Here is a 72,089-nt window from a genome sequence, read left to right on the forward strand (position 1 = left end):
ATACTGTTGTTACATTTTAGATGAATACATTGCACTTCGGCATCCTTATGTAAGAGTCTATCATTTTAAAATTGCTCCTAAAGATAGATCACAATCCGGATGTTAGGTGTCTTTTTTCAGCTAAATGGCCTGTGAACCAAATAAAGAAATAATTTAAACTACATGGAACTAATTAATTTGTGATGGATAGGATCTGTATGGACAGCTATAATATATATGTCCTCTGTATAAATTTCACATTTTCTCCTTGAAATAAGATAGCACCTTATTAACATTGATTGTATTTCATTTATTTAAAAAATAATACATGGTTAATAACGTACAAGCACCATATATAAATGACACATCTGTTTTCAAAGAACTTAAACACTTAAAAACTTTTTTTCTCTGCACAAATCTTTGATACTTTCATGCAAATAGTAATATTTGATAAAAGAGGTCTACAATAATCTCAAATTAATGTCTATCTATATTGGAAAAACTACCAAATATGTTTTTAATTGCTTCAGTGTCTGAAGATCCTAGAAAAATATGTGCGATGTTCAGGCAAGGAGGAAAAGAATGAAATGTATGACATTGTAATTTTTTTGCATAACATCTCCCTGCCATTTTTCTCCTGCATATGCTCACCAACTACAGGAACTGATTAGTGCAATTTTCACGGTGCAGGGAGCTCACGCAGAGCCCTTCACTGCTCTTCCAGGCTTTCTCTGCTGTGCAGGGGAACAGCCCAATTAAAATTCTGCTGTGAGAACGCTGCTCCGGCTAAAGATAAGTAAAAGCTAAAACTAGAAACATCACTCGGTTTGAATATGGGACATCTCAAAACATTATTGATTTTTAAAAAGTGGTGTACTCATTGTTCTGGATCAGTCAAAAATGGAAAAATGGGAGGGCTGTTCTTATGTAGCACGCTTCCTGTAGTTTCTTTGTTTTATTATCCCTGGCAACTCGTTTTCTCTATTCTTCTCATGTCATTTGGTGTTTGTACCAATTTCAAGTAACTAGATCAATTTCCTACTTAATTGCCTGGCAACCTCTATTAGATACATGAGTCTCCAAGTGCTCCCTGCCAGAGAAGGACATTTAAATCTCAATGCATCAGTGACATAGCAGGATGCACCAGCCGCATTGCATATTAATACCTAAACTTATCAAAACCGCTTCTGTGGGCCAGCTGTTGGAGAGTTGTTACTAATGTTAATTTTCTTTCCCTTTTTTCTGGGTCATCCTCAAGAGTCCGTTCTCACACTCACTGAGCATACTGCATATTTCGGGACTGGTCTGTATTTACTTTTACTAAGCTTTTATGACAGTATAACACTTGCCCCACTTATTCAGCGGACAAGAGGACATAGCTGCAAGTGTAGCTGCTCTGGATGTACTCTGAGCTCTTCATATACAGTAGCTTTCTTTAATACCCTGTAGCAGCTTCATAACATACATTATAAATATTGTTCTATTAATGCGTACAAAACTCAAATTTATTTAAAGACATCAGGGGATATTTTATTACCGTTAAAAGAAAGAAAGATAAAAAAGAAAGAAAAAAGAAAAAGAAAGATAAATCTACTGTATACAACAGACTTACACAGTTTTCACCGATGCTATTCATGGGTGTTTCAAGAACACTTCTTTTGACTTATCCTCATTTATAATCTAAATGGCCTACAGGGACATTTTACCTGAAATATAAAAAATATCAGGGTATTTTAATTAATTGTTTCTGTCGCTTTGTGGATAGATGTTCTATCAAAGTTTGGAAGCCAAATTGCTGAGAATTTTTAGTTGATTCTAAATCCACATGCAGAGCTCTGAAATCTAGGCTGCAGAGAAACACAGCTATTCAAATTTTCATAAGGATTTCTAAATAGCAAATAGAAACTTGGGACTTGTTAATTTCCATCCATCCATTCATTCATTCATTCATTTTCTGACCCATTTTATCCAGTACAAGCAGTACCATCTCTAAGGGGGGATGTCGAAGGGGGTGACCATCCAGGGTCCCATGCTTTGGGGGCCCTGTGCATGCCAGATACCCCCCCCCCCCAATCCCCACTCCCCAATTCCGCTTCACACACACATAAAAATCTTAATACATACATGTTTTAATATTTTCATAAAGCAACACACAAAACTCTTATTTTAACTCAAGATGAAGTCAGTGGGAGAGCAGATGCTTTATTCAGAGCTGGGTTGTCTCCTGCGCTCACTATGTCACTGGCCATCAGCTGCAAGCTGGAAGTGATTGCGGCAGAACTAAACTAAAAAGTTAGCCATTGGAAAAATGGCAAACACAAGCAGAGATGGGGACAAATATAGAAAATACCACAGTGCGTGCGAGAAAAGGAAAAGGAAGCAGAAGAGGGAGGATGTAAATGTGTCCCTTAAAGGTCTTTGGAAAGGTTCGTTATAAAGGTACCGATAGCATTAGCAACAACAGCGATCAGTAGTTGTGTTCGGTTTTGTCTTGTTTGCGCAGGCTAGTTAGGCAGCTATTTCATCACCTCAACACTGCTCCCTGCCACCATCCCTACACACAAGAACCACCCCACCCTGGACCCCGCCCACCCCTTGACATGGCCCTGAGTATAAGGTTACACTTGTAACTTGTAACTTACCTTGTAAGCAAATTATTGATGCATTCAAGTCATTCACAGCTCACCTGGAACAGAGATGACTGTGGTGTCTGCATGACCAGGGTTAAATACTCCTGCCCTAACCTTGTCCCAAATCCAAGACCTACTAGAAGCCCACTCTATAAACTTGATTTAAGGCACACTTTGATTTAATTCTTAATCTAAGGCAAAATAACTCGAATTTACTACTCCAAAACTAATTCAAACACCAACCCCAGCCATAACCATAAATCTGTCAATCGAATAATTTTAACGTAACATCCCTGGATGTATATAAAAGAAAAACATCAGTGCACTGCAATGCCAAACCTTACTGAGGTACAAAACCAAGGAATATCAACAGTAACAAAGTCTGTAAAGATTAGCATCTGCTCCTTAGTGCTCTGACCTTCTTACCTGCAGACTGAAGATCAAATGGGCAAGTTTGGTCTCAAACTCAAAACAAGAATATGATTTGTATCATTTTTCTACATTTAAATTCTACACTTAACTATGAATTCTACATTTCTGTTTGCTTTTTAACTACTTTTACACATTATCTAGTGGAAATAAAATGAAATAAACACCTCATTATTTTTCATAGATGGGTTTTCCTGTATGAGTTTAGTCCTTTTCATGCTCTCCCCCTAAGACCTGTAAAGTAAGGGAGACTGATATAATATTACAGACAGGACGACACACTCCTCCAGCATGCCCACCTGTGACACCACTTGCCCTCTGACACCCTGCATACTTCACAGCACCCTGCTGGATGTCAGGGCCGACTGCAGGAGGGATGTCTTTCACTGATGTCAGTTTATGCTTGCAGCTGCCACAATTAACATTTTTTTATTTTAGATTTGCATTTCTTAATTTTAAGTCCTTGAAGTTGTAAGACTAAATTAGCTTAAGTAGCTCTAGGTATCTCTGGAAAAATGTTTTAATCTCTTCAGCTATTTGTCTAAGAGATTTATGACTATTGCTTCCAGATTTTGTACTTCTTGTCTAGATAGCTCCTCAACTCACAAGAATGGGTTTAAACTCCAATCTAATATTCTAATCTTTTTTTTCATTTTACCTTCTGTCTTAAGTTTTCGCTTCACTTAGTTCTTGCAATGAAAATGAATGAGATGTCACAAGAAGCAGGTATTTAAAATTCTGCGGGTAGATTGAGATTCAAGAGGAAAGCATGTATTAGAGTATGCTACGCTTAAAAGAGAATCTTCCTTTTTTGTCAGGGTACATGCTCATAAATACATTATTCATTTTATGCAGCAACATGTAATATTGCATGTTTATCATACTGAAGAGCTAAAAAACTATAAATCAACAACATACTGTACAGTACAGCTCATATACAAATTGGGGTTTTGAATTGTTGTTGTTCAAAAATTGAAATGTATCATTACAGTAAATACTACTACTTCACAGTAGTTCACCTTGGTACCCTCTAATGAAAAGAATAGTTCTACAGCTCTTCCTGTGTCTGAGACTTGTTTGGTTTGTCTTCCACTCCCCCATTGAAACCATTACTTGCTGTAAATCCCAGTTTCCCTGTTTACAGCACCCATTTCACTTGGGCAAGTTTTATGCTAGACCACTTACTGGACCAGTGTTGTATATAGCCCACATAAAAGGGGGTAATGGGTTTCTACACCTCACTTCCACCCTCACTCATCGCTTGTATGACGAATGAAGGTGCCATTGCAAGTCAGAATACATACACTAGCAGCGGGTGGTATTTAGACAGGCTCTTATTAACATTTCTACATCATTCACATATGCCCTTTAGAATATGTTACTGTCCAAGCCAAAGGGAACGTGTACAATTGTTATACTGTATACCGTATCTTATTTTCATAGTTTCCATTTAAGAATAAGAGTAATTCCAAAATTATTCAACAAGCATTTTGTATCAAGATAAAAGCCAAACTAATAAAGTGTCAGACACGTCTTCTTAACCCTGATGGTATTTATATCTTTATTAATAAATCCATTATACAGTATTTACATACATCCATATACTGTTTATACTGTACATATATTTGATCCAAGATCTCAACATACAGTATAAGGGGGGTATTATACTGATGAATTAATTCAACCATATAACCAATAATATTTAAGAGGATCATAGTCGGCCCACAGCAATTCATACTTCTTAAGAAAGTATGAATTTTCCAAAACCTTGCAGCACTCGTTTTTAGAGCTGATTCATTAAACTGCTTGAAAAACAACGTAATTGTATCTCAAAAGATATAGGCATTATTTGCAACACAGGCTGAGTCCTTATCATCTGGATGATACAAACAAGATGTCAGTTATACTGTGATTCCTTCAGTGGGACACAACTGCTCAATCAAAACTGTAGTTTGGTGGATGTCAGTCAGCCAGGCAATAGCACACTACAGTATGTGAAAGGTTGCACACCTGTCTGTATGGTGTGAACACACTCCATAGCACTTTGTACTTAATGTCATTTATGAGGATTTGATATTCAACACACTCAAAAAGTGATGTTGTACTTTGTTTTTTGTTTTTTTAAATCAATAAGAATAATGAAATACTTATGAAAAATGACCTAAGTTATCTCCATCCAGCTTCCAGCATCTGATACATATATGACCGTCAAATATATTTTAGAATGTCCTTTTAAATGCTTTCGCTTGCTTGTTTTGACTTTATTCTGAGAAAAATAGAATCATAGATAGAAACCAGAAACCACCCGTGGCAGTACTATATATTACATCAGAAGTGACATGAAAGATTTTCATGAATGGGTTATATGATGCAAAAGCATATAAATCTAAAAGCTGTTGAAAAAACAGTCATCATTTTACAGAAAGGAATAAGAGGGCAATTGAATGGCATGTTCTTTTCTGTTTTCATTAGCTAAAGTAGTTGGGAGACAAATTAAAACAGAGATAGGCCCAATCTCACCTAAAGGCAATTGTGATTTACTACAGTGTTGTGCTTATTCTTTCCCACCTTTGAAGTTTAGCATGACCAAGGTAAGACAGAGCATGTGACTATTCCTCTCAGGAATAAAAAGAAAAGCTGAAAATATCCATCTACACTGCATTTCCGTATAGCTGCCTCAAATGTTCATTCTATTACAGATTGGGTTCATGAGATGGGTTATGATATTTGATTATGGAAGAAACTATTAACTTATATCCTATTAAGTTATATAACTCATATTTTTATTAAATGTCAGGTTAAAAATAATTGTGGTAAAATTCAACTTCTAGAAATACTTTGTATACAGAAGATGCAAAGAAAAGAATGTTTTCTGTAATTCCTGTATTCACATCTTTGCAAACATCTTTTCCTGAAAATACTCTCCACTTTTGTAATGTACCACAACCATGGATAATGAAGATGCCAGAAGGTGATGAGATCCTGTGACAGAGTGCTTGTTATTTTTCTTTCTTTTACAATGTGAAATACTCCAATATTTCCCTCTACCCGTCTGGTATGTTTGAGAGCGTGTATGTGATACGAATGAAGTGTGAATGATACTTACCCTTTTTGTTGTTCCCCTAAAATCACTGCAGTGTTCCCCGTTGGAGTATTGTGTTGTGTTGGCCAACATGGCCACCAGTCACCTTCTGTTTGTAGTTTGTAGTTCCCCACACTGCCACATCAGCAGTACTAAAAACACTGCTGATCTTAAAGGAAAAGGTTTCTAGTAGGCCATCTATAAATAACTAATGTATGATTATTTGTTTGGTTTAAAGGTATAAAAGCTGTTGCATGACTTTGTTAAACTTTACAGGTTACTCTGGATTTGTATTAAGTACTTTATTTGTTTAGAAATTGTCCACCAGATATGAGCAAGTCCCTTTAAGAGAGAAGGGCCCTGGGATAGGAGGGGCTATAAAAGGGACTGGGAGAGCTCAGTATGGAAGAGGGTGCCTGGGAGGAAAGGTGTGTAGAGTACTCCTGTGAAGGGTTTTTTTTTTTGTTATCCCTATTTTTTTGGGCAATAAATCCAGTTTTGTTTGCATTTGAAAACTGCTTTGTGGGAGTTTCTTTTCTTTAAAGCCAAGCCTAGTCACTTGGCCAGTGACAGATCCCAATAAGTCTTCCCTAGAATAAGGAGGGTTTGTGTTGCCTGATCACTGTTGTGTATTTACATATCGATCCCTGTCCCTTTAAATTGGACTACAAACATTCAAGAGAATCATAGGTGTGATGGCAGTTACTGTAGATACAGTATGCCCTACATGTGCTAAGAGAGTCATGCAACTCTGGAAAATGTGTGATTTGATCAGCTGATATAATTTTGGCACAAACCTTTAAACAAAAATGAAAAAGGTGATTGTGTTCAGAGAAACCAATATATTCAATGTATAAGGAACCTGACAACACCCTCCCTGCACAATGTTCTGTGATCAAAAGAGAGCATCAGATTTGGACAGTAATGGCTGGCGATATTATAAAAACATAATATTGTAATGACCGCCAGTTTCGGTACGGAATGGAGCAGGCGTGGAACTCAGGGAATGGGGTTGAACAACACATTTATTAACTCGAACCAGGGAAAGGTACACACACAGGGACAGGGATTACAGCACTGCACGTTCACTAACACACACACAGAGGGAAGAGGCTGTCTCTTATACAGGTCCGTATACAGCCATATGCAGTCCTGTAGTCCCGCCCCCAGGCGCTGTTCTCAGCCAGCCTTGCATGAACATGGCTAAAACGCCCCGCGTAGCACTACAACATCATAAAAATAGTGGCTGGCGATGTTCTAAAAACTGTTTTTAAACTAAGTTTTGTATTTAATTAGGATTAACAAATAGAACCCGAAAATAGGTACATTATGTCTGAAGAATGCCTATCGCCTTTGGTCATGTGAAGCATTTTCTTGCAGTTCTTCCCAGCAGAGACTGATAAGTCTTGCAAATATTCTTCAATCTTAAATTCAAAACTTCCCTCAATGCCACTCTAAATCCCTCCCAGCGAAAAACAATCAGAACAATCGAATAGTCATTTTCTACAGCTCTACAATTCAGCAAACAATTTCTAAGCTGATAAATTGAGCCTGGTTTGTTTACCTAATTATGATTTAATCACACATTCTTTTATTAGCCAGACAATTATTGAAAGTATTACACGGGCTGCTTGCATATTAGGCCTTATCAGTGAAATATTAAACAACCCTTATGATAACTCTTATTAACAGCTGATGCTGGAGAGCTCATGGAGTGGCGAGTTATTCCCGAACATAGTAAGCATGCAATCTAACATCATGCCTTCCTGTTTTTTTTGACACAATATAGCTCATCTCGTATGTATGTGGCATAAACATAAAAAGCTATTTCAAGAATGACACTTTAGCTGTCATATACAGGTTATTTCCAATCTGCTTTTGACAGTGATAAAAGCATATCCGCACATTTAGAAAAATACTATGACTAGAAAATTCAATGTAATGTTAACAAATTGCAATAGCACAGTGAAATATTTTAAAAGGTGAATCTCTGCTCTTCCCTGACTTTTAGTTTTATGTTTTCAGAACTTGCCTGTGAAGGATTTATTCACACAAGACATTAAGTCTGAATGAGTGTTTTTTTTTGCTGAAAGCAAAGCGCTGCATTTCTCTCTGTCTCTGCTCGAATGATTTCAGACTAACAAATAATTTGCAATTACAGCAATTCATTATATAGAGCTGCAGATTATATCAACAACAACAAAAAAGAGCCGCTGGTATGCAAATGTCAGTATGATTACATTACCTCTATTATGAAACAAATTCATGAAGATGGCAGCTGTGTACGAGTGGCCTGGTTCCATCAAACTCTTTACTGCGTGACCTCTGACTAAAAAAATACAGATCGCTCACTGTGAACCATTCCCTACTGATTACTATAGAAATGTCTACTAGAATTAGGATTTTTTTTAATAATTGTTTTTGCATTTTTCATCCTGTTCCCATCCGATTTGGAATCAGTATTTGTTTTTTCAGCATCTTGACTCAGGAAGGATGACTCCTGCACAGGGAGAACGATGAAGGGCAGCCACGCTTCTCCAGGCAGCACGCCCCTTGAGCCATTCATTGTCTGACATACTGTGAGCTCCACAGTGCCTGACAGGAGAGTTAATGCCAATTAGAGGACTCTTGCTGACTTCATTGCAATCTTGCAAGCTCTCACTGCTCCATTGTACAGTCGCTGGTGCTGCTACAAAGAATTGGTTGATGAGTCCCATTCTACCTGTAAAATCCTTCTTTTAAGGTGATTAGTGAATGAAAAGCACCATATGAATGCTAAGCAGAATTAATATTATTAGGTTTAAGGATATCACTAAAATGAAAGACGTGAATCATCTTGCATTGCAAAGAATCTGTAATCTCTGAAAAAAACTTTCACTTTATTAGCCACATACTGTGCAATTTCTTGTATTAGGAATTTGTCTTTTCCCATACCCCAACTTGCTCTCCATGAGACACACAGACAGGGAGAAAGAAGCTTGGGGTCAGAGCACATGGTCAGCCATTTATACGGCACCCCTGGAGCAATTGGGGTTAAGGGGCCCGATGGAGTAGGATTCCTCTGCCAGCCGCAGGATTCAAACCAGCAACCTTTCTATCACTGGCACAGATCCTTAGCCACAGAGCCACTGCACCACACTGAAAACAATATTAATCATAACATACAGAGCTAACCAAATATATAGAGAACAGTTTGTTCCATAGGAGAGATGTATCCTCTGCCACGGGAATGGGATGCATCCACACCTTTCCTAACTCCATTGTGCCTCTTGTTTAACAAATCCCTTGCTTTCAGGATGCTTCATGTTAAGACATGCGCATTGTGTACTGTAGACATACAGTATAGTAGGACAGAACAGAAATAAAAGTAAACATGTACTGTAACTACAAAATTAAAATTCCAGTTATAACTAGAACATTGTTAACTACAAACTTGGAGATTGTCATAAATTGTGCATGCAGTGTTTTTCATGACATGAGGTGTAAATGGATATTAAAACTAAATCTCAGTTCTTCATCTGGTGAATGGACCAATCTCACTGATTAAACTGTTGGAATAACAATATTGCCTGCAAGATGAATTACACAAATTCATCGAAGAACATGGACCTACTCAAAGCACTATTTATTACTTAGCTCATTGACCCAATAAATGACAAAACCAGGACATGCAAACATATAAAATATTAAAGGTATCTGCCATCCTTTAATCTTCAGTGTAGGACATCACAACACTTAAAATAAAAAAAGGCATTTTCTACATACACTTTTCTAAAAAAAACTGAAAAAAAGCACATCTCCTAGTCTGGTCCAAAACAGAGTTAGAAATGTATTAGTAACAATAAATAGGATACTGCTTTCTATCAAAACATGTTATTGAATAGTACAAATATTCCATTATTTAACTCATTATTTTGTTTCTTTAATTTATTTTAACAATTGCGTAAATCTCTGAAAAGCTGATGCACAAAAAAGAATAGTTTATATGAAAGGAGTGCCCATGAGGTGAAAGACTCTAAAATAAGTCTTAAGACAGAAGTAGGAACAAAATACATTAAAACAGCCAGAGTCGCCTCCAGGCTCAGCCAAGGTTCTGTTATAGATCTATTTAATGCACACTTTATTTAAAGCTTGCAAACCCTCACCAGGGATTTGTCTTGTAGCTGACAGAATGATAATAGGTATGTAACCTCTACATAAAAAATGGGAAGAAAAAAATACAATTCTGAAATTAACTTCACCCCTTTGAAAACATGTTAAATCCAGTCGTGTGTCTGAACACCAAGTTGTTTAAAAAGAGGGTTCTGTGGGTCCGCCAGTGGGTGCGCTGGTCTGTTTCTCCATGCGTGCGTGTGAGTGTGTGGGGACTTGTTCTGTGTGTGCGATATCAGTGGGGAATGTGAAGTTTGGGATTAGCATTCACTCCACACCCACTCCCTGCAACATTCAACAGGCCACAGCTGATTAAAATCCGATCTGCGTGACCTGTCCCCAGCCATTTTCGCAGTCTGTGATTTCTTTTTCTTCCCACATCTCTCTGCTCCACTGTACACAGAACATTTTTTTTTTTACTGTTCCAAATAAAGAAAAGAAAATAGGAAGTGCTTCACTCTCATTTTCTCACTACTGTTAAGCACTTGGTTTGGAGAAAAATAGTAATCCTACATGCAGTGTGTGTTATAGCTTTGCATCTGCAAGGATGCCTCTAAACACATCATAATTAATTTGGATAATTTCTAGCACTTGTCAATGATTTTCAACCAGTAGGATTCCAAAATGATTTGCATATAGAAGAGGATCTAGTTTGTCCTCCACTGTGGTGTAGCACGCACCCTGTGGCACAATAGTCAGCCAACACCAACACCAGTGGAGATGAGGGGATGTTTTAGGCACAGGATGAAGTAGAAGAGAACAGTGTTTTTCAACCTCAAGCGCAACAGTGATGGGGAGTAGGTGGTGAAGACGAGGGTTCCTTAAATGGCTTTACTGTTTTTTAAAGACTGTGTTAGCATTGATTTTCTACAGTACAGATAGGACTGAAATGAACCTGTGTCATTCTGGACGATTTAAAGTTAAATAATGCGTCAATTAATTTTAATTTGAACAAACAATTAAAGTGCATTCTGTATAAGTACCTCACTGTGAAAGACCTCAGGGCATTATTACCTTGAGCTGTTTGTTAAATACTAATAAATAAATAATGCAAAAAAATAAAATCACACTGATTATGACTTTCCAGAGTAGAATAATGATTTCCTGGTAATGTCTCAGATGACGTACTGTACAATAGTCCTGTAATCAAGATGGCAGAATTGATGCAACAGTTGCTAAGCAATATCTTATTTGGCAAAAGGCAAATGATGTGTTTACAAACCCAGGCCAGCTTTCTCCATTAAAACCTGTTACTGTTATTGCACCAGCCACTGGCATATTCAAGCTTGTTTATGACTACCTTTGTTTCCCCCGCTCAGCACTGCACATTAATTCTGTGGCCCGTAGCTGGGCTGTTTTTCAGAACACCGCTGTGAGAAATACATAAAGGTTCATTTTTCGTTCACCTTCTTCTTAGAACTTGCTGCTGCAGAACAAATAACCGGTAAATTACATGAAAGATAGCATCTTTCAGGGAATACAGCCCCCTTCGTTGCTGTGAGGAAAAGGAGAACTTCTTGAGGGCCTACATTAACATCCTCAGTGTGTTTACAGAAAGGGTACACTTGTCAGCTAGTCCTAATATCACTAATACCACTGAAAAAATAATAACAAAAACAGTTTGCATACTTTTGTTCCATTTTTCTTCACAACAGACTTAATATTAAAGATTTGCTCCAGAGCCCACAGGCCTAGCAGGCTTTGTAGACTCAAGGTCCAGTGTAAAGCACTGTGAAAATAGAGTAAAATGAGGTGAGGGTACAGTATGTAAAGGACGTGTAAAATACAAAGTCTGACAAATTCCCAAATTTTTCCTACAGAATTTACAAGTCTCTCAATTAATAACTTCCTCTTACTTAAGAGGGTGTTAAGTAACACGTAAGGGGTGGAATATACAGTATATACAAAAAAAACAGACAGAAGTCACTCTCTTGGGTAAGGATTAGCCTGATACAATAGTGTTTTTTAGCTTGTCAGTTAGAAAACTTTAACATTTAATCACATTTATGAGCTCAGACCTACACAGGACTTAATTTCTTTAATTTCTTTATAATAACAGGTGTTAATTCCTATAACACTTCGATTTCCCTTCAGGATCAATAAAGATCAATAAAGTCTTATTTATCTATTTCTATATCTATTTTACTGTGATACTGTGAAAAAATATCTTTGTATACAAGAAATTAACAAGATGAATAGTCTTCTATCACTGATTAATCAATTAATTTAATAATAATAATAATAATAATAATAATAATAATAATAATAATAATAATAATAATAATAATAATAGCTTACACTTATATACTGTAGCGCTTATTTGAACACTCAACTCAAAGTGCTTCAGAGTTAATGGGGATACCCTCCACCACCACACATTAGCTAATTAATTAGAATAATTAGCTTCATTACTCTGTTACAAAACAGAGTAATGAAGCAAATTCATAGATGGGGATTATTAGGAGGCCATGATTGGTAAAGGCCAATGGGAAATTTGGCCAGGATGCCGGTGTTACACCTCTACTCTTTTCGAGAAACGCCCTGGGATTTCTAATGACCACAGAGAGTCAGGATCTCGATTTTACATCTATGAAGGAGGGCGCCTGTTTACAGTGTAGTGTCCCCGTCACTGTACTGGGGCATGAGGACCCATGCAGACTGCAGGGTGAGGACCCTAATTCCCTTTCCAGCAGCAAGTGTAGATTTTTCCAGGAGTCTCCCATCCAGGTACTGACCAGGCTCACACCTTCAGTGAGTTGTTTGTACTTCACAGACTTTTGTCCACCACCCAGACAACCAGTACAGCTAGGAGTTATGTTTTTTTTTTCCCTTAGCTTAAGCATTAAGGAATCGCGCACTGAAGTGAAAAGAAAGCATACAGTAAATCAGTTGTTAATATGAAGGAATTACAGTATATTGTATTTCCTATAACAGCAGCAAGTATAGTGCTAAACTTTATTGCTACACAGCAGTGATTTTTAACACAGAAATACAGTAAATTTTCAATTCCATTAATTCTGGAATTGCATAATGCTTACTTTTTATAGGATTATGGATTTTTTTGCAAGAGTTTCTAAACTTCTACATACTGTAACCAGCCTCCCTTCAGCATTTTATTAAAATCTTAATCATAATCTTGCTACACTTTTTCTAGTGGCACAACATCACAAATTAAATGGTCTTCCATATTTCTTATTTAAATAAGCTCTTAATAAAAGGTTTCTTTTTCATATTTAGAGGTCTTCTCCAATATTGCACCTTGAAGGTACTATAGTTGGCTGTTGTTATTTTTATGGGTGACTATTTTGTTGTTATTATTATTATTATTATTATTATTATTATTATTATTATTATTATTATTATTATTATTATTATAGAATGGCAGTTAAACCAAAAAGTAGTCTGCATTTAACCACTAGCTTATTAGATCAGTGTCCCTTTCTCATCTGTAGAAACCAGTGATTGAACACAGGCACAGCAGATCATACTCTCGATAGCTTGTGCAAATGTCTGCTCTTCTTTTCTCTCTAAATGGCCTCTGAGCTGTACACCTATAGCGCAAAGTTACATAGACATCACAGAGAAATAGTTGCTCTGTTGAAATTATGTAATGTTATTTACATAAGAAAACAAACAGGATCATATACAGTGTAGTGTGCTCTCTGAAGGCACCAGTTCTGTAGGGTTTGGGCATTTACTGGGACAATTATTAATTGTAGCAGTAAATCACAAAGTGATTCTTTTGATGGCCTTAGAATCCAACCATGCGATATAACTCAAACAACGCGCACACACAGGTACTAATACACGAGGATACATTTATTAATACATAGAATATGCATATAAACCTAACAGATCTTATCGAGAGGGTTATAAGAATACAAAAGGTATATATTCAGTAAGTTACAAAGAGTTACATATATCAAGAGGACATACGTTCAGTATATCATTCATTTAGACCATTTCGTAAATGAACTTGGTTATAACTTCTAATTAGATACTCAAAACAAGTACATAACTCTTAGGAATTAAATTGATATCAACTGGTTGGGATAACAATTGAATTCTCGAGCAGTAATGCAGTGAAGTTGAATACTCATCCAATCTCTGGGGATTCAGATCTCCTGCGGGCACAAAGAAACAGTTTCAGGCTGTTGCTGTCCAATCCGCGCTCTCTGGCTCAGTCCCAGGCTGTGCTGTGCGGCTTGCAACGGTGTGCTGCTGATGCTCACTGACCAGCTAGTTAGTGTTGGCTTTAACTAGCAAAGTTTGCGCACAGGAGAAAAGATGACTGTGGGTCCCAGCAAGTCAGGAAGAGGACCGGTTCGTTCCTGATGAAGAGCTAGTTCTGAATAGTGATTCAGCTGTCCACAGTTCTGACCTGTTCACGAGGCCTGCTGCTGGTGCTTACCTCGGGTGGATCCTCTGGTTACTCTCTGGCAACCTCCGCTCTAAACTCTTAGAACAAAGGAAAGTTCTGGCACTCGGACACACTGGCCGTTCCGTGGTTGTCCGGGCTGAGTCTCAGGATGGTCAGGAGGCGCGCTGCGAGAATGTCCTGCCCTTGGGAGCCTTCTGCTCCTGGGCCGTCCTACCCTGGAATTCTCCTTTGAATTCCCTTTAGAAAAGTCCACAGAATTCTCCTGGAGCTCTGTGTTGCCTGTTTTTACCTGGAGGAACTTCAGCTCGTTCATTGGCTGAAAGTTCCATGGGCATCAGAGTCCCACGTGGGTTACTCGGCCCTACCAGTCCCTGATTGGTTGATCAAGGTGAGATATGAGTCACTTACTCCTGACACTTAGAAATGCAGTCCAGATGTCCATCTGGCACTTCCTAGACAGATAGGCGCCAATGGATGACCATTGATCATGATAGCCAGGCTTAGCTAAGTGCATCCCCCTTTGGGAGCTGTCCCTTATCAAAAGAAAACATCTTTAAATCAGCCTGCATGAAAAGCTTCTCTGTGGCTGCATGAAGAGAGGGATGGGGCCTCATTTGGGAAAGCAAAGCAACACTTAATTCTGTCTTATTAACAAACATTGCCGCTACAACAGTAATCCTACAATCTTCCAAATAAACAGATCCCAAAGGGTTAACAGGATTCGACTTCATTAAAGGCTTGTCAATCAACAGACTTTCTTTCAGTCTCTAGCAGTTGGGTATTTAAGATATTGCATTCTAATCCACATTTTTTTTCTAATAGAAACCAAAGCTGCTTTTGGACTCAGGCTTTAAAAATGGGATCAGTATCATGCACTGATGCTTCACAGATACACAGATTGCTAAAATAGAGTTTGAGGTACAAATACAATGTATTCCCCCTTATTAAAAAGATGCACAGTAGCTCTTTACAAAAGATATTGGTTGTTTCACCCAGGGTTATTTTTCTTACATTCCTAGGTTTTAGTAGAAATGAGAAACTTCTTGAACTAACAAAGGATTCCTTGCTGTTATCTTATTTTCTTCTGAGGAAAAATCATCATGCACATTACAAACCCTGAAACAAAACAAAAAAGTTGAAGATATAGAGTATAGTAATGTGTACTGCTTAGTTCAAAGAAGTTCAAAGAACAGTGACCAAAATAATTCCTGGGCTAAAAGGAATGTCAAATAAAGACAGGTTAAAGGGGAAGAATTCTTGATTTAATTATTCCACACACTAAAATGTGTTGACAAAGTCAAACCAAAGGACAGCTTCAGATTTCTGAAGTTTTGAAGACAAGCCTTTCCAGTTGGACTCTTAATCCTCACACCTCACACATGCTCACACATTTGCTCTAGCCAAGCTCTTGATTACACAATTGACCCCTTAATTGAGCTAATGGAAACATATTGATCTTTTAAACTAGAGCATAAGAATAGTTACAAATGTGAAGAGGCAATTCGGCTTGTCTAGCCTGTTTGGTAGTTAATAGTTAATTGATCCCAACGTCTTACACCCAGACGCCTGGGTGTAAGCTCCAACAACAAAAGATAAGATCACTTTATTGGCCATATACAATTTCTTGTATTAGGAATTTGTCTTTTCGCATACAGTACCCCAACTTGCTCTCCATGAGACACACAGAGAGGGAGGGAAGCTTGGGGTCAGAGTGCAGGGTCAGCCCCTGGAGCAGTTGGGATTAAGGGCCTTGCTCAGGGGCCCAAGGGAGTAGGATTCCTCTGCCCGCCGCAGGATACAAACCGGCAACCTTCCAGCCACAGGCGTAGTTCCTGAGCCACAGAGCCACCGCTCCGCCTGGGTAGCTTATTCCAGACCCCCACAAACCTATCTGAAATATGAAAATTTAAAGTTATTTATAATCCAGTTAAAAGTAAATGTACACTTCATGAGGCAAGTTTGATAAACAGTTCAATTACTGTATGTGTCTGAGAGCTCAGCTTGAGCAAAAACCAGCAGGTGTGGGGAATTCCTGGGACAGAAATCAGGAACCCCTGTGGATTACATCACCAAGTACCGCATCAGACAGCACAAGAGCTGATATCAGCGCTACACAGAGAACAGTGGTGGTGGAAATGTTGATTGAATGAAAATATGGTGAATGAAGAAACCACACTTTCTCCCTATTGCTTTCTTGCCTCATTATGTCATTAATTGGCTGGTCCCTGCAAAACTTTACACTGAAACAAGGACGGTTCAATAAAGACTACATGTATTTAGGGCTGTTTAATGGAGGCATCTGTTTAAAATGACAGCTGTAGGTGTCTGGAACAAGTTGTTGTACCTGGCTCATTGGGATCCTTCAAGAAACATCTGGATGAGGCTGTTGGATTGATTTACTACAGTACGTGTAACCAGACAAGTAAAATGGACTGAATTGTGTCCACTTGTTCGTAACATCTTAAGCGTAGGCTTCAATGTGATGAAAGAAAAAAAATAATTTTCAAGACACATTTCTCTTAAAAGTTTGAAACCAATATGACATTTTGATTGTTAAATAATATTGCATCTTTATTTATGATAATTTTTCAAGAAGCCTAAAGAGCTGTATCATAGTGCACACACTACACAACAGGGGCAAAAGTAAAAGGAAAATAACCTTCCTTAAAATAGAAAAAGTAACGTATGACCAGTTCAATGCAAATCCTACAAAATCCTGAGCATTTCCTCAGAACACTCCCACACACATTCACCTTTAGCATTGTGGAAGAGAGGAAGTTGTCTCATTCGCTAAAGGTTTTTAAAAGCAAACATAAGATGTGCATTAACACCACGCTGAATGTCCCTTAGTAAGATGTGCATGGAAAGCATTTGCATAGCAATACTTTGTTTCTTACAGTGCGCATTAGCAGGTAGCTGTGAGCTCTTCTGACATGTCAGTGCTGAAAAGTGCCTCAACGAAATGATGACCCACAAAGAGTCCACTGACTTTAACTGAAGGATGAGAGATTGAAGACATTTAAGGAAATGAGATAGTTTGGAATCATTTTTTTAGAGAATAAAAACAACATAAAACATTTTGCAATCAATACATCTTTGTGAATTTCATGTACATTTTAACATCATAAAATTAATGTGGCATGAAATATATTACTTACTGTATATCATACATGTGCTCTACGTTTAAGAAGAAAAATGTAAATAATTTGCTGTTGCGTTAATGTGCCTTCTAAGCCTTTAGTGAAATCGAGTTTCCTCAGAGAAATTCTGTTTTACAGCTCCATAAAATGTCAGAATCTGGTGAGTCTTCAGAGGACAAAAGCTGGCAGAGAAGCCTGAAAATTAAAGATTCAGGAGGTGGTAATGTATTTGTGTTCTGATTGGATCATTGCGATGACAAACGCAGTAAGGTCTTCCTCACCCTCACATTTCTGGTTATCTCCATCCTTAGGAGTCTAAAGCGTTCCTCTTCCTATGCCCTTTTATAAGAGTGGTATTCTCTGTTAGCAAGGATTCCCTCTACAATGAAAAGAATAAAATTATGAACAGCAGCTTTTCATCACAAGATCTCAGCTCATTACACCTACTTTCAACCGGCACTCTGTAGCATGCAGTTTAAGGTGTACCGTATGGTTAGCACTGTTTAGTGAGTATAATTTACATCAGTAATGCAATGTTTCCACATAATTTGAATACATTATCATGTCTTTTGCATATCCAGTAGCTGCTAATGAACAAAACAACCATTCAAATTTTGTGTTACGTTTTATTTTAAGACGCGTTTTATTTTGGTGTCATGATTGGATTTAATTCCTCTTTCCACATCTTTGGATCTTACAGCATAAGAACTTACAGTTAATTTATTTTATTTATATAATCCAAAGTGCCTTACCCATAGAAAGAAACCCACTTTACCCAACGCTGAAGTACAATACCCGGCTAAGAGAGGTGCAGCAGCCATTATGCACCACCTGATCAGTGAGAAAGTGAGAAATTACAGTACTTCACCCACTGAATCAAAGGAGAGCATCAGGGAGGTCGCGTTGTGTAAGCATATCTGACCACTCTTGTGTATCCTACACTGTATGTGGGTGAACAACGCAGTGTACTGCAAATTTTTTGCTTGTTTTTTTCTTATTCCTGGCTGGGATATAAATATCTCCTTCTTTGACAGCGTAATCACTACTGATTGCATTTTTGATTGCATTTCAAAGGTGAATGTAAAGCACAGTGTGTACAGTATAATTGTTGCACTTATCTGTATTGTTTTTAATAAAAACTTACAATACTGGATTAAAGTCACCATGATTTCTGCTAAGCAAATAAAAAATCATACTGCTCCTATTCTATGGATAGTTTATGTAATTACTTTCATTCTCAGCTTCTTTGGAGACTTGCATCTACTAACTGTAAATGCAAATAAAAAAGAAAAATCAGATAATACTTAATTTCTTGAAATTCATGCCAAACTGAAAAAAAGAGAATTGAACTTCAACAGGTCTCAGCAGCACCAGTTGTATATGTGTTTAAGACAATCTTACTAAGTCACCTTTCTGAAAACAACTTACAGCACCAAATCATAGGAGTTGCAAGACATTAAAATGCACTGTATACTGTACCTCCTGATGCAGTTCGGAGGACTGTAGCCTGAACAACAGCTTGAAATAAGTTAGAGATCAGGTATGGATGATTGCTAAGAGATTTATATCTTTACAAACAGAAGCAATTGTTTTCATTTTTTACTGTCTGTTGTTTTGATGTACAGTATTTCAGTTTTAGAATAATGCCCATTCCCCACAGCACTTTGTCTGCAGGAAAAGACAGGGTGAGTGCTGCTGTTACTCAGTGGAACCTATTGTGTGAGTTTCCCTAACCCTCCAGAAGTTGAAGCTGTGCCAAGCTGGGCGGCTGGCTCACTCCCTGTCACTCCGAGCTCAAGATGAGAACTCCTTGCTGTTGGAGGACATAAAAAAGTGGGCCAGAAAGGTGCTGAAGCGGGATGCATGTTCAATCCCAGAGGGAAGACCTGACATCCTGAGGCATCCTGTGGTTGTGTTAAAGCAGTGGTTTTCTGGGAATACTGCAAGGGAGGCAGGCATCATGGATATGGTGAAGGAAGAACTATAGTATACAGTATGCACAGGAATTCAGTGTGTATCAATGACATTAAAAATTATTACATTGCTTAATATTATTGATAGTGACTTGCTGAATTATTCCCATAGAACAACCCAAACAGAAAATCTACTGAGTTTATACTTATATAAATATATTTTGTAAAAAAAAATACAAATGTAATTCATAGGAATCCTTGTTCTAAAATGCTCAGAAAAAAATAAAAGATTCAGTAGCTGGGTTGTGCAAAAATTAGGCAAATTGCAGGGATTTTTTTGTATAGGAAAGGCACAGTTATGTGGTTAACATTAGAGTTTGATATTGTTTTTCTGTGTTGTGTTGTCACAGCTAAAAAGCTTTCATTCAAGCAATGGAAAAAATATTGCCTTAGTGATAAAAATAACAAAACCAGAAAATACTGATTATATATTATTCCACTCTACACTTCTTCAGTCCTCACTGTCTTAGCAGCTGAAACCACTTTCCATCCCCAACCCACCTACAGTATCTGTTCATGCCAAGCACCACAACCCCTGCTTTTCACTTCCCTCACACATAGCTGCCCACTCTTGAAGAGCAATTCTCAATGTCTTTTGCCGTAGCATAAAGTAAGTAAATGTTCTAAATTCTGCTCACCCCAAATACTTACATGAAAGTCATGAATGAAACAAGGAGTTCAAGTAGGTACAGTAGCTGCATCAGCATGTGTAGGCTGCAAAGGAGCAAGTAAAGGTACTGTATATTCCATCTTGAAAAGAGAAGAAAAGAAACTTCAGGTGTGACACCCAGAGAAGGCTCCACAGCTGAAACATTATATATTTTTCCTTCTCTTTTCAGTGTGGAATAAACCTTCAATTGTTCCAGTGAAACAAGGATCCAAAGGCAATGTTATACTGTGTGTACTGTAGGTGCATATAGGAGGCACTTGTTTACACAGAGACCTATGGTATAGGAAACAAACTACTTGACCATAATATTTCAAGAAACAGCTGGCTGCGATTCTTAGCTTCATTGGTTTCTACTTACAAAACCAGCAAAATAATAAAATCAACGTCTTCTTGTCTGATACCTACCTTATATTCCAGCACACAAGGGATGGGGCAGAGAGCCAGCAGGTTTCACCACTCTTCACATACTGGTGCTCTGAACACACAACAATCCTACAGACTCACCAGCTCTCCAGGGCTAGAATTGTCCATCCCTGACTCAAAGCTTCATTCCAGGACAGGAATATTGCAGGAAAGGATACAATAGGCTGTTAATGTTAATTTATATCCAGGGCTCCACCTCAGAGCTGCAGAGCCTAATTTCAACAGGTTTAATGGGTAACCGTTTAATCTACAGGCTTGAAATAATAGTGATCAATGGAGCTGGTGACTTGTTAAATTAAGTAATTTAGAGATCATTTGGAACAAAAATCTGAACACTTTTCATCCCTCGAGGACCACTGTTCCCTTAATGGAACAGATTACACTTGATTGATAATTAAAATAAATAATTAAAAGGATTTTCAAACATTTGAAACTGGTCATTTACATTTTAGGGTGACCTCCAGGTAAAACCTTCAGCTCTTGGGGATCAAGGTTGGAGAACCTTGATTTTTACCTTGATACTGTGTGAAGCTTTTAAAATTTTGACTCCTGTATGTACAGTAGATATGTTTTTAATGCATCCTGCCTAACAGCAGGTGAAAAGAGTTTATACTATACATTGAGTCATGAAGCCAGATGTCTCTGGTACAGATTTTGGTCTACTGTTAATCAGACTATTGTTCAACCTCTTTTAACACAGTATAAATCATAAACTGTATTGCTAAATTAAATTGAACATGGAATTTGCAGGATTGCACAGAAATAATTTAATTTTTCAGAAAAGTTAGTTAAAACCTCTATAGAACTGCAAAACTTGTTTTGTTTGCAATATAGAAATTAATCCAAAAATAGAATAAAACGTACCTTTTATTTGTGTGTGTTTTTTTTAAATTGTATTAATGTCCTCTGCTATTATTCCCACACTGTCAGCAAATAATGTGCTTGAAATCTGGCATCAGCTGCAGGCACATCCTGTAATATTTCCATGTCATTTCATCGACCTTGTTTAAAAGATTTTCCAGAGCTAAAGAGCACATATCCACATCACAAACCAGAAGAAAATGAATTTCTCCCTACATATGTAAGGCATACTTCTTTTATTAATATTACTTGTTCTGTGTTTTTTTTTTAAATTAAGACTAAGCCCATCCATTTAATAATTAATATTTGCAGATCCTTATTCTGTTGATTGCTGTACTGCTTTGTACTGCTGCAATCCTATTTTATTGTTCATTTTTTAAATAATCTATGTTACTGTATGTTCCAGTCCTAGTCCTGGAGGGCAGCAGTACTGTATGTGCAGGTTTTCAAATTTCTTTAAGGCATCAACAGTGGAAGAACAAGGATGCTAAATTGCTCTAATTTACTAACAAGTTCATTTAGATCTATGAGAGCTTTGCTGGAATGGAATATACCGGTTGGAAACTCCTGAATTATAGTTTATATCTTCATGCTGATGTGTGACTGTGTGGCCATTTGTTCCAACTGTTTAATCATGTCATGTCATTTGCCGAACTGCTTTATACCATACGGTGTCGCGGGAAGCCGGAGTCTACCCGGCAAGAAACGGCACCAGTCCATCGCAGGGCAAGTGCAAGCCAATCATAAACGAGGCCACAGTAAACGCCGAGGTGGAACATTTGGCCCGGACTCTGGGATAACTCCCTACTCTTATAGAATTTATAACTGAGAGTCAGGACTTTGGTTTAACATCTCATCCGAAAGACGGCGCCCACTACAGTATAGGGTCCCCGCCATTATACCGGGCCATTAGAACCCACACAGACCACAGGGTGTGTGCCCCCCATTGGTCCCACTAACACCACTAACACAGGTACTGACCAGGCTCAACTCTGCTTAGCTTCAGTGGGCTGCCAGTTGAGAGCTGCAGGGTGATATACAGTAGTTGCTGGCAATTCAATTGTTTAGTCATATTTATAATAGAAGTCAGTTGACAAGTGACATACTGAAGATTGCACATTACCGATCCTATTAACTTAATAATAATATAATAATATATTATCAGAATTAAACCTTTAATTTTCAATTCTGAATTCACCACAGACAAAAGGCCTCATTGCTCATTTCTGTGATTAAAATGTCCCACGAATAATCTGAGGCAGAAATTACTGTGCTATTTAAAATACCTCAGGTGTAAAGAAACATTCTAAAAAGATTGAAAGCCTAATTGTTGTAATTGTTACAACCAAAGGGAGGGAAATGAACTATTTAAACAAAGTTTTTTTCAGTTGTCCTTGGGGGAGCTAATATTCACAGAAGTGATTTTAGAACAACACGAACCATGATGCAAAAATATCCACATTAGAAGTCACAAGTGAGAATTGTCTAGTTCTAAAAATATTTTTTTCACCAGAAACCTTAAGGTTTTGGGTCCTTGTCTGCAGCTTTTGCTTTCATGGGAATTCTGTCCATCTTATTGAAGCAGGGTTCACGAAAAAATCAGAACAAAAAGGGTATACTATTCAGAGCTGTTTAAAATTAATTATCTGTGCAATGCTTGTTTTCAACACTGTTTGTTTCCACAATACACTATTAATTATTGTATTTTAATAGTATCTAATGACTGTGTCATGACTAATGTAAGGCATGGAGCTAGAACAATGAAACTGATTCTCGAGGTTATCGAATTAGGTTATATTTACTTGTACTTTGACGCTCTTAGACTGCTGAGAAAAGCATTAATCAGTCTCAAAGTATTAAAATGTAAAATCCAAAGTAGCCTTTTGATATCTCAGAGGACTAATTTTAATCACAGTTCTTGTTCAATTATCACAGCCTCAGAGAACTAATCCTAAGACTGCTGAAGAATCTCCTATGTGGATTGACCACCTGATGAGAAAAATGACAAAGAGCACACTCAGAAAGACGAGACACATAGCTCTTTCAAGAGTGAGCAGCAGGGTAAGTTACGTCAGGCAGTCATGCAGCCTTGAGAAAGCACCCCTACCGCAACGAAAGGGGATCTGATGTCTTGAAAGCGAATGCACTGGACTTTATAGCTAGAAAATTAAAAAGAGCTGTCAGAACATGAGAAATGAGAAGAAAACTACAGGCACACTAACATTGGATAGTATTGTATAACAAAGAGCCTCAAAGCTTCTTTTAAAGTCTAATCACAACCCACAACCAACATGAGCACACACACACATGCCATGACAAAGAGAAATTCAAACAACGTTGCTCACTTCTCACTTTTTTTTGTTTCACTAAGAAATCGTTGAAGGTTTTCTTAATATCTAGTGTATCTGATTACATCATAAACGTGAGGGCATCCCATCTTTGATCACAGTGCGGTCTCTAAAAGCTTTAAGAAATATAACTTGCTGCACTGCTCCAAACAATGCCTATAAAGTATTAATCAATTTAATCTGTGTTTAAATAATGATTATTTATGAATTTTCTGCAGTAGGAAGGATCAACTTTCTAATGATCTAACACCATTAGACATAAAGATACAAGACTATTTCTATAATGCAAATTAACCCCTTTAGAAATATTCTGCTGAGAACACATTTCTGATAAAATGAGATAGAGGTCTTTCTCATTTCTTACATTCTGGAGCCTGATGTCCTACATGAATATACTGATACTCTTTCACTGACCTAAACAAAAACAACTATTTTAGAGTTCAGTGGATGCTAGCAGTCCTAGTGGTGGGAGAAGATTGAAAATAAGAACAAGAACACTTACTTCTGTGTTTACTCTTTGAGTTAATTCTAAAAATTAATACACTTTTCAAACCCAGACACATGCATGCATGTATACTGTACATACAGTAATGGCCAATGGTGCCAATAAACATGCACTGTACGTGCACTGTACTGCTAATATTGACACCACTTGAAACTCCAGATAGAGAAACTACTGTAAATGGGCAGAGATCAGGTCTGTGCAATATTTCATAATTAAATATGCCTCCTAGGGATCTTCTTTTTTCTGTGAGGCAAAGCACTTCAGTCTCAGAATTACACTCTAATGGCACACTGTAGATACACTGTGAAAATTACAGCGCTCAGGCAGCCCCGTTCTCCTGTACGAGGAGATAAATGGCAGTGAAAAAGGCATTTCTCATTTTCTAACGATCCTCTTTTGTTTCACCTTTGCCCAGTGTCATTATCAATATGTGTTTGAAGCGCCGGCTTTTTTGTGGAAAAAAAAATGAACATTAAAACTAAATGAAAGAAATATTGTCATTTTTGATAAGGGTCACACTGTAGGAAAAGGTCAGTGTTCTTCATTCCTACAAAAATAACGGGTCGTTCTGGTTACATCATCTTTACACTCCTCATCTCAACACACACACAAAAGAGTAACTTTCACCATTTCCTCAGCCACACCAATAAAAAAGTTTATAATGCATGTGAACCCCAAAATTCAAGAATGTACATAAAGGGAATAAAGTCTTTCCTCAAACACCATTATACAGAAAGAAGGGTGCAGAGCACACTTGCACAACCAACAGTAAACCCAACTTGCACAACAGAATTTTTCATAAACTATAGTATACAGCGCACAGTTCATCATTGCAAATGGAAGCATATTACAACGAGAGTGGTTAAATAAGACTGTTTAATAAACAACAGTACCTATAGTTTAAGAGTAGTTTAATATGTGCTTAAAGGTAATGTTTTTTTTTTCAGCAGCTCAACCTGTACTGCAGTTATTGTGAAATACTGTAAATTATCACATACTGTAGATAATTGTACTGGACATTTGGATTATTTATAAAAAAACCTCATGTCATATAGAAAACCTTTTAGTTTGTTGTCTGAGCTGTAGAGCCTGTTGCTAGCAGGTTCCCAGATTAAACCTTGGAACTGCTGTGGACTACCTGTGTGTTCACAGAGCAGGAGGCTCAGTCTCCTTGTGTTATACCCTCCCCTACTGCTCCTGTTGCGACTGTGTTTAGCAATGCCTTGGATATGAGTATCTGCTAGGCAATTAATTATGGTTATTATTATTAATCAAAACAGTATTTTCTAACTCATTTTCATTTATTGTTAGTATTTGCTGCTGTAATAACCCTGCATGAAGATTTTTTTTAACTACAGCTTTCTGTTCACATGCAAGTGCAATACAACATTATGAAATGCTATCATTTTTGCCAACATACCAAAATTGAGAGGATGTGAAAAAAACATAATACTGTATAACTGAAGTGCTTTCAGGTTTATTACTTTGTTATATTTAATAATAGTGTGTTTCACATAGTACTAAAATTAACATTTAATACACAAATGTATGTTTTTATTTATGAGGAGTTTAAGAAGACAATGCAAGAATAAATAGTAAAATCATCTGTCTCCATCATTTTGAACATTATTACTTACCTTTCAGTAATGGCTGATTGATTTCAAATGTGTGCAAAAGGCTAAATCAAAGTTCCAGAGATAGGATCAGAAATGATTTTTCTCATCAAGGTAGTATGATATAGTGTGGTACTTCCTGACAGCCCAGGACTCTGTACACGAAAATTTAGGACAAAGCTCTCAGAAAGGACAAAAAGCTACCAAGGGTGAAGACACAAAGTATCAAATTTCTGTGATATCTGTGGCTCACATCTGCCATTTCACACTCCAACACACCACATTTTCTAAGGGGATTGATATATTCTAATATGGTATTTCATAATTTCTAATAACTGCAATCTGAAATTGCAAATATGCACAATGGTTTTTATTTCATTTGTATGATTTACAGTATGACATAACTGCCTGCTGCTTAATTTTAAAGAATGTCTTAGTAATGTTTCCCAGTGAATGCACAACCGAACTTGAGAGACATACCTTTGTGGAAAAGAAACAGCTGTCCTACTGTACCTTGCAGAAAAAAAACCAACAACTGACTGAGGACTCAGGATTCACTCAATTGGCCATCGCTTACAGTATGTGCAGAACCTTGACCTTACAGTTCAGAGATTGCTGGTTTAAATCTGGACAGTATGATCCCCGAGGGACACCCCCTTGATAACTGAGGGATGCTGGCTCAGTTTAATTTCAGTCAATTATTTTGTTTTTTTACCTTGCTGTGCAACAGAGGCTGGCCAGGCACCTCTCATCTTGTAGTGCAATTAGAGAGAGCTAAGTCAGCCATTCTCCCAAGCCCTTAAGTTTATTGTGTGCAGTACAGACACGTAATGCCCAGTGAGTTGCCTGATGGAACACATTTCTAAGGATGCATGTGCGCAGGCAAAGTCTTGCACTATAACAGATTCTACAAAGTGAGGAAAGACAGTATTACAAAAAGAAAATAACTTCCAGCACCATGCTAGGAATACTGATAAACTCTAGAAATAGCAGAGTTTATTTTTGGTACTTGTGGAAGAATTTGAGTTGATTTTGACTCTTAAAACCCTTCTGTCTAATTGATACTCATTCCACAAACAAATTTAAATTGATTGTTAGATTGGCAATTGAATTGAGTGTTTACCCATTTGTTACTGTATGCCTAAATATAAAACTCCTTTGTTATAGGTAATTTAAGGGAAATTGCTGATGTACTAAATTAGTGTTTTGCTCAGGTGTTCATTATCCCAAAGTAATATAAAGTATTGCAATATTAGCGCCGATGAGGCAGAAGTATTTTGGTAATAGAATGTTAATAGATCCTCCAGACCTGATGGTACAGTATCTTACTAATTGTACTCAAGGAAACAATTGGTGTTATCCAGAGGGTGTTGATGCAACTCTTCCAATAGCAGTTCAAGGCAGGTGTAGTACCTATGCACTGGAGAATTGATAATTGCTATTCCCTTCTCCTGTAAAATAATGGTGACAAAACCCCAAGCTGCTTTGCAGGTAACCATGCAAAGTTATGGGAAAAATATTAGCAATCAGAGGGTACGATAATCAGGTACTGTATTATGGAAAAGTCATCATGGATTTAGAAAGGTCTCGTCTAACAAATTTGTTTAAGTTCTTTGAAAAAGTAACAAAAGTAGTGGATAAGCATGATGTATTTATATTTTAAGAAGACTTTTGATAAAGTTCCTCAAAAATAATGATTGTTAAACTTCAGGTGGTAGGCATTTAGGGAAATAAGCTTGGATTGAGAATGCATTAAAAGACATGTAGTACAGCAGCACACAGAGTGCAGACAAAACGTTAATACTAAGATTGGCTGATGTAATTATGAGGTAACAGAGGGGTCTTTACCAGGTCTACTGGTACTGTACTACTCAAAGATCTAGATTCTGATCTACAGTAGAAAAAATATAAAGCTTACCCCATTGATTATACTAAATAAAGATAATTAGCAAACTTTGTAGCAGAAGTAAATGAAATTCAAAAATATTATCATGAAATTCAAGATTGGCCAGACACCAGGCAGATGACATCTAAAATAGACAAGTATAGGGTTTTGCATGGAAGTAGCAAAAACAAGAGTTATACAGTACATGCAGTACAAAGTGGGAAAGCCTGAACTAGAAGAAGCTATTTTTGAAAAACACATCATCGTCTACTTCTTTTAGACAATGTGGGAAATTTTAAATGTTGTATAAAGGGATGCTATTATACAATAGATAGATAATCTATAGATAATATGGATAATGCGCTTACTATTATAGTATTGTTTTAACATAATAATAATAATAATAATAATAATAAACTTTAAAGGTGGCTTCTCAAAGCACTTTACAGAATGACAACAACAATAAATACAAAGAATACACAAGATAAAACACAATTACAATATATAAAGGAGACCGTGGATGGTGGTACTAAGAAAAGCAGAGGGGTGAAGAATGGAACCAGTTAAGTAAAGGCTTTTCTGAAGAAGAGGGTTAGTAATAACCCAGTATTATTCTGTCACCACTTTATAGAAAAAAAAGATACTGCTGTTCTGGGATCCAGAGAAGAACAACCAGATGCATTCCAAGGGTTAAGTGAATGTCTTCCACTGACCAGCTGAAGGAACTGAAACTTTATAGTCTTTAACAAGAGACTATGAGGAGACCTACTGTATGAGGACACCTGGTACAAGTCTTCACAGTCCTCAAGGGGAGTGAACAATCACATTTAATATTTTATCTTGCTGATTTCAAAATATTTTAATGTTACACATCCTTTGAAGTTGACTTCACTGACTCTTGATACCTGTAAACTGCATGCCTAGTCTGGCCACAAGATCTCATCACAGTGATAAAAATCTAATTCCTAAACTTCATAGGGTTCTATACTGATAGAGTTTGTCAATCACCAGATTAAAAGCTGACATCACAGACGTGTCCTAGTATGTTTTTTGCAGTTTTGATTATATTTTTTATTCCTTTCTGCCTGTGTTCTCATTCCATACTTTGCATTAACCTTCTTCTGAACTTTAAAGAACATGACACTCCTGTTCTGTGATTATGTTTTTGGTGTTTCCTAAATGTCTTTATATTGGAGCATATATGCAAATAAGCATTTCAATACACTGGTGCATTTGAGAATAAACAGAACTGAACTGCATTAAGGTTGCCTCTTTAGTTCCAATAATTTAGTCCTCAATGTTTCCTTCCATGCTAGGCTTTGCATAACTGCTTGAAAAAAAAGCATATCGACAGAATAAGAAAATCTGAAAAATCAGAAAGAATTATTTGATCTGCTCATAGACACAATGAAATTATTCTTGAGATGCAAATCTTAACATGCTGACAGGTTAAAATCACAACTTGCAACTTAGCTGTATTGTTTTCATAATAGATGAAATGCAGGTGCAGGTTTAATGCATGTAGCAAGACATTGTAAGAGAGCTGTCATGTATACAGTATGTGTATATAAAGTTTATGCAAACTCAGGCTCCAGGTGTGCAGGCTTTACTGTTTCTCACCTAGAGTCTGGAACTACAGGAATGAAAATCTCTGCTGAGAACTGGGTCAGTCTGTAGCTGGATGCTACTCCAGATTACACTCAGCTGATTGGAAAAAAACATTTTACACTAATTTCCAGACACTATACATTAGTTACCAGACCTGTACTGGTGTGCATCTGCCCAGGGGTGTGATCAAACAAACATCTGATGATCTTTCTTTATTTTAAATTCTGGTCCATACACTGTACAACATCTCACACTTTAAAAGAGGTCCTGTCACTTTATTGTACTTTGTATTATTGTATTTATTGTATTGCATTATTGTACTTTATATACAATGTAGAAGATGAGTTGTAAATACCAACATCTGCATTAGTTTGGAAATTTAAATTATTTTGTATGCAAATGTTATATTAAAACATTCAAGATTATTCAAGGCTCAGACAGATCAAGGGAAGTGTTTTTTCATACCCAGTTTAAGTTAAATTAATGTTTTCATATTCAGACACATTAAGGTAACTAAATATTTTCATATTCATGTAGAGGAGATGTAAATAATCTGATACTGGGACTGTTTAAGGGAACTGAATATGCGTTGCCCAGGTAAAGATTACATTCCTTTATCTCAGAAAATGAAAAATACTTCTTTACATGTGGAATCACAGAGGTCTGGAGGAATATTCTTAGACACTTTGCTGAGAAGTAATCATGTGATTCATAAGAGAAATAACTTAACTGGATGACTGAACTTCAGGAAGTTAAATACTGTATGGTGACTGGCCTCTTTTTGTAATCTTACAAACTTCCTTTTTTATTGTCTGTTCTTTGATTTTTTTATTTCATTCTATAACTCAGACAAGAACTAGGTAAAGCACAGAACCCTTCAAGCTGTACCAGGTTCATTTCTCTTTATAGTATGCTGGGAAATTGCTACAAAACATTATCTGTAGTCTAACATATACAAACAGACAGATTAATAAGTACATGGTGTGTGATGCCATCTTCTTCAATAATGTTCTCTGTCTTGTGTATTATAGTCATTGGCATCAGCTTTGTCTTTCCTTCAGGGACAGGCTATAATAATCAGATTCCCATCTTTGCCCTCTCTGCTATCTCACCGATGTCTAGCGTCTGTCTTTTCCTGATGTTTTTCCCTGACATTTTACTCATATAGCGCGTGAGCAATTGTAGTGGTGGCAGATGGCTTGTGCTGTGTTGCTGTATGTAATTACAGTGATAAAACACCATGACAGGATGGGGCTAGTGTAACAGAAATGGCATGACTGAATCGCACGACACTGCAATCGCTCTGTGAGGTGGGGAGGGGAATCATTACTGCAATGTATCCTAAACGGGGAAGATTATCCCTGGCAGGCGATGGCTTCAAACTGATGTTTTATGGCTAGAGAAAAGCAGGAAAAAAACATTGGTTTACAAGCATCACTGGGTTGCTGTGTTCACTGCGATAGCTATTCAGCACTGAGGTTGTAGTAACAGGTCTTGGGGCTCATGCCACAGAGGAAGGGAATCTTTGGATAAGGGATGTCATTCTGATGGAATCTCCAACATTTCCTAAACTGCACCTGACATAATTGGAAAAGGAAATCTCTTCAGGGATGAACGTCCAAGTCCTCATTTGTTTATGTTTTGTTCACTTTTGACATATTAAAAAGATTTAAAAAATGTAATAAAATCGAATGAACATTTTTTAAACGGTTTCTGTTGAGAAATACATTTATCAAAACATCAGACAAAAGCCCTATTAGTGTGTCATTGTTCATTAACTTCTTTGAGCCTTTTATTTAGCTGATGACAAGTGATTGTTAGCTCTTGAGGCTTCCTGAATTTACTATTGACACATGTGTCAGGTTTCCAGTTGCCTTCGGTGATGCAACAGAGAAATGTATACCAGAAATCATGCCTTTTGTGAAGTAACCAAGACCAGTCTCCTATACTATAACAAGTCTGCTATGGCTTAAGTCCTCGGGAATCATACAACATACAGTAGATGTGGTAGGGTATTCCACTGCTTTGGACACAGGGGCAGACTTGTGGCATGGTCTGGCCATTGGATCCATAACTCAACTGGCAGGAGTGCAGAAGGTGCATGACTACTGTAGCTTTAAGCAATGTAATTCATTCTATTGCTTTGGTAAAATGCCTTTCTCTATGAACTGGTGCAAATGTAAACGTGGCCTGGCTACATTTCCCAATGGCCCTTACCAATCATGGCTTCCTAATAATCCCCATCTATGAATTGGCTTCATTACTCTGCTCTCCTCCCCACTGATAGCTGATGTGTGGTGAGCGTTCTGGCGCAATATGGCTGCCGTCGCATCATCCAGGTGGGTGCTGCACATTGGTGGTGGTGGAGGGGAGTCCCCATTACCTGTAAAGCGCTTTGAGTGGAGTGTCCAGAAAAGCGCTATATAAGTGTAAGCAATTATTATTATTATTATTATTATTATTATTATTATTATTATTATTATTATTATTATTATTATTATTATTATTATTATAAAGTTCTTTGGATAAAAGCGTCAGTCAATAAACAATAATTATATATAGGGGATTCCTATGTAAAACTATTTTTAGAGCATTTTATAAATTACTGTCCAAAAAAATTATATTTACAATTTTGTTGAATCTAAAAAATGGAACCCAAGGTTTGTTACATACTGTATTAAAGTCATAGAAAGGGAGTTTCACTTCAAATTGTAGGGAATATTCAATGAGACTTCAAGACTTATTCAACACAGTGCTACTCTCAATGCTAATCTCAGCATGCACTTTAAGGCTTCAATTAAAGATACCCTCCAGTACTAAAGTACAGGAACTATTTAGACAAGTTCACTCAAACAATATTCATACAACAGTATTAATACAAGCAATAGTTGGAGCCTAAAACCTTAAGCATCTTACATTTCTTTAATAAGAATTTAATGTTTCTTTAATAGGAAGAATTAATTCTTTAATAGGAAGTTTTGAAAAAATAAAAGAAATTGCAAGGTCATAAAATCAAGAAGAACCATTTAAGTTAAGCAACTACTGTATGAAATTCCTGAAGGATTTGTGACAACAACTGTGCCTTTAACAGAAGTAAAGGTTTATATTGAGTTAAATGGTGATGTTTTTCTTTGATAATAAGTGTGATTGGCTGCATGCATTCTTTTTTAGCTGCAAAGAATAACATTGTTATAGAAAATAGAGACAAAAATGTACTGTATATATACTGTAAACTACAGCTGGATTAGATGGATTAATTATAAAACAGATCTTGCAAATATTCAAATTAAATAAGTCTCTGAGTGCTGTATCAATTGCTATATAAATATTTGAAGATATAATTTTCAAATTGTCACAGTAAAGTGCTACCAGTTGGTCCCTTAATAACTATTCTCTTTGAATTAGAGTTGTTTTTAAATTTCCTATGAGTTTAATCCTTTGTCATTTCCTAGAATGACCTTTTTGCTTAATTATAATACAATAAAATATAAATTACGATAAGAGATAAATAAAAGTAATACACTTGTTTTGAGTATTTTTTAATCCTAAAGTACGCAGGTTCTTTCTGGAATGTAATACTGACCTTGACTGCCATTCCCTTGGTCTGATGAACGGAATGGAACCTAGCAGCCTTCAGCAGGTGAACATGCCCAAATATTCAGTAACATTCAATTAACATTGAATTTACCTCTTGCAAGGTCTTTGTGCAGCTGGGGTGGAGCTCATTCACATGGGCATTGAGCTTCTGAAAGTGTTATAGCGAGGTGTGGTATAATGGTATTGCCACTGGAACCGATAACTATCAGACTTGTGTGCTAATGAGTAAGATTCATGATTTACTAGGGGAAATCAGCAATTGCTGGTTGCTTTTTCTGTTGTTAACATTTAACTTACTCACCACTGTGATACTCGAAACGGAGTCCACCTACTTTTGTTAATGTCATTGAGTGACTCCACCTTGTGTTTCGCCCATTGCCCATCAGAAGTGCAAACAATTCGAAGAGCACTGTGAGTTCACAAGCCAGTGGCAGGGAAAGTCACATCTCATGACAAGCCAAGAATCCCCTAGCTAAATCAAACCAGCTCATCCCCAGCTGTACTAGGGCAGCTGTGATGTTGTTTGTTACATTTGTTTTTCATTACCAGGTAACTCACTTCCAGAGTAATCTTTCCCCCTTTTCTGTCCTTTTGCAGACACACATTTACCATCACAGCAGGTTTCCATAGATCCCTATTTTCCTGCTGATCTTGTAAGAGATAGGTCCTAGAGCATAATGTTCCAAAAAACAAAGTAAAAAAACTTAACCTGAACTGTGACTTGATGCAGCACATCCTGTTCGCTAGTCACTGTAATGACTTATGTAATGCAATATAAGAGCAAATAAGTACAGGACATTTCACAGCAAAAATGTGTTCCAACATGTTCTGCATGCAAAGGTAACAAGTAAGTAGTATGTTGAAGAAAGTCGAAGCCGAGAGAAATATTTATATTCTAATAAAAGAGATGTATTCACAAGTCTACTTGTTTGCAATGTAATAAGTCCACATCATATCACCAGAAGATTTGTTGATTTGTTGCCTTTGTTGCCGTTCTGAATGGCAGAATATGGAGTTGCACATACAGCACCTGGAAATGTTGTCTATTTTGTGCTGTAAAATGGACGTTTTGCATTTAACTGTGTGCATTTTATTTTTATTATGATTTGAAATGCACTCATTAATGCTAATTCTTTCTAACTCCAAAATATAAAAATAGCATTGCAGTTCACCTGCAAGAAGTCTGAATCAGAACAATAAGAAATAGTTTATGTGTCATTTAAGTATCTTATGTGTATCCTAATGGTTTACCCATCCTTACATCCACTTTCAGTAATTGCTTTACTCCTGGAGGGTCATGGTGAGTTGACTCATAAAGTGCAGTGCACAGATCAGGACAACATGCTAAACTCGTGCCTGGATGCCAATCCATTGCAGGGTACAGACACATGAGATGATTTCAAGACACTGGAAAACCTGTTTTATTAGCAAGGCATATTCTTACATTAGAATTAAGTGCTATTAAAGATTTCTAATAAACTTTGAGTTGCCTTGATGATGTGGCTTGGGCCTCTCTGTAAATGCAGAAAATGTGGCTAAAAGGCCCAACATAAAGCTATATACAATGCTGAACTCTCTAATGATATACAGTGCAGATGGGCTCCATCAAGTCTGAAGTCTATTTCTTCCCAAAACCAGGAGTCGAAGGTCACTGTTAATCACCAAAAGGAATGTCAGCCAATCAGGGTTCTGCTGGGTGGGTACCAGAACTATACCTAAAGCATCTTAAACAGTCACCAACTTTTGATGTTGGATTTTAAAATCTAGAACCCAACTCGCTTTTCATTACCTCACTGGCTCCTTATCTCTCCAACTGAACTGATTTTTTCAACCAAGTGACTGCAAACAGTCAGGACCTAATATTTTCTCCAAGAAAATACTCTGGGAGAGTGAGTCTGTTACTACACTGGGGAGACGTCCTTGGACTGGGGGATGAAACTGAACTCAGAGAAAGCCTACTTTAAGCTCAGGGAGAACATTCAAACACCATATAGAGGTTATTCTAGTCCTAAACCCAGGCCTCAAGTGCTGTGAGGTGGCAGCAGTAACCTCCTGATGAGCTTTTATTAAAATATAATATTGTTCTTTAAGGGAAGGGTTTCATATTGGACACATGGATAATTTCAGATGAGGCAACTTGTCGGAGGAAGTTTTACAGAAAAGTATTTAGAATTATTTATCATTAAAAAATAATGCATACTGTATACTGTATTCTCTTTCTGGGTTTATATGAGCCCTGCTTGCAGCTTGTTGTGATTCTTTTAGGAGAGTGAGATTATTCAGTATTTCAGACAGCACTCACTTTCGTCAGAGATCTAGCCCTACTTCCTGTCTTACTGTGAGAGAGTGAGAAGTGAATGCTATTGACTTCTGGACATCAATAGAGCTTTACAGAATAGAAAACTATAGGGTTCTTCAACAAGTGCTGAACTCCACTCTTTCCTTAACAGGAAAACGGAGACAAGTGAAATGGATTTAATAGCCAGTGCCTTTAATTTTAATGACTTTTAAAAGCTTAACAGGACTCCATTAAGTTCTTCCACACACTGCAAAGAGAGGAAACGGTAGTTTGCACAGATGTGGGTAAAGCTTCTGGAATTGTAATGTGATTGAGTTTCAAAAACACTGGTAAGGCAGGAAACATGAGATCCCCTAAATTAGACTGCTTATTAAATTTTCCATTGTGTAAATAATGGTTGTTGTTCTTATTAAAAAAGTGTAGTCAGATGGGACATTCTCACTATTAAGGGACCTTTCTTGTCTGTATTAACCATTTATCCAATTGGATTCTATTTTAAACAATGTACTGTAGATGCCAGTTTCTACTCTTATGACAGACCAAATGCATTTCTAATTAGAAACATTAAAAAACAAAACCACCCCTTCCACTCTGACTTCCGTTTAGATTTTCTTAAACAACTTTCTTTCTGACAGATCTAGCATCAGTGACCCATACATCAACATGAAATACCAAAGAACAAGCACTTAACATTACAGATAAGCAGGCATGGGTAGAATCATGCTGCTGGAAAACTATGAAAAAAACTAATTTTCCTGTCTTACCCATCCTTGGTATTTCTCAGTAGTTCAAATAAATTCTGGTAAATGCAACACTTTGGATTGCATTAATGAGTAATTTTATAAGAGCAACAAAATATAAAGGTCAATGGTTACTAAAAACCCAGCAGAAGCCTAATAACTACAGTACATTCAGTATTTTCTTTCCAGGTCACCACAGAACTTCAAGGGACATAAATAATAGACTTTATAATAACAAATTCAAGCATCATAATTTCAAGCTTATTGAAGGTTGTGAAGTGTTAAAATTAGGCAACTTCGAGAAAAACACTAATCTAAAAGAATTATTACTTAGAGATAAATAATTAAAGGAACTGGATTTTGTAGTATTGATGGTATTGATTCATAACATTGTAGTATTGATTCATAACATTTTTCAATGATTAGAATAATTCAAATACAAACAATAAACATACTGTGCAGACACACTATAATGTGAACCAGATAATAATCATTTTAACGGTTTTACTCTTTAATGGCCTTAATTTTGGACTTTCCAGTGACCAATAATAAAAGAAATCAAGCAGATGCCTAGAAGTAAGTAAACACAGGAACCAATTTGAGAGCAGATGGTTTTTATAAGAAACAATTGGTGCCAATAACAACCACAGCAGATGAAACATTTAAGGAGGTGTTACAAAGATTTAATTAAGTAAAACCACCAAGCCTAGCTCTGCCACTTCTGTGAAGCGATTTTGCACTCCACAGGGACATGTAAGAAGTGGCATTTGTACCTGCTTTGAAATGATTGTTTCCGAAGTCCCATCCTGGAGAATATACTAATGATATGAAAATGGAAAAAATTAACAAAACTACGGTTTCCTCTGTGAATACTTTTTTTTTCTTAACAGAGTTAATGTTAACTTGCAACTCAGAAAAAAACACATTCAACTGTTTTATGTGTTCAGTGAGAGACTACAGCTTTCAAAAGGGAACTGCAGCACACTCAGGGCAGATATTCTTTTTAAATATAAGCACAGTATGCAGAGCAGGCTGAATTTCTGGCACACTCCTTCACAGGGAAAAGCATACTCGATTGCCACAGAACTCCTACCCTAAAAAAAATGAAAAGTGAGCATTAAAATTAATTCTCCCCTCAGTTAAGCAATTTCTGATGTCCTTGCTGCTGTTCAAAACCACCTGAACAAAAGCCAATTCAGAGATGGGGATTGTTAGGAAGCCATGATTGGTAAAGGCCAATGGAAAATTTGGCCAAGATGCCCTGGTAACACCGCTACACATTACGAGAAATACCCTGGGATTTTTAATGACAACAGAGAGTCAGGACCTTGGCTTTATGTCACATCCAAAGGACGGTGGCTTTTTACAGTACAGTGTCCTCTTTTCTATATTGGGGCATAAGAACCCACACAGATTGCAGGGTGAGCGCCCCCTGCTGGCCCCACTAACATCTCTTCCAGCAGTGATCTTAGTTTTTCCCATTAAGGGTCTCCCATTAAGGCGCTATCTAGGCTGACATCTGACAGGCAAGGGCTCCCTTGGTGAAACATTGTCTACTGTCCTGTTCACTCATTGGCAGAAGCCATTAGCCATTCATTCTTGTTTAATATTAGTTATGTGGATTTTTAATACAATAATCCACCATCCTCTCTTGATATATATCTACTGTAGGAGATGTCTGATGTTCCTATATCACAGGTATTGCGTTATGTTATTTATCGTGTTATTTTCAAATTAATCAATCAAGTCAATTGGGAACTGTGTCAGGTGCTGCTAAAGTATGTAGTGTAGCAGAAGGTATAATGGGAGTCAGTTCGAAGCCATGGAAGCTAGACAAAATATTATTTTATAACTCTCCGTATCCCTTACCCTAAAGAAGAGCTAAACTTTGCAGAATTAAACTGTGTAAATACCATGGAATGTCATCTCACTTTCACCCATCAAGCCTAGATCTTTAATCTAACAAATCTGCTATTCATGCAGTTATAATCCTCATTTTCTGAAGGGCCTGAAGAAACAAAAGGAACACAGAACAGACTTACTGCAATCTGAAAACACATTATTGAGCGGTACAGGAATTAAGAAAATTCCATGATGTGTAAAAGTGCATGATAAGAGTGTACCCAGACACCCTCTACAACACTCCCTGCAATAAAACACCTGCTATTTGGTGCACAAAGAGCACTCTATTATAATAAATGCTGAAGATCTTGCTAGTATAAAGAGATTTTTTAATGTATAATTATTGGCAGTAATAAGCATCTCCAATAATTGATACAGTAGCTATTATTTGGCATAAATGTTTGTAATTTACACTGTCAATTTATTGTGAAATGCAAGTACTTTGTGATGTGTACTTCTTAATAAATAGATTTTCTGATAAGCAATCCAGGCAGATTTGTAAGTAATTCTGCTTGGTAATGTTACAATAGGTCATATTCATCACAGCAATTGCAAGCAATAATTATAATAGCAGTATAATAAAAGCAATTGTTTTTCATGTTTAATTCAAATAAAAAAAAGAAAATGTTGAAGTGGTTCAGTAAATTAGTGGCACTGTGTAGCTTTGAAGAAGCCAATAAAATAACGAACATATGTTACATTACTGTATATTAATCTACAGCTGTACTTTTTTATAGGTTTGGATTTTTGTGTATGGGTGCATTCAGAATTCCTGAATTTTAAATAGTCTGGATCAAAAATAAAATGCAAAACAAAATGGTAACCTTTTTTTTAAGATAGCAGTTAATCCTCATAGATAATGAGGAACACTAACCATTACTCAAAATTGACTGGGAAAAGAGATCAACTACTCCAAGATTTCATATAGACATAGACTGTATAGTTTATTTTGAGATTAAAGTGGAGGTTTTTTTAAGCTTCTGAGTTCTATATGAATTAAATAAAAAAACTGCTAAATGACAAATCCCATCTAATCTAAGCTAGTATAAACTGAGTAAATGTTATTGTAATAGAATAAAAAGGGACCAGTTTCTACTATTAAGGCCTTAATGATATTGAGTGAATTATTGATGCTCATAGCATTTATGTACTCTAACTAACGATTGTGCCTACCATGTCCAAGACATTTGTAGAGCACTGTATATACATTTCAACCCCACACACCTCTCCATAATACAGCAGCAAACATTGAAAACTGTCAGCCCCACTTCAGACTTTAAACAGGCCTTTAGACCTCACAAGTTTAATTTGCTTTCTTACTTCTTAAGATCAAGGGGGACCTCATCAGCTTTAGCACCAACCAACACCCTCATTAATACAATTGACACAATCAGCTTTGAAGTGCTGAGAATGGAGCAAAAATTAATTTCTCAAGTGTGAGTCCAGTTTGATATGCTAATAAAGGCCGACTTGGAGTTTCAAGCAGAGGTAAGAAGTGCTAATTTTGTTCTCTTTCTTTCAATGCAATCTAACAATCAAGGTGGCACAGAGGTCAGATTTGCTTGGGAACTGTTTTTTGCCTCTCTCTGGTAGTCCAATAAACTAATTTCCTTTCATACACTGTCTACATGTTCGGCACTGTACTCTTCAGTTTACAAATATTGCTTATATTTTCAAGCTGCAGTCAAAAATTTGAATGTGTGCATCCCCCTTTAGGAATTAACCAACATTAACTTTGTATCAGCTCAGAAAAATATTATTCTCAGAAACCAGTCATTATTAGGGGTACATTATAGTTATGCCAGTTGCCATTACAAAACACAAAACATAGACTGTGATTTGTAGAACAAACACCATATACTGTACCAGATGAAGAGCAGACTTCCTTCAAGTGGACAGGTTTTATAATTATCCATCAAGAAACTAAAAAACATATCTAACTAAAGAAAACTGCAATTTATTCAGTAAACTGCATTTATTTCAGGATGAATAGGTTACTAATAAACTTAGAAGTTTCTGTTAGCATAACTGCTAGTTTTCTTATGATGTATGGCCAGCTAGAGAACAGTCTTTTTTGCATTAAGTGCAAGCATATAAATGGCAGCAGCATAACCATGTTGTAATCTGATGTCATTAGCTTTCAGGAGCTATGCAAGGCTGTGCCTGGTCAGTACTGGGTTGGGAGACCTCCAGGGAAACCAGGCTGCTGTTGTACTGTAAGTGGTGCTGGGAGACCAGTAGGTCTCTTCTGCTCTGAGTGTATGAGGCGCCATTGTTTTAATGAGACATCAAACCAAAGTTATGGCTACTCGGTGGTTAATAAAATGATCCCAAGTGTGTTTGAAAGAGTAGGTGAGTTATCCCAGGTGTCCTGGCCAAGTTCCACTTGGAGCTACACAATATGACAACCCTATAATCATATTTAAATTCAGTTCATGAAGCTATTTCTCACTCCTCTTACCAAATATTTATTGTTAAACATTTTTTTCCAAAAGCAGTGAAGCAAATTTAGAAATTTCGATTTTCAGAGTGCAAATGCAGTACTTGTTATTTTTCAGGCAAAGTTTAAACAAATGGTATGAACAATTCCTGACTAAAATACAAACAACAAGGTGAAGACATCTCATTCCAATACAGTGTCCTTGTAAAACTCATTCAGATGACACAGAGGAGATATTTGATACTGCTCCTATTAAGGGAGACCAAGACAGGACACTACATTCAAAAAGAAATCTGCAGCAAACACTTTGTTGATAACATATTAATACACTGAATCCTAAGATTGATTTGTGCCTCTGTAGAACAGTTGCAAAAAAGATAAAATATCCCCAACAGACAAAGTTATTGCATTCCAATCAGCATTCCTATTATTAGATATCTTGATCCAGAGGCAAAAAGCATGCTTGTTTTAGCTTGGAAATTCAATGCATTAAGACATTAGTAAAATAAGATGTGCTTCTTTATTAAATAAAATTGTCCAGAGACTTGCTCCAAAATGCATGACTAATTATGTATTCAAGAAACAATGGCTTTAATTGGATTTACCGTGTGTCTGAATGTTTTTTAAAAGTAGCAGAAATGGTGACAAAATACAGTAAGTCTAAATATTTTGCAATTAAAAACTTGTTTGGATCACAACCATTGTTTATCTGTGAGAACTTTACCATTTATTTAAATGCATTAAATAAACCATCCTTATTAGTCTACTGTGCACAATTACATTCTAGGATTGCAGTTTCACCCACCTTTTGCTACGTAAATACATAGTACAAGGAATATTTTCATACAGGTAAATTTAAAATAACTGAAAATATCTGAGATGTAATAGACTGCTCTGATGGGGATTTTACTGTCTCTGAATATCATCCATATATGACTTATTTTTGTTCAAACTCATGCCAATTTCTCAATGTGAACAAGTTACAGTTTTACATACATATAGTAGATGTTGCATGCAGTATATAACGTACATGTACATATATGTGTGCACACAGAAGCGAGAGAGAAGAAATGGCTTGTCAGGTTTTGTTTAGATTTGCTGCATCATAAACTTTAAATTCAGGGCCTGGAAGTGTGTTGTTAATATTGGATATAAAATCTTTTAATTGGATGTAATTTGCAGATTGAATTCCCATGTGACTTTTTAAATAAGATTTTTCTTTTTTGTTGTTTGTGATCCTCCAGAAGGGCAGAACATTATTTCCAAATGAAATCCATACCCACTGCATAATGCCAGTCTCCAGGGTTTCTGTCTCTTTTTTCCATTATAAGAATAATTTAGAGTTATAATTTCTCTGTGCTCAGGCATGAAAAAAATAATTTAGTTTCAGCATGAAAAGAATTTCAAAACACTTCATAAGCAGGCAGGTATCCTGGGACAGATAAGTCATCTACTTTGTGACAAAGCTGGGTCCTGTGTCAAACAAGAATCCACCGTCACCAGCACATCCAAGTGTACCTTTAAAATCTTCTCCTTGGCAATGAAGGCAATGAAACTTAACAGATTTCATCCACAACCACAGCTGCTTCATAACTGTACATATAAAAGTTGTTGTGATAAGGTCTACTCCCATTGAACCCCTTGGTGGAATGCAGCTTATAATAGAAACTGACTCGGCTCAAAATGTGAGGCAAACTTGTCATGTGTCATGTGTGAAATATGTTAAGATGGGTTTCCTGCATAAACCAGACTGTGAGACTGCCATTTGTTTCCATACAATTCAACCTGTCTCTGTTTCAGGAGCCATTGATTAATGTGAAACTTTGGATATTCATGAACAACCAAAGGTGCTTCTCACAAGTTGCTGTATTACCATTTCCCCACCAACACCAGGTCATCACCTGGGGAAACGTTGACTGATCGAATGGAAACTTGTCATCACCTACTGTACTTGGCAAAATGCCTACAAGACTGCAAACCTCTTCTTTTCAAATACCCAATACAATACAAATTTGGGTCGATTTACACTCAAGTATAAATATACAAGTATAAATATGTTGGTTTGCAGTTCTGCTTTAGCCAGGAAAACAGCCTGACCAACAGTTTTACCTTAAGAGTTATACCACCTGTGTATGGCAAACCATTTTAATTGAAACTTGTCAGCTTTCAAAAATACCCAAACCCCGCCTTTCATTTCCCACTACCTTTAATATTTACTGCAGTGTTTCATATCAATCCACTCTGCTGGGGCAACATGGATTTAATTAAGCAAAAACTATTATACACTTCTTTAGGCTAACAAACCTCCAGTAAAAATTGTTTCCTGTAGTATTCATGACCAAGGAACTTGCAGTTTTACTTTTTTATGATATAATTATTTTTGCGTATTTGGTACTATTTGAGATAACCAATGCCCATTGTCTGTAGCAGTTAATTCAGATTGAGAAGAGATTTATAGAACCAATTCATGCACCCAAACACACAGTAGGGGTTCCCATAATTAGGCCTTGTGATCTAAGGAGACTTAAAGACAGGACATGTTTTGAATGTCGTAGCTTTCAAAAGACATCTGAACACAATTCGTTTTAATTTGTTTTTAAAGATAATCTAAATAAAATAATTTTGCTTCAATTTCTGCCTCATCTGAACAATAAAAAGGCAGGAAATAAGGCTAATTTGCATGATCATCTGCCAAGTAGCCTCAGATCAACTGGACACTTTGAAACATGACGGGTACTGCATGAAAATAAAAAAAAATGTTTTTTTCTGTTTGTTGTCTGCCAAAGCTTCCAGTGATCAAATCACTTGGTACATAATCCCACTGTGGAGCATCTTCAGGTCTTGTAACTGGCAGATCAGTGAGGAGGAGTGCATATGAGCTACTAGGTAATGCGATCTTTAGAAGAGCATTAACAGCTATTTTATAACTTGGACCACTGCACAAACAAAAAAGTAATTTAAACATAGTGGTTTAATTCATACATTTCAAATATATCTAATGTTTTTGTTTAGCCGAGTCATTAGCCAGCTGAGACTAGAATTTCCCTAGCAATCATGCATATTTGGCCGAGCACAGCTGGGCTAGAATTTTACACTTTCTAAAAATTCAGCCTGAGTAATCAAAGACGGTCTGACAAGACCACACTGTTGGCAAAGCCATGGTCTTCTCTCCCACCCCATGTTACTATACTGAATAACAATAAGTATAAAGCTGATGTCATGTTACCTTTTATATTAAAAAATATTTCTTTAATGTTAAAAAGGAGCAATGGAACAAAAATACAAATTCAAATCCTAAAGAACTGCAGTGCTTCTGATTTTATTCCACCCTATGTGCTTAGCTACTGTATTTCTTTAATTATTGATCTATCGGCTCTCAATTGTTTTACGCAGTGATGGATTAAAGAGGTCCATGAAGTAAACAGTCTGGCCCTGAGGGACTGAAAAGTTTCAATGACTTTTGAAGTTTGGTTTGCTATTTAAAAACCTGAATGAGGCAAGTTCTCTTTCAAGAGAAAAACAAAATAATGGAGAGAGGCTTTATGACATACAGTATCAGCAAAAACAAAATGCTAGGCTCAACTTGGCTGACTCCTTCAGCGTAAACCCTGTCCCCATGCAAACATTTAACACAAAGCACTGAAACTGTTTGACATTTCTAATTATATTTGGATCAATGCATGGCTCCTCAGAATAAAATGAATCATTTAAAGAGTTAATAGCATCAGAGTGGAAAGCGTTGTGAAAAATGTAAATTGACAGTTCCAGAAAATACTCATTATGTTCTAACCTCTTTCTCTAGCAGGGAACTACAACAAGGTATTGACATTGACGTGTTGACAACTATTCATTGTTCTGTATCAATGGCAAACCTGGCCGACGTGCAGAACGACTTGTAGTGGGGCAGAAGTAATGAGCAGAGGCACAGAAACATCACACAGGAGACGCAGTGCTTCCTGGAACATGTGCCACTTGTTGACTGTATTATTGGTTAATCCTCTGAAATGTCAGGTGTCAGGCATGCTAAGCTGTGTATCCTAGGCGATATAGCCCTTTGCATGCTGAAACCCTCTGTAACAGCTTGAAAGGATGGCCCTAGAAGTTCATACATGGTTCCAGAACTAATGATGAAATATTAAGAAGCCTTGAATAAGCTACAAGTATGTGATGTACCCAGCTCTGTTTTGCTAAGAAGCACAAAGCTAATCTTCTCAAGGTAGAAATTCAAAGAATGGACATCAGCATACCATACACAGGCTAGGTCCTTTTTAGATATTCATATTTTAAAAGTGCATCAATTATTATAACAAAAGATATTTTAACCTTTATTGTTTTGTTCCAAAAAAATAATTTCCGTAGGTCAATTTAATTGGGAATCTAATAACTGTAGCTTTTTTCTTTATTAAAGGGACTTAGCCCTTAAAAATGGTGGCTAGTCATTGCTTATTAAATTGGAAGACATACTGTATGGTTTATTGTACATAGACATGTTAGGCATTTTAATTTGTAGAAGTCTTACCCTGTTCTAGCAGTGTTATTAAGCTTCAGCAAGTGGAAAACAAATTGTTCACTGTCAGGCGCTCAGATGTATTGCAGAGTTTTAAATTAACAATGTACCAGAAACACTAGTTTACAAGGATTATCAAAAAGATGTATGTACAAATAGGAAACAAACTAAGTAAATACATACAGTACATTGCGTAGAATACTGTGGCCTGTTAAAGAAGTAGGAGGAAGAGCTTCAAGGGTTGGAAGTGGAGGATGGCAAAGGTGATTGAGCATGCCTTGAAGAAAGTGAACTCTAGCTCTTCTTTCAGTTAAGAGTTCTTTCTGTCATAGTTGATGATTAGAATAGGCTTCCTTTGTTCTGAAGCATGACCAAAGTGTGCTGACATCATTTTACACACTGAAAGAAGTACAAATAAAATATTTGGTTGATTAAAACCTTCTACAACTGAAAAGAAACTATGGAGCTGGGGGTATGTGAAAAGATGGATTCCTAATGCAACAAATTGTATAGAGCTAATAAAACAACATTATTATTATCAGATAGGTAAGAGAAGATGATGATATTTCAGAAGCATTTTTCTTTTTTGGCAATAGTTGTACTTCTAAAAAAAACTTCCTTCAGGGATAAACAGGAAGGATAAATACAGACCATAACAAAGAGAAGGGTAATATGGTGGCTGTAAAACACCCTTACAGGTATACGACTTAAAACCCCATCTCATTAAAACCTGCCAGATCCATGCAATCCCAGAATTGTCCATTAAAATGATTAAAGCAGTGTGGAAGTCAGCAGGGCGTGAAGGCCTGCAGAATGCTAAGAGGCTGGAAAGGAATTACCAGCAGATTTCCCAGCACACTGGGCCAGTGCTGGCAGCTCCACCTCACCGTGTCAGGCTGACCGGAATCGAAATGAGAGATTGGCAAGGCTGATCCTAATAGGAAATGACTCTCACTTGAGAACACTTTAAGCTCCATTTTGGAAAACTCATTAGCTTGTACCTTATATTTTTTGTTTGCTTTGCCTCACAATTCCTTTCCAATTTAGCCCAGGTATGCTTTGACACCATATTCTGTATTCATAGAATCAGACTCCGGACTTCATCTGGGAAATGAAGGTGCCTATATAGCACAAGACAGCTTGGAAGAACTTTAAAATGAGTCAATTTCTCACTTTTTAATGTCTTATCAGAATTCTGCCTCGGCACATAAAAGTTATACACTTCTTCCTTCAATTTTGTTTTTCTATGACTTTTCTCAGATATCAGACTGCTTTGCCCTCAGTTTATGTTACTTCTTTGAGTTATGTTACATATAAATCAGACAAGACACCCACAAGTATGAATATCATGTCTGATATTTTTCCTCAGAAATTCTAATAGTAATTCATCTTATTAATATCTGTTGTGAAACAGTTCTTAGTAACTAAAGCAGCTGTACATCACCTTCTTTCCTATAACCAGGCTCAGAAGATTCATTCTCATTGTTTTGCTATTGATTTTATTGATAAAGTCTAAAATACATCTTCAGCAGAACTCTAGCTAGCATTGTTATCTCTATTCCTTTTGAAGAAATGGCCTCAAAAATCAGTACATCTGCAAACACATTTCATAGAATCGAAAATGCAATCTCTATAATTTATCAAAAATAATAATTCTGGGGAGAGAGGACTGTGTATCCCCTGAGGCAGCACCATTCAAAAGTTTGGGAAACCATCACACACTAAGAGGCAGAGGGAGTTAGCAACAGCCTTTATTCTCCTTCACAGATGTTCCTAGCATTGCATTTCTGAACAGATGAATGTTTTTGTTAGAAAATAATACAGCTTTTAATGTCTAAATGCAATGGTAGTGCAATATGGTTTTCCTTACAAGAAAGGTCTTGAGAAAACATCATATTTAAAGAAATAACACAAAATGAATTAGAGAACATACACAACCTCGCAGATTTCAATGGATCATGACTGGCCAGAAGGAAATGCACAAAAAGCTTTCTGGAACTGAAAGCTCTCAAATCAGAAGCAAATAAGCAAAACAGAAAAATAATATAGACAGGTATTATAAGTCCTTTACAAAATAGTTTATATGGGTCAAATGGTCTCCTCTCACTTATAACCTTTCTAATGATTTTAAAAATGATAGAAATGCTATTGGTTCTAATGCTCATTCGTTGTATTTTTTAATAATGTTGATGCGACACAAGGCTGTTGCATCTCCATTATATAACATGTGACGATGCTTTGAAAAACTCTAATTATTAGATACTGTATATACAGTACAGTGTTAATCATATTAACAATGGATTTTTCGTTGTCAAATTGTAAAAAAAATGTCAATAATCATTGTTAATTTAATCACTATTTTGATGGCTTGTATTTTTGCCTCGCCTGTGGTCCAGCATTATTGTCCGTGTCTGTCTGTTCCACCATGCTACATCAAGAATACAGAACCTGCCTCACCTCTGGAGTAAATGGAGTCTTACCTGTCCATCAAGCGGAGGTGGAGGCGGAGCTTAGGGTATTTGCTTACAGTGTAAAGTAGCGATAGTCTCTTTTGAAACTGTACGCAACCTCGGTGATTCCAGGCCTGTTGTTTTAGAAACAGCTAGTAGGTAATTATTTTGGGAAACTGCAGTTTATTAAATGTGTTTAATGTTTCATCTTCTTTTGTATATAATTTCCTTGCACAAGACCACTAAGTAAACAAACACTTTTTGTTCTTCTTTTTTGTCCAGTTTATATTTGTATGACTTTGTGACCGCTAGGTGGTTTAGTCACATTGTCGGGTGTACGTACTGTACATACTGTACAGTTACATGTGATGATAAGGGATGGTAGTGTGATTTATTTCAGTGTGCAATGGTAACAATTCCAGCTTTAACTGCCTTCAGACAAGGGGTGACGATACCCTATGGAACAAGAAACTATTAAGAAATAACAGTTCACCATAACATTCAAAAATGTATAATTAGGTAAGATGTTATAATATGTATAACTTCAATAAATTAATAAAACTTTTAAATACAAACACTTTTATGCTTGATTGATTACACATTGAAATAATCTTTTTAGACTAGTTTATCAGACGAATGACACAATAAATTGGAGTCCTTCCTTTGCAAGAGACAGTACTTTAGGAAAACTGGCATCAGTGCTTCCTTAATTCATCAAAACGCTCAGTGCTACATGAAACGCACACCAAGTATTCAGGCCAACAACAACATATAAATGAATTCAGTTAAAAATATTAATTAGGTTAAACCACCCACAAGGTTAAAAACTTGGTAAAATTGGATTCCCAAAGTCAAATTAATATATTTCATAGCCAATCATGAAACATTGTTAGTGCCCCCTAACTTTTAAGAAATAATAGATGCTGACTGGGGAGGTCACCATGAATTACTTTCATCTCATGAATCAATTTAAATGTTATAACAGTACAAAGGGTGTGTCATCTTCAAATCCTGAAGTACCTGCCCTCAACAGGATACAGAAGAAAACAAAGAACACTACAGCCTGAAAGTTGTGTTTGGAAGGGAGAGTAGAGCAGACACACAGGACATTTAAAGAACAGGGCAGTGTGCAATGCTTGATGAATACAATCAAACAGCAGGTAATTGGAAGATAAAGTTCTATAATTTTAGCCCAGAGGAGCATGATGCCTTTAATTTAATTAAATTTCTTTCCAACAATATTAATGTTGTCTACTGACATTTTCCACACAGGATATTAAGCTTGAAAGGATGGAATGGGGTTGGTTACAGAGTATTTAATTATAGTCGCCAACCCATACATCTTAGTTCTTTTAAATGACATGTGTGCCGGGGGTCACGGATTATCCATACGTTATGGCTCTGCCAAATTCATTTTTTCTGTCATTTGTTTGCATTTTTTCCTTCTCAAATGTGCTTTTAGCATTCAGCCTTTCTGTTTAAACTTAAAATTATTGAATGGCTGCTATCTTTGCCCCCATCCCACAGATTTAAGTATTTCAGTAAGGCTTTGCTAAAACCAGCTAATGCCTGTCATTAGATGAGACCGTGGATTGTCCCCCTTCCAAAAATGAACTCACGAGCACTTTGTTGTGTGTGGACTTCACTCAAGGAGCAAACTGCTGTGCAGGATGTGTGACTATATTGTAAATCCTTCACAGATTATCTTCCATATTTTAGCTCCTGTCAAAAAATGTCAATGTGCCAACAGAACATCCTTTAAAAAACTTTTGCATTGTGCTCCTGATGCCAGTTTCACTGACAGAATAAATACGATTTACAGTAGATGAAGGGTAATCTTAGAACAGGAATTAGAAAAAGAGAAAGGATCTAGGACTAAGCAATGGAAATAAAAGACCAGATACTGTATATCTTTGATCTGTGGTTCTCATTTCTTTCTATGTGTAAGGGCTTTTGAGAAATAAAACAGACCAACAGATGGACAGATTTAGGATAGGTGTGATCTAAGAAAGCTTGACTGCAGTCCCTGGAGCTGACCTAACCTTACACCAGAAAAGAAACCCCCAAAACTGCAATACTAGTTTCTTACATTGGATAGTTCTATTAGGATGCACAGAATTACAGAAAGGGAAGGCTACAGAAGAAGCTTGAAAAATGTCCTGAGGTCCTGGATGAGGATAATTAATGGTTCCCAGCAATTTACATTCTTTTCTCTTTCTTTGCATCCCCGTAGTTTTACCAGACACTCAGAAACATTAGAACTGCACCATCTCTGTTCACTTTCTAATTCCATGTATTGCACTGTTTGTTTGGTTTTTGTTTTGGTTACTGTAGATTAAACACATATTTAAAACACATTTTAGCTGGTTGTCCCTTGTTCTGGGCATTGCATTATTCACTATTCAATATCTTAAGATATATTTCACTCCCTAATTGGGCTTTTCATTGTGTACAGTATTACACACTTAATATAATTGCTTATTATTGTAAGCCAACATGGACAAAGGCCAAGACACATTAACTATTCTTAATAAGAGAAGTCCTGCCTTCCCCCCCCAATAAAGCACATATAAAGAATACATACTGGGGCTTGTCATCATTTTTTGATGTACTACATCTGTGAATAATTTCCTTTGTTCATATGCTAATGTTGCACAAGCTTTAATCTTAGCGTGGCATATTTGGGATATGACCAATGAAAAGAAACAAAATGAAAGTATCCTACAAGTTGTACTGGTACCACTGCAGCAGTATTTCATACACTGCCCCAAAAATGAAACTGCATGGAATGGTTGGCAGGACGGTAATAATATAATGTATTATTAATTGTTCACAGTGCTTTTCTTTTTACAGCATCTTAAATTGTCTCACACATAGTATCACTTCATCCTCCATTGACGCACAGTGTCCCCTGGTGACGCACAGCAGTCGTTCCGCGCCAGCAGCCTGGCTTTGCAGCAGACAAGGGAGGGCAGTGAGAAATTATTTTACCTGTACAGTTAAGGGTGAATTTTGCAGAGGCCAGATTGACCAAACATAGGCTGGAATTTAGCCATGATACTGGGTTTAACACCCTCACTCTTATGAACAATGGGATCTTTAATGACCAGGTACTGTAGTAGGATGCTGGTTTAATAATTACTACAGTATAACTTTAGTTGCTGCACATACTGTACGGTACAAGGGTTACAATCAAAACATAGCTGAATCATGTTTCTTCCTAAATTATCCATATTTATTAGTCAGTGTTTTTTGGACAGTATATATTTTTTTCAGAGCCTTGCTATTTACTCTTCTACCCCTGGAGGATTTTAATACAATTACACCCTGATCAGGTAAAAAATCTCTATTGTTTTGTTGTGCAGTGAGGAAAGAAGTGATACTGTCTCAATGATCTCACTTCATGCTGCCATTGAGCCATGCACAAACATCTTTAGTTAACAGACCATGAGGTATAAAGAATACTATGTGGACTTAGACATGAGATAAAGCCAAGTCATCGGCAATGCTAAAAGTTCGAAAAAGAATGGTGATATATTTTACTCCTGAAGAATACATCACTGGAAAGCAGACACATGCAAAGACCAAAATGAATACATTGTTTGAAAAGGGGAGCATAAAAATGTAGATTTTTTTATGCTGAACAATAAATGGTAATAAAGCTTCTGACTCACAGACTCACTGTGCTATAGCCTCTTTGCTTTAATCCAGACATCTGTGGGGCGACAATTATTTTCATAGGAGAGAACTCTTGTCTTCCATGAGGTCTTCACAACCAGGCAGCAACACTGCGCTGACATACAGTAACCTTCAGCATCATTTCATACTGCATCATACAAGTAAGAAATCGTACTGGTGTAACACGTGGCCTTTCAGGGTGTGATGTGAAAAGAGAAGGCTGCTTAGAGGAGAAAACTCATTCAAATTGTAACAGTAATCTTATAATCAAAACAAGTTATATTCATGTGACCTCTCAAAAGCCATGATTCAGTGCACAAAGCCAAAGAGAGTGTGGAGGTGGTGCCCTATGGCGGCTCTGCATTTCTAAGATTATTAATATTAAGAATTGTGGATGTTTGATTGCCCAGATGTGTTCTTGGTTTCATTACAAGGGGACAGCATGAGTGAAGCTCAAGTGTCTGGATTTTTAGAGACAAATAACCACAGTTCATTTCAAGACTTGTCTCCACACAACAAAATAGAGTTGAGTCCAACAAGTCTCCTGGCTTCACTTCTCAGTAATGGATGAAAGCTGCTTTAGGGATCTCCTTTCACAACACAATTCTGTTTCCTTTTTTAAGCACAGATTAAAAAAAATACCTTGAGCAGCAATGTATTATCTATTGGCATTAAATATTAAATAATGTATAATGTCAAACTAACAACATGTACAACATGTGATATTTACATATTTAGACCTATTGTCAGGATTTTGTATTAATTCAACATTAGTTAACAAGGGTGACTTGTGTATGCATGACATCTATACAGTAAATGAAACCATATGTGCTGTGACCTAATGCATTATACTGTAGCTTTCATTTATACTTTTTAAGGAAGAAAGCTTTTCCATCTTTTAAGCTTTTGTTAATGATGGTTTAGCTTAGCTGTTTAAGGTGAAGTTTGTTTTCTTCCTTTTTCTTGTGTATTCCTAAGTTTTAAGAGTGACCGTTGGCTTGTGCTGGAGAGAACTAGATATTTAAAGCTGTCAGGTTATCCAGTATGTCTGACATCAGCACCACACCCCACTGTTACACATCCTCTGTTCCCATTCATAACAAACCTGTCTACTAAAGACAGAAAACATCTGTATTGAAACAGATACAGTGTCAACATGTAACTGTAGAGTTAAAAGAAAAAAACATTATTCTACCTATAGATCTTATTGGCGAAGCCCATGTATTAAATATGCCATTTTTCGCTGCATCTTGTGACACTAAGCACAGCTGCATGATTCTCTAGAGAAATTACAAGACTGAGGAATTTTCAGCCCTTCAAGTATAAATAACCTTTGAATACAAATGTTATTAAAACTTATGGTACACTCACACTTCTGTGCAGAAATCTGAAGATGGTATGTAGTGATGCTTCTATTTTAAATTTTGGAATAAACATTTAACATTTGGAATAAACTATGTACAGTAGCTTAACACAGTTTTCTTAGTATTCAGTGAACTAAGAGTGTAATATTCACTCCTTTGCAGAGTAACCCCTCAGCAATCGCTGTACTCATTTATACAGCCTGGCTGACTGAAGCATCTGTGCTATCTGTACAATCACTTTGCTCCAGGATACAACTGTGGTGACCACATTGAGAATTTGCACTGAAAAGCCCTGCAGCAGTTGCCCCAGACCCCTTAACAATGTTTCACACATTATTGTAGAATTAAAATGACTTGCATTTTTGAGTGTAGAAAACTGCATTTAAATAAAGGACAGAGAAGACACTAACTCAGAACTTGAATGAATTAATTCACTTGATTGATACTTTATGAAACTGTGCTGGCCTGCATACCCTTTGCCCCTTTTTGAAAACCTTGGCATACAAATGCACAAGCTTGGTCGGTCTGTCTTCAATCCTTTTCCAAGTCAATTGGATAAATATCGATACCAAGCCTGAGAAAACCGCCTGAGAACTCAAAGGAGCCGGTAGAAAAATCCCAGCATCCAATTAGAGAATAATGAGCAGCAATTTATAGAGAACCTCAAGTACAGCGAAATAAAAACAGAGACAGAGGAATACAATTAGTGCAAATGCTTTTTTCATTGGCATCTGTGGTCTTCTCTTGTCTACCAGTTAGGAAGACAGGCTCCCTGTGACACGTACGGGATCAAATGCCACGTCAAACATGAAAAGGCATTCTTTAATTGCAACATGTGGAATTATTATCAATCACTGTTAGTTCTGTTACGTAAGCTTTTCTAGAAACACCAGACCTCAGAAGGATCAGTCCTTAAAAAATGTACCATAATAATTGGTTCTATCATAAGTTCTTTCCTGCATTTAAGTTTATTTTTACTGTGCTAACCATGGTAATATGATATATGATTTGATATGTTTACAGCTTAAGACCTATGGAGTACTGTATGTTTACAAGGGTGTTGTACAGTTAATCCAGGAAAGCACGGTGAAAATGTTTCACAATCACAAGAAAACGTTGCAAAAGAAAGCTGAAAAGGCAAAAGAAGTCCGTGATAAAAGAACAAAACGGCCATGCAGATTTACAAGGTCAGTTTTCATGAGAGATGGTCCCATTCCTTCTCTCAGCAACACTGAGTGACATAAGTCTCACTGAAAGAAACAATATGCTTATCTTATCCTCCTCAGTTCATTTCAGTGGGAGACAGACTCCATGCTGCCATGATGGCTGATGTCCTGAGGTATTTCTCTCTCTGCACAGAGCTCAGATGAAAAAAGCGTCTATAGATTTATTACCTCAGCACTGGGTACCTGGGGACCGATCTTTAAAATCTGTGCTCCGTGTCAGCGTACTTTTATTTTTATCTGTTTTCTGCTCCACTTTCAAGTCCCAGTGGGGGGAGGGAGAGGGGGGGGGGCTTGCTGAAAAACCTTCAAGTCAATGCCAGGGAAATATAAAGGAGAGAGAGGGAAAGATTTTCTGAGAGCAGCTTTTCTTCTCTTTGTAGTCAAGGCCAAACATTCAGAAAGATGGGTGTTGTTTTTTCCCCAAATTATTCATTTGTTCATGGTGCTGTCAGCATTCCCCTTGTAGTGTTAGTCTTTCCTTCATATTATCTATCTTTCATTGCGCCTACTTAGAAAGGAGTCTGCTAATTAATACAATCTTAAATTGCTTCATGTTTCTTCAACATTGACAAGGACATGGAAGGATAAAAGTATAGTAAACAATTTAGCAAGCTGGTTGGGTGCATTGCATTGGTTCAGCTATTGGTTGATTTTAAGCAAAGTTCATTTTAGACGTCACTTAAAAATAAGGCTTGAATGTCATTGTATTCTTTAAAGTATAAAAATTGTATTTTTTCCCTTTAAGAGTTAATTACCTTAAAATTCCATAGGTATTGCTAAATATGGTTGAGACCTGGAAATAAATCTTTGGAAAGTAATATTCTCCCATAGTTAACTGATCTAAGAGATGTGTGTCTTCCAAACACAAGTATTATATTTTCTCTAAAAACTGATGTCTTAATATCCACTCTACTGTGTGGATAATACATTTGCCAAATTTCGTTCAAGAAAGAAGCAGGTGCAACACAAATTGAATGTCTCATCATTAAAGGATTCATTTCATAGCCACAAATTCCATTTGGAGTATTGGATTAACATTGGAGCTATGCACTGCGTGTGCAGACAACACTGACATCATGACAAGGTTCTCAGACAGATGGAAATCAGATGTGAACTCATAAAACTTTCAAGAAGCTCTCTGTAACTGCCCCAGCAATCCTGGTGATGAGGATGTTGATGATGTTCTGATTTAGAATCATATACATTTCCGAGAAATATACATATATACCAACAGGGATGCAGTCACTCTAAAGGTGTAGAATGGAATAGTAAAAGACTGAAGAAAAAGAATTTAGAAGACTTTATCATTCGTGTTTTATTGATGGTGACTTACAGTATCTGTAGCAGAGTCCCCAATGAGCAGGCTTCACTGATAACAATGACAGTCCTGATGCACCCAGCAGCCGCTCAACAGCTGCAGTGTCCAGGGCACAACAGTATCAAATGTTTGTCATTCTGCTCTTATTACCATTGAAGTACAATTTAGATGGGTAGTGGCTGGGAGGGGGGGGCGGGGGTTGTTTTTTACAGAGGAGCTATTGTCAGTAATGTCTTATTCAAAAATGGAGTTGGCTGGAGTCAATATAGTTTCATTTATTTGGCTCACATCCAACAGACCCTGTCTGTCAGTGGACAGAAGGATATAATCTTTGAGGCTTTCCTTTGAACACTGAGAATAAAGCTCCTTTCTTTCTTATAGGATGTGACTGCAGCTGAAAGTCCGTGCGATTACGTGTTCATGCCATGGGTACTTCTTTTCAAATACGGCAAGTGGCAGCACAGGTAGAACATGCCACTTGAGAGTTTCTGGAGGAAATGTAAGCATTTGCTAGACATCATCAGGCTACATGAGTCTACAGCCACTGCACCTTATTAACTCTTATTAAAAACATTGTGCTCATCGACAGTGCTTCAGAAAATTAGGTACAAGTGGATTGTACTGAAATCTTTCACTTTGTTTGCTCTAGTTACTTGTCTTTTACTTTAGTTTGTAAACTTAAACCTCATATATTTTTATGTAACCTAAATTACAGTTAGGGTATTCTGCTTAGTCTTATATGACTTGATTGTTGCGGGTATGGTAAACACAGTTCTAATCTTTAATATGAATAAAAGGTTTTTTTCTTCCTTTGGCTCCAGACTGTCTTTAATTGAAGGCATCGTGAGCAACTACTCAAAGTGTCCAGAATAAAATCAGTAGCACAGATCTGCATCTCCTTACAGAACTGATCACTGAGGTCCTTGTTTAATGAACAAGTTCTTTCAGGGCCCAAAGCAGACAACACAATCTGGGGTGGAGTGAGAAAACACAGAGAAAAAAGGCATGCAGGAGTCGGGAATGAATACGGGGGGCGTGTCCAAAGTGCGCAGGTGTCCAGGGGGGTGAGTTTGGGGCAAACAATCCAGAAGTAATCCAAACGGGGAATCCAAAACGGGCAAAGTCCAAAGCCGAGCCGTCCATCCGAGACTAGACATGATAAAAACAAGAACCGGATCAGAACCGGCGGGGAACAGGAACAGAAAATAAAACCATAACGGAGCCAGGAGATTCTAGGTCCCTGGCTCGCACGATACAGGAATCAATGCAGAGCCCCTTACTGAGTGGGCGCCTGGCTTTTAAGGTGGGCTGGGAACAGGCTGAAACAGGGGGCAGGTGCACAAAATCAAGTACGAAGTGAAAGAGCCGGAGCGCCCTTAAGGGGGAGGGACTACAATCGTGACACCTTGGACCAAGCCCCTAGGGCCAGATGGTTTGAATTGTTTATAGCAGTGGTCCTCAACCGCAACCATGGCTAAAAGCAATATATATATATCTATATATATCAAATATAGATATAGGGCTGCATATATTAATCACTACTACGTCTACCTTATCTGCGTTGCAATTGTTTTACTGTATAAAAGAGCTGCATAATAAAACTGGCATTTGTGTAGTATTTATTTGGTATTCTAGTACACATTACCATGCACTTATTATGTCAAAAATCACCAGTTTAAGATGCAAAAGTGTCAATATTCTGCTAAGTCAAGCTGCACTGAGAGAGACGGGGTTATACTGTATTTCATCTAATTAAGCTTCTGCTTCTGCATATGGTAGGAATGGTGTACGGTACCTTGACATGATTAGAGGAAAGACAGGACTTATAATAAGGGAAATCAACATTTTAGTCATGGTTTATCGGACAACTCACAAGATTTTCAGCTTCCTTGTTGAAAGGCGGGCACATGGAGCTTCATCCACAGATGGCATCATTTTAAGAAATTAAGAAATAATTTAAAGAAATAAATAATAAGAGAAGTTATTTTTTTGTTAGGGCATGCTGACATCAGCATGAAGGATCATCAGCTGAAGGATTAGCCCACCCGTACTTTATGTCTTGTATTTAAACGTCTGATGGTTACTGTTTATGAGAGAACCCTGCACATCAAATTTAACAGGATCTTTCACTTGAACTGGTACAGTAGTTTATGAAAACATAGTGTATTTAGTAAAGTAATTATTTTTGTGATACATTTTAAACGTGAAGTATACGTTGTCGTAATTATGGTATTTTAATATGATCACAGTACCAATTCCTACAAAACAAGATCTTCAGAGATCTTCATTATCACTGTTACTTTTGTCTTGGACACGTGTTAATCAGGATATGGTACAGTATACTAATTCTTCATTTCACAGATAATAACAACTGCAGCACCTTGATGAAATATCCATTGTAATTGGTTTTCTGTCTCTTTAAAGGCCACCTACAGTATAAAACCTGCTGGAGTGGAGCTTTTCAGTATGTGTTTGGAGACTCCTAATTTACAGTGTACTGAGTTCAAGCTACAAGAGAAGATGCATCATACCCACACCATAGCATCCTCACCCAGAAAAGGAAATAAACAGAGGCTGACCACAGGTGACTCCAGAGGATAACTTCTTATTTTGTGCTTCATTTCATACACCATTTTTGGAATTATAATGATCACTCAGGTTAATGAGCCTGAAACGTAATCATGCTACCAGCTTGTGCATTTCTATTATTTCGTATAAAATAAATATCCACATAGCCTTGGGGTAGTTTCCCATCTTTTAATAATATTAAAAAGATGTTCCCAGTATTGTAACAAGCAATAGTGCTTTGAAATCATATATATTTTTTGTTTTTTTAAAGAGTTCCACAGGCAAGAAATGGTCTTGGGGTGAGGCTGCTCAGAAGCAATTATCATCAAACTGAAATTTTACTCGAGCTTGCAAACACTGATGGGCACATGAGAAAAAATTACTTTTTCATCTCTTTTACTGACTAAAGCTCTAAATTTGCAAAGCTTACATGATCTAAGTGCTCTTGGCAAACTCACATTTATATGTTTACTTGACCAACTTCCTCAATTACCTGAGCTGTCAGTGTTCTCTGGCATCATAATGTACCATTTAATATTCAGATCAAAGAGGCTAAAATCATGAAAACATGACTTAGTGAACTATGCAAGACAAATTATGTTATTTACTTTAAACTGTTCTGAACAGCACAAGGAAGTAAAAAATTTTAACAGCGTTTTCCAGCTGATTGAAAATTTCCCTAATTACGATACACTAAAATGATACACTTCCAAGACATTTTTTCAATGTTATTTCATTGTTTTAAACTTATAATTTTTGGTTTGAGGAGTATTTTCAAATCTGATGACTGGAGGGTGGCTGAAAATGATTGCAGGATTGCTTTGCTAACCTGGGTTAGGGTTAGCATTCCCATGTTACTTAGACATTTTTTACTATCGGTGCTGGATTTTGGGTCCCAGGTAGACTTAAGGACAAGTGGTAATTTTGTTCCACCTATGTGGCAGCGTACTGTAAACAAATTCCAAAACTGAATCATTTCAAAAGGTGTTAGAATACCTGTCGTACTGGATAAACTCTCACACTGTAAGTTTGTCGTGTAACGTGCAATTAGATATGTTACTGTAAACAACCTAAATTGTTTTTGTGACATAAACCCTACACTGGCCTGAAATACAGCCTCATTTCAATATTTGTGAAGCATTTTTCACCTGATTGAAAATATACCTAAAGAAAGATATTATTGAAGAACATGAATATCCCAGAGTTCTTTTCAATGGTTTTGATTGATTTAGACTCATATGTTTTTATTGCAAGAGCATTTTCAAATATGATAACTGGAGAGCTTCTGAAACAGATTGCAGGATTGCTCTGTTGAAACCCAAGCCCACGCTACTTAGACATTTTTTACACTTAGTACTGGATTTTAGGGCCTCAAGTGGACTTTAGGATGAGTGATAATTTTGTTCTACCTGCAACTTTTTTTTTTCAGAGACTTTAGGCTGCTTATATTGTATATGGCGGTGTACTGTAAAGAAATTTCAAAATTACTGTAAGTCAAATCAAAAGGTGTAAGAACACGTTAGCATACCCACGCTACTTAGATATTTTTACGCTCAGTGCTGGATATTGGGTCCCAAGTGGACTTTAGGACAAGATAATTTCTTTTATCTGTATCTTCTATTTCTGAGAGTTTTGGCTGCTTATGTGGCAGCGTATAGTAAATTAATTCCAAAATTGAGTCAGATCAAAAGTTGTAAGAAAACCTGTTTTACTGGTTTAACTCTCTGAATGTTGTTATTTAAGGAGCATCTAGAAGTACTGTATAATTGCAGTCAACATTTCATGTTTTTTGTAACCCTAACCCAATGATAGGTATGTACAGTATTTACTTCCTTAACACTCAGAATTATGCAAACATTTTTTGGAATTAAAGAATCTATTCATCTGAGCACAAAGTTAAATAGCTATTAGATAAAACAAGGTTTTCTCAACAGAAATGTGATTTAGCCCTCTGTAGTAGTTACAGTATGTTAATGCAACTTAAATTTGTCATTTGACATTTGTGGGTGGTTTAATCTGTACACCAAAAAATGTGACCATCTTTCTCAGTTCCTTTTTGACTAAAGCTTCACAATTAATCATCAACAAAATTAACATTCCACTTGATAATGTGTACCAACCATTATCTCTAATTGCAAAAGTTTTCAATTAGTGATGTGAAGCTGCTTAGAAAAAAAGTAGATTGAATTACACTATGCACTGCTCTTCAGTGATCAAAATGAGTACTTAAGATCTGAACAAAGCAAAAGCCACTTAAGCAATTGCATTCAATAACAGGCTCAGTGGCAACAAGTGCTGCAATATACATATTTGTCTTTTTATTGAATATTGATTTTTTTAAGCACAGGTAATGTACGTCTTTCAGCCTATACTCAGACTCCTACACATGGCTTCAGCAACACATTTTTGGTTTATTCATGATGAATATATATAGACTTCAGTGTAACAATAAACCTTTGAAACAACTTTAAGTCATTGGACAGAACTGTGAAGTGAGACTAATTCAAGCTACATAATAGGTACCTTAATAGCTGAATATGATTTGCCTCAAATTCACTATTTTGCATGTCACCTGTGGATACTTTTGTGACCCTGTTAGTTTTGCATTTCTTGAAAACCAGATCTGTACCTTTTTATAGTTCAGAATTAATAACATCAACCAAAGGTTACATGACTTTGCGCAATATTGGAGCATTGAAGTTTACACTCACACTTTCACTCACACTCACTCACACTTTCATTAAAATCTCCATGAAAATATAACTACAAAGAATGAATGGTATCAAACTGCAGGTAGGTAACAGAAGCGTCTTCTCACAATTCAACAATGTGCCATATGAACCTGTCCTAACCCGAATCTTCACTCTGCGTTTTCTACAGCTTTCACTCTTCATTAGAAAGCAACCCTAGAAAATGCTGGCAGCTGCATAACAGTGTAAAACTCCATCAACCTTCTCTCCTGTCCTAGATGAGTTACTGTACCTGTAAGCTTGCTGCTCATGTTCCAGAACATCTGAACACTGTTTTTACCTAATATAGTACAGCCACATTGCAATACAGAAAAACACAGCCAATGTAATAGAGAGTATCTAAATAATGGATCTTTCAATCGGACAGAAAGGGTTTCCAGGCAATTGTAAATTAGGTAAAACTGTTTTTACAAAGAGAAACAGCTAATTGATCACAGTGTATCACTTTCACTGTGGACAGAAGAAAGGGTGAGATTTGAAATAATTTTTACAGGCAGATGTTGGGTTTTTTGTAATTGAAATTAACAGAAACCTCAGTTTTAGCATTCTCTGGCATACAAAAAAAAGAGTCTCCAATGGAGATTTAAGGCTCACTGTGATGTAAATATAACTTTAAGTACTTTACAAATATTTTTTGTAATCATGGTGATAAACAGCTCCATCTGTTGTGACTGAAGGTCTTCATGCAGTTAAACATTCCCAGTTAACGTGACCCTGAGAGTGCAGGTCATTATAGAAGAACAGAAAGTTGAATTTGTTTTATTGTTTTATGCAAGAAACAAGCATCACACTCTACTTATTGTGACAATAATTGTAACAATATTAGAATCCATGCCTCTGTTGTTCTATTTGCATCTGTTGGTAAAGCAGTCTTGGGGTCCAGTAAGAACTTACAGGACCACAGAGTAAAGCAGCCTCTTCAAACGCCTGCTGTAAAGAAACGTTCTTTCAGTACCCTATGCAGACAACACAATCCAGGGAGGAGTGAGGAAAACACAGGGGGAAAAGCATGCAAAGGGGCTGGAAGGAAAACTGGGGGCATGTCCACGGTGCGCTAGTGTTCAGGGGAGGTGTGGCCGAGGCAAACAGTCCAAAGGAGTCCGAGGCAAACCCATAAGTGTAGCAAAAGTCCAAGACCGGGTAATCCATCCTGACAGTTAAAAGCCGGAGTGAAGGGTCGGGGGAATAAAAGGGGGTAACGGGACCAGACGCTCCAGTCCCAGACCCAGAAGGTCAGGACGCTGTAGAGGCGATGCCGCGGAGTCACTCCTGGACTCGCAGGTAGGCGGGCTTCAAGGCGTCCATCATCCAAAGCTGAGCCCAGATTGGCAGGAACGCCTGGTTTTTATAGGACGGGGGACAGGAACTGGAGGCAGGTGCAGGGGATGAGTATAGAACAAGGAAGGGCTAGAGCCTCCTTAAGAGGAGGGGTTTACGAGTGTGACACCTGTGTGATGAAAACGGCACCTCTCTCGTGGAGCAGTGACATTTCTAACCTACCTGTATGCAAACAGGACCCTGTTCCCTTGGACAGTGGCAGAAGATACTGGAGTTTAATCTGGTTACATAAAGTGTTATTCCACATAAACAAGTCATTATGCACAGAAAACAGCACATTGAGTCAGTGCAGTGTCCTATGGTGCATGAAATCCTTGCTCATGAGAATGTGTACCCATGGGTCTGTTTTGTAAGTATACTAGATTTTAGTTTGGATATCTTTTTTCTTAGCAATAATTAAATCTGTCTTCTGTCTAGACTGCAATGAAGATGAAAAGATGAAAATTAGCAACCTGGCTCAGAGCATTTTTCCCCCTGTGAAGTTTAGCTCTGAAGTGCAGAACCAACTTAAGGGTTCCATGTCTTCAGCACTTTTTCAAGGCTCTCTATCTTACAAGACTGGCTGTGGTAATCGAGCAATTGTCCTCATATAGCACTTTTACATTTAACAACTAAAGCAAAAAAGGCAAAATGACGAAACAGAATAAATATCACTGCTGCCAAAAGCGCTGATCTGTTCGTTTCACCTCACCGACGCACAGGAGCTGGCTGTGTAAATAAAACTGTCAGCTCCTCAGTGCCGCCCAGCAAGATTTAATGGAGTTATGGAGGAGAAACAGACAAGCTCCTGAACGAAATGTGAGAGCTAAAATTAAAACAAAATAACACTGTGATTTGTGTGAAATGAAAGTTGATTCACATTTTTTAAAGTAACTATAATGTATAAAGGAAACAAAATGTCTCTAGATAGAAAAGGATAGGAAGTTAAATTGAAAATCCACATTTACAGTGAATATAATGTATTGGCACCCTGCATCTTAAGTTATTAAACTCATCTCAAAATCTTAAAACCTGTTGCAAATATTGGTGTCAATACTTCTTTACATGTACTTTTCATATCTTTTTCATCTAAAGTTTACTTAGAGAAGATGATTCTTAAACAATGATGAGCAGCTGGAGATACGAGACCATTTGTAAGATTTACCAGAGCATGGTTTCCATGTAAAAACAGTGGGAAAAGTCATTCTGAAAATACCTATACATACAGGGGGGCAGCATAGTTGTTGAGCTCAGTTCTGGCCTTGGACATCTGGAAGTGTGAAGTTTGCATGTTCTCCGCTTGCTCACAGGCTCTTCCACAGGTGCTTCCACTTCCTGAACACATGCAGGATAAGTTCGATTGGTTTCTTTACATACTGTACACTGTAGCCTCTTTCAGGGGTTGAATTCGGGTTCCTCATTCACACAATCTGATATAATCTTCTGATGCTTCAAAGGTGTTGTAATGATACTTGGTTGCATGATTGGTCTTTTGACTTAGAGAGTTTTACTAGCTGTAGGCGACATAGAAACCTAGCTGGAGATAAACATAACATCATGCACCTCTTCACATTTCTCTACAAAACAAGACCACACTAATTAATAACAAATTGAGAACCAGATCCCTGCTCCTATCTCATTAGTGGGCTGTGTTCTGACTTTCTGAACTGGGCTAATTAAGGAATTGAGAGGTGCAAGGATATAAAGGAAGCCTTGTGCCCATTGGCTCATTCAGTCATTCAGTCAGTAAGCTGATGAGCTGGAGTGGTCCTCCCACTCCATTTTATAAGAGAATGACCTTGTTTATCTGTTCTTCCTCAGGACTCAGAAAATGCATTGCTTGCACTCTTGTCCTTTAGCCCGGTAAATATATATTTTTTCAATTTTGAATGTTTATTTGGATTTATTTTCATTAAAAGTTTGTGGTTTTTCTAAAACCATCTCCATTTCTCATGAGTTGCCTAGTCACAATGCTAATGCATGTTCAGAGTACATACTCAAGTCCAATAGGGTACAAAATTAAATGGTGAGAATTTTAATACAAGTTTTGACAATGCAGAATTCCTTTCTTGTTTCATAAGAAAACCAATTAGAGTAAATATGGCTGAAGTAATGAAAAGAACTTTGAAAGTAATGAAAAAATGGAACCAGAGATATAATTATAAAAACAGAACAGTACTTATCTTCTTGCTAAAAGGACAGATGCATCCTTTAAGCAATATTTTTTTCTCACTCAGATGATGAAGAGGAACTACATTACTTACCCTTTCTCTCTAAAATTCTAGAACGTGCTGTCACACTTCAGTTACATAACCACCTCATGACAAACAACCTTTTCGAACCCCTCCAATCTGGCTTCCGTCAACTTCACAGCACAGAAACCGCCCTAGTCAAAGTCACCAACGATCTCCTAATAGCTTCTGATTCTGGTTCTCTTTCCATACTCATCCTTCTTGATCTCAGTGCTGCCTTTGACACTGTTGACCATAACATCTTGCTTTCTCGTCTCGAGACTGTGTTTGGAGTCTCTGACACTGCCCTCAAATGGTTTAAGTCTTACCTCACTGATCGCTGTCACTTTGTCTCTCTCAATGGGTACAGGTCTGAAATTGGTCTTGTCAAGTCTGGTGTCCCTCAGGGCTCAATACTGGGCCCCTTGCTCTTCAGCATTTACATGTTCCCACTTGGTCAGCTTTTAAGATCACATGGCCTCAGCTTTCATTTTTACGCTGACGATACTCAAATATACATCCATACCAAACCCGACACTGATGTGGCTGTCTCTATTCTATCTAATTGCATCTCTGACATAAAAATTTGGATGACTCAAAACTTCCTTCATCTTAACTGTGACAAGACTGAAGTCATGCTTATTGGTACCCCCCATCAACTTCGCAAAGCCAGTCCTGTAACCCTGTCTGTAGATGGCTCTGTACTTGAGCTCCAATCAAAATTGAAAAACCTTGGGGTTATATTCGATTCTGGCTTAACATTCGACCCACATGTACAGCATACTGTCAAAACATCTTTTTTTCACCTTAGAAATATCGCAAGACTACGCCCTATGCTATCATTAACTGTGGCTGAAAAGCTGATCAACATATTTGTATTCTCTCGAATTGACTACTGCAATGCTCTGCTCCCTGGGGTATCTAAATCTACTCTGAACAAGCTGCAGTATGTCCAAAATTCAGCAGCCAGAATCCTGACCAGATCTAGTGCAAGTGTTCACATTACTCCTATCCTGGAGTCCTTGCACTGGCTTCCGGTCAAATTCCGCGTAGACTTTAAAATCCTCATGCTCACCTACAAGGCTTTACATGGCTTGGCACCTCAATACCTGTCTGAACTTTTATCGCCCTACTCCCCACCTCGCAACCTCCGCTCTTCAAATTCTGCCCTCCTTACTGTCCCCCAAGCCCGTCTACATTGTATGGGCGACAGGGCCTTCTCCTGCTATGCCCCCAAGCTCTGGAACTCCTTGCCCAAGGATATTAGAGAGTCACCTTCTCTAAACTCCTTCAAATCCAGACTCAAAACCCTCCTTTTCAGAAAAGCCTTTACTTAACTGGTTCCATTCTTCACCCCTCTGCTCTTCTTAATACCATCTTCCACGGTCTCCTCTATTGTTATTGTTGTATTGCTGTAATTATAATTGTGTCCTGTCTTGTGAAATTTTTCTTATTTATTGTTGTAGTCTTCTTATTTATTGTTATTGTCATCCTGTAAAGCGCTTTGAGAAGCCACCTTTAAAGGCGCTATATAAAATAAAGTTTATTATTATTATTATTATTATTACAGGACTACTGTAATGCTCTACTCGCTGGGGTATCTAAATCTTCTCTGAACAAACTGCAGTTTGTCCAAAATTCAGCAGCCAGAATCCTGACCAGGTCTAGTGCAAGTGTTCACATTACTCCTATCCTGGAGTCCTTGCATTGGCTTCCGGTCAAATTCCGTGTAGACTTTAAAATCCACATGCTCACCTATAAGGCTCTGCATGGCTTGGCACCTCAGTACCTGCCTGAACTATTATCGCCCTATTCCCCACCTCTCAACCTTCGTTCTTCTAATTCTGCTCTCCTTACTGTCCCCTAAGTCCGTCTACATTGTATGGGTGATAGGGCCTTCTCCTGTTATGCCCCCAAGTTCTGGAACTCTCTCCCCAAGGATATCAGAGAGACACATTCTCTAAACTCCTTCAAATCCAGACTCAAAACCCTCTTCTTCAAAAAAGCCTTTACTTAACTCGTTCCATTCTTCACCCCTCTGCTTTTCTTAGAACCACCATCCACAGTCTCCTCTACATATTGTAATTGTGTTTTATCTTGTGTATTCTTCTTATTTATAGTTGTTCAGAAGCCACCTTTAAAGGTGCTATATAAAATAAAGTTTATTATTATTATTATTACAACTAATTACAACACAATTAAAAATTAGGATATTGATTTCTTTATGAGAAAAATCATCTCTACTGAAGAGATAAGAGAGCCACCTGGGAAGTGAGATAATAATATCATTTCTTGTTTTTGTATTTTTTGCAAACTACTGTATGCAGTCTAGTGTCTTGAAGTTGGCTTTGCGCTCAAATGTATAAAGATGCTGCCTGTCCTTGGTCAGTAAGATAAAGGGCATGTATTTGGTAAGCTGGCTGTACGCCCAGAACATGAAAAGAACTAACTGTTGTCCAGTCTGCAACTTAGACATAATTAATTGGCATGTGTTGCTGTCTTATCATTTGTTTAGAATGTGTCATAGTAACTCTTTTTGCTTTAAGGTATAAAGTATCATCTTCAGCTACTTATATTTTTAAGTCTGGTGGTTGCAAGCCGGACTTCCATATGCATATGTAATAAAGAGACTTCTGCTTCACAGACACCTGAACGTTGTCATTTGTATAACACTTCCATATGTGACACATTACAAAAAGCTTTACAGTTATAAAAGTTATCCAATAGAAAAGCAGAAAATACTGTAAACACTAACTTATTTAGATTGTGTTTCCGGAAGGGAATTAGAATGACAGTGATTGAAGAGATTAATACTTGTTGAAAACCAGCTGTAAAACTCTGTATTGATTCATCATGCACCCAGTGGGTAGAAATGACAGGAACCCATTCACCAGGTGTGAGAGGCATTTTCCACAAGTGCTTCAGGTGATTTATTAACTAGTCTTCTGGTTTTTAAATTAGTAGTTAAAGGTTTCTAATTAAAAATACCAGCTTTAAATTGATTTCATAATTGGGATATTCTATTGATGATTTCACAGAAACATGCATGCATAAAGTCGGAATAATTATTTTAAGTACCACGTTTATGTATGTTCCTTATATACAGTATGTGGTAATAGATCACAATTATGACAAATTATTTTTATACAAGCTTGTGCAAAACAATGTGCAATGTGCAGGAATTAGCCTTTTTGTTTGAATTTTGGAACATGTATTTCACTACTGAGTTATGCAGGTGAGCTGATGTTGTTAAATTATGTTTTTGGGAAAGTGTTTTAAAAGTGCATTCCGTGATATACAATATAAACAAAGAGAGGAGGAAAACAATGTTTTTGGGGTATGGACCAGGAGCAAGCTATCCAGACATATTGTTGAAGCAGAAGCTGAAGCAGGATAGTAGTGGATAAACTGAGTGTACAGCTGAATGATTTAATCTCAAGAAAGAAACTTGATAAAGAATATTTTCTCAAAAAATGTCATGCTGGTCTCTAAGGAGATGGATGAAAATTCAATCAGAGAGATAATCTCTTTTGACATTTATTATGTGAGCACCATGGAATCATTAGCTCTGAATTTGTTCTGCACTTGTAGTACTCCATGGTATCCCTGACCTGATGCAAAAAACATACTAATCTGATCATCAACCCTCTGTAAGATTCAGAGTTAATTTGAGGTTGTCTTTTTGAAAATCTGATTAACTATTAATTATCCAGAAAAAAAGTCTTCAGACTCACAGCTCTTGGGTCCTTCTGGGTTCAGTTCTGGAACTGGATGTTTTAATTGCAGAGTTTGTACTGTATGTTCTTTCTATGTTTACCTGTTTTCTCACCAGGTGCTCCAGTTTCCACATTCCAAAGAGATGCTGGTTGAGTAGATTGGTGTATCTTAATTTCTCCCCTTGTGAATGTGCCCTGTGATGGACTGACGGTTGTCCAAGCTTCCTCCTTCCCATTCAGTGCAATATCATAGGAAGTGAACCAAAGGAAAAACATTTTGTATTGCATGTTTTACTGGAGGAGAAATGGACTGCATGCATGTTTTTTTTTTGTATTGTTTCATTATACATTATACATCAACTACATTATAGAGTGGTGTTGAGTTAAAGTGTGACAAAACAGGTGTTAGTGATCTGGAGATATCATTTGGAGAATCTTATCTGTTTCTTAGTTTTATTTGATTTGTATTAATGGGGTTTGGAAGAGGGAATTTAGATTGGCAATAGGTGTGCTGTGTCAGAGACTTGAAGGTCAACATTTTACAAACTTGGAGAAATGTCTCATGGTGGCCAGGGATACAGTTCTAGTATCTATGTCACATGTACTGAGAATAGTTTCATACAGCGTGAGCTGTACTGAAGCTCTCCACATCTGAAGGACCGCACCCATAGAAACATGGATGACAGAAGGTGATTGAACAAATTGTTAATGGATATGCAGAGCTAAGGAGACACTATATAGTTGACAATAGTTCAGATCTGTTCCTGCACAGGAATCTGACATGGATGAATCAAGGGTTTCAGAATCAATAGATGTCAGACTCAACAAAAAAATAGTTATAAGGAGCAGTGTTAGACGTACACCACACCACAGATCCCAAGGATCTTGGCACCAGAGCCAATTTCTGCCTGGAACGTTCTCCCTTAACATTTTGTTATATCTCTGCAGTAGAACTGTCAAGGAGGACCAAACTTCGGAGGATTGGGATCCTATGTGAGGCTCTTCAGATAGGAAGGTTAGGAGTAGAGACCGGATGCGAAGACATGGTTGAGTACTAGTGCTGGGGTCTAAATCCGGGAAGGAGTCGAGGGTTCGTCGGTACCAAATCGGGAGGCGAAGACGTAGTTGTAGGGAAGTGTTGAGTCGAAATGGCAGGAGTCTAATAACAAGTATTTGCGGGTAGGGAATGTACGAGTACGGAGCTCAGGAAGGAGACCTCAATCGTGAGCAAGGAAAGGAAGACTAGTGAGGGTTTAAATAGTGCTGAGAAGATTGGTGTGTGAACGTTTGGGGAGAGAAGAGCTCGTGGGAATGTGGGAGCGCTTACATGCACCAGTGCGATTCATGACAAGAACACAGCAGAGGCCTGGTTCAGGCTAGCTATAATATAGTCTTAGTAAGGAAATATAATTAGTATAGATAGAAAGAAGTGGTGATCATGGGAGATTTTAATTTTCTTCCTATAGATTGGTGAAACATGGCTGACTGCTTTCTTATCAATTCCCTAGCAGTGTATGGAAGGGACTTTTGCTGATACTATATTTATCTTACCACTACTTAAGCTTAAAAAAAGTCAAAATACTGTCATTCACATCACAAGATATAAAATCTCCATGCAAACAGATTACATTAAGCTAAATGACAATTAATTTGAACAATACTAATAGAATCATGCATGATCAACAAATACAAATAGAAATGATCACATTTCAGATTTGATTAAATAGTTAAACCTGAAAAGGCAGAAAACAAGTAACCTGATATACAGTATTACAACAGATGGAAGACTGTTTTGCAAACTACACAACATTAATAAAAGTAACAATACAGATGGCACAGTGATGTGGTGGATTATGCTGCCACCTCAGAGCTCTAGGGTACTGAATTCACTTCTGGGCTGAGGAATTTTCTGTGTGGCTTTGCAGGTCTTCCAGTATACTCATAGATGTTCTCTATGTACTCTGTTTCTTCCTGCTCCTTCCAAATACATGCACCTATTTTGTTTTTCTGTGTTAAATTACCCATTAAACAAGGAGCAGAAGTAGGGCACCCTGACTTGCTAAAATGTCAATCCCTACACAGTTTGTAAGGAAGAATAAAAATACAGGAGGACACTCCTATCATTTTTACAACAACCTCAAAACATATGTAAAATCCTAACAAGAAGTACATTTCAGTCCTTTGAAACTCTGTCTTTGAAAAATGTCTTTGAAACTCTTACGTGAGTGCCATTACAATAAATGTAAAATAAAGTATATAAATCATCAATAGGTGTAGGAAGTAAAAATATTACTGCTGAAGGTGATGTGACACAGTAGAATCAGTGCCTGTGTGAAACCTTGGTACAGTAAGTATGGATGTTCTATAGCACAATCAATAAAGATTACGAGCGGTAGACAACACAATATAGGTTCTTCTGAGGATAAAATGCATGTTGTATTCCCTTTGACACCGGTCATATTAACAAGAAGAAGTCAACATTTAATTTAATTGTCAAAAAGGTGTGCTGCCTCCCCTACCAACATGCCTGTTTGTGGGTATATCCCAGGTCTTCCACCCAACATTCTTATAAAAGCACTTATTCTACTTGAATCAATTTTGTTAGTCTTCCTCAAAGACACTGGTAGCAGCATCTTTACTACATTGCAGAAAAAAATAACTGCATCTTTAAAAAGTTCAAATCTAATCTAAACTCAGCTGATCTTAGAAGCTAAGCAACGCTGGGCCTGTGCAACATGGGAATGAGATACAGTGCCTTGAAGCTCAACCATGTTGCTGTTTTAAGTAGGGCATGATCTTCCCTCTGGACCCGGTTTTCCAAAACACTCCCAAGTATGGAGAACCATGACAAATGTGCACCCTGACTGCTTGGTCAGTTAAGACCCTTTCTCTGTTTGTAAGACAAGAGAAGGTAACCCGATGGTGTGTTGTGAGGTTCAAATGAAGCAAGCTAAAAATTATGCTCTTAAAAATTAGTTTTGACCATGTTAAGGACATACGGTACAATCATTTGACAAAAATCAACATGATAACATTAAAAATTCTCTACAAATGAGTGTTGAATAATCAAAACTATATCATAGATGTTTTACTGTCAATCACGTCACTCAATGCCATTACAAGCACATCTCCCTCTCCAGACATACAACCCTAAAAATAGCTCTTTTGATTTCAATATCACATTACTTGGCTAATTCACACATAGGCAACTGTTAGTCTTCCTTAACCCATACAATTCCATTTAACAGCCATCACAATATAACAACATTGACCCACCCAACATGAACATAACCCACCCTGATGTTATGCAAGAGTGGTAGCAAAAAATCTGCACTCATTAACAATTGGAGATTCCAAAGTGGGAGAAGTGGAACAAAAGAACGTTGTCTATTGAAAAGTAAAATAAGCATTAATTGGATTCGTTTTTTTTTTCTTTTAGCTATCACTTAACATTAAACAACATGCAAAATCAACAAGTAATTCTTGGCTGCTCATAAAAAGACACCTAAAGTAAAGATAATATACTGTAGGGCAATGAGGAGCATGGGGGATCCGAGGTTTCAATTTAAACAATCTAGCTTTAACCTAAAGAATAATTAATAATGAAAATATTAATATATTGACCACTATACTTGAAAAATATAGGACAGAAAGTGCTACCTTAAGAACAAAACCTCCAGAATGCATTACAGTACAGCCCTATGTGTTTTAATCAGCCAGTCTACATGCTGGGTTTTATATTATAGCACTGCCGGTTTGGTCCGTATCTTCTTCTATCTATATTACATCAGATCCCCTTCTTGCCCCTTAATACTACAATAAAGTACCGCTGTCATATTCCATGCTGTATTTTATTGCCGAGTCTGTTATTAAATTTATTCTGTTTGAAGTGTCTTTTGGGAATATAAATTAAAGAAGATCCAGGTTATCTTTAGTTTTTCTCTCAGTAACTTTTTTATTATTCCACCTGTCGGTACATCTTTCAAAGACGGTTTGTAGTTTATATATTTTTTTCTTTAAAATAAATGTCATGAGCTCCATTACATTCCTCTGAAATAAAGTTCTGTGTTATAAATATACAAGCAATTTCAGGCCTGCCATCTGGGGATATGTTCTACAGTATGTACAGTACATACCGTACCTGTTTTCACCTACCACACCTTTTCTTAGATTTCCACTTAAACTGCATGATGTATCAGACTCCAGTATCCCACTTTTTACACAGTGGACAAGATGGGTAGTAAGAGGAAAAAACAATCTCTGACTTTATCTCAATGTTTTTTAGATGTGGTAATAGATTACAAAAA

The sequence above is a fragment of the Lepisosteus platostomus genome, chromosome 7 (assembly GCF_059453375.1).
Source record: "Lepisosteus platostomus isolate fLepPlt1 chromosome 7, fLepPlt1.hap1, whole genome shotgun sequence".
Taxonomy (NCBI): domain Eukaryota; kingdom Metazoa; phylum Chordata; class Actinopteri; order Semionotiformes; family Lepisosteidae; genus Lepisosteus; species Lepisosteus platostomus.